Source organism: Mytilus galloprovincialis, chromosome 10, assembly GCF_965363235.1.
Source record: "Mytilus galloprovincialis chromosome 10, xbMytGall1.hap1.1, whole genome shotgun sequence".
Lineage (NCBI taxonomy): Eukaryota > Metazoa > Mollusca > Bivalvia > Mytilida > Mytilidae > Mytilus > Mytilus galloprovincialis.
Window position 1 is genome coordinate 78,033,503 of NC_134847.1, and position 72,089 is coordinate 78,105,591.

Consider the following 72,089-nt stretch of genomic DNA (forward strand, 5'->3'; position numbering starts at 1 on the left):
TCATTTGTTTCTTATATACTTTTGCAAGTTTGCATAATCTTTGACAAGCTATACACTCGCTGCAAATGCGTTTATCGTTCGTCGTTTGTTAGTTCAAACAATGCATTTCTTTCTAGCTTTAATATTAAATGAATTATATAAACGTGTTCTTGCTTGTCAAAACATTGTCTAAAATTACTCAAAATTGCAATCTTCTCTAACCAAACGATGCATTTGTTTCTACTTCTGTAACGTTTAACAAACTAGAACAAACGGCACACAACGTTCACCAAACTTTGATTAGAAAGAAATGAACTCTTGATCTTTTGATAGACATATATAAAATTGAGAAGGAAATGGGGAATGTGTCAAAGAGACAACAACCCGACCATAGAGCAGACAACAGCAGAAGGTCACCAACAGGTCTTTAATGAAACGAGAAATTCTCGCATCCGGAGGCGACCTTCAGCTGGCCCCTAAACAAATATATACTAGTTCAGTGATAATGAACACCATACTAAACTCCAAATTGTACACAAGAAACTAAAAGTTAAAATAATACAAGACTAACAAAGGCCAGAAGCTCCTGACTTGGGACAGGTGCACAATGCGGCGGGGTTAAACATGTTTGTGAGATCTCAACCCTCCCCTATACCTCTAACCAATGCAGAAAAGTAAACACATACACTCATATGCGGCATAGCTTAGCGAAAGGTAGTGCGACGTAATCAGTCAAACAAATTTTATTAGATTAACTCGTAAAGGAACGATCGTTTTCATTGGTCAATTCAAACCTTCGACCTTACACCTGCGAAAACAGAACACGCGTACTAAAGGTTGAATGGACTGATCAATATTCACGTAGCCGATCAAGGTTGTTATAACCTTCCATCGTCGTATTCATGTACGTGATTGTGTTCTTGATTATCCCATAGCAATTCTATCTTTTATACATGTGCAACTAGTAACAATACGCACATTAAAATTCAGTTCAAGAGAAGTCCGAGTCTGATGTCAGAAGATGTAACCAAAGACAATAAACAAAATGACAATAATACATAAATAACATCAGACTACTAGCAGTTAACTGACATGCCAACTCCAGACTTCAATTAAACTGATTGAAAAATTATGTCTTCATCATATGAATAGCAGGCACAATCCTCCCCGTGAGGGTATATGTAAAGTTGTAAACTGTTTCAGAAAAGGTATCACTCCAGTCAAAGTTTAGGGAATTATGTGACGTCTTTACCCTCTTTGCAATATATTTTGGTAATTACATACAGGTTGTTACCATAGAGCAAAAAAGAAAAACAAATTTCTTTAACCATTCAGCTACTGGATATCAAACCTATGAAAAGATACTGATAACATACTTATGTAAATATATTTGACAAACAGTACGAAATCAAGGAAATGGGGATGGTAAAGTTAATATATATTGCTGTCTAACATAAGTACTAATCCAGTGACAAATCTCATGTTGTGGTGTCATTTCCAAAACAGAGCAATACAAGTACCATTACATATCAGAAACCAATATGAGGAAGTTTTTATAAGCATTTGGTTCCTCTTTGTTGAGTTAGTGCAAGTCTCTCATACTTCCCACACAGTGGTCGTCGTGTCAGCCACTACCTCACCTAGATTTCTCGGCGCCCGTTGCTGTCTACACAATCTTGTTCGTTTACTATGCATTCTACAAGTTCCATCTCGGCTATTAACCTGTCTCTCTAAGCTCTTACCACCTTGCCTCATCAGAAACACCTTGCCCACAAATCAAATTTCTTTATTTCTATGTAGTTAGTTATCAAATTTCTATGTAGGTATTTTGAATGCATGATTTTACTCGGACCTTCTACTGAATATAACCAAATAATCACAGAATGTGTCCATGGGACACTGATAATGGCCCAGCTATCATATATAAAATTATAAAGTTTCATGTTTAGATGTATGTGCGTAAGGACGGACTAGGGTAACACTTAACATCCAATACGAAGCGGAGGGGAAAAATCGAATGCTTTTATACTAAAATTGTGCAAACCCGACCATTTCACGATTATGCCTACGAACCATATACGATCAGGTCTATCTGGTCTGGTAGAGATCAGGCTGAGATGTGAATAGCTGATTTGAAATAGCTAGTCGTGTTAAGATCGTGAATTGATCGTAATCATCGAATAAGTATTTATTTGTTTTCGGGATGGAGTCGTGATGGCGTCTTTAAGGAGTTGTGAATGGTCGAGTTAATGTCGTGTACAGTCGGATGGCGGTCGGGAAGAAGTCGTTAATAGGCCCGATCAAGAATTTGGTTGAGCTTGGTCGTAGAAATTTTGACAATCGGGATCATCGAGTTGATCTGATCGGCAGTGTGAACCTAGCTGTATGAGAGTTAATTAGAGCTGCACACATTTTTAGAGAATCGTTTTCAGTCATGTATACTTGAGTATGGACGAGTACAGATCGAAGAGTGATCGAATGTGGTCGCGTAAAGATCGGGTTTTAGTCGAGTTGGTTTGGGATGAAAAAAATATAGAAGTTGCAGTGATCGGGCACTGGTCGAGTTAATCTTGACCGCATATAGTACAGGTTGTCGTTGATCGGGAAATGATCGGATATTAGTCGAACAAATATTGAAATGATCGAGTACTGATCGGTAAACTATTTGTATTCCGACCAAACCCGATCTCTACACGATCCTTTCCCGATCAATTCGATCGCTACTCGACGAATTCTCGATCTCTTCTCGAGTGACTGGCTTCTCGATCCTTACTCGAATGTTTTAACTTTCGGTTAGAACGTCAGATCGATGACGACCAAGATAGACCACCTCGAACATTCTTGTCGATTGAGACAGACCTATCTCCCGATCGCTTAATTTGTCTTGATTAAGATTGATCGAGTTTGTCTGATAGCAGTGTGAACCTAGCTTTACGAGTCTCGATCTAAATTTGCTGACCTTCATCCTGAACGGACTCTATTAAATTCTTATTGAACTTATTTGGAAGCAAAGTTAATATAAGAAACGAAATAATTTAAGAGGTGTATGACCAAAAGGGATATCAAAATAGAAAAATCCATTTAAGGGGAATTTTGCCCGAAGGAGTTGAAACCCGAGTTTCTTTATAATTTATATATCAATGGCCTATGATAATTGATTAATTGTTGTTTGTCAATAACAAATATTTTATGTATGTTCGAGACGAGAATACATTAACAATAAATACAATAGGTATGTCCTGTAATAAAATCTAATATCTAAACAATTAAATTTTAAATCGAACTATTTGGTGACATTTTCAAAATAAAAAAAAATATGGTGTTTTATTTTTTAAAACTTTGATGAAAAAAAACAGAAACTCAAATATGAAAACTTTGGAATTGATAAATGTTACACGGACCTTGATGATGCAATCAAGTCTGATAAAGTAATATTTTTAGCATTGCATTAACCAACTGGAAGACTTCATGCGCGCTATATTTTGCATTATATCAAGAAACAGCTGTGGTTTTTTCCGATTGATGAATGATGCAAAAATATCTTTAAACAGCTATAACTTGACATTGCGTCTCAAACACTTGGTCATTATTTGATTTAAATTATTGTTGAACTAGCTAGTATTCAGTTCAAAATGAAGGAGATGTAAGCAATTATAGGCAACTTTACGGCCGTCAACAAGTTCATACATGCGTATTGTGTTTTGTTACGATGAGTCAAGTCCTTCTCCATTTTCCCATTGGTTTGTTCTTTTGTTTAGCTGTTTAGGTTTTGTTCCTATGTTTACTTCTTATATATAATTGATGTGTTTCCCTCAGTGTAAGTTTTTCACCCAGATTTGTTTTCTTTCAATCGATTTATGAAATTTGAACACGGTATACTACTGTTGCCTTTTTCAATACTTAGATATACCAAAGATCGTTAAATGATGACACATTGAAACTTTTGTAAACATGGATTTGGTCGACAATTTTGGTAAACATGATTATAAAATAAAAAATCTATAAATTTAACGAGATGAAATCAACAACTTTCTAGTAATACTGTGTGTTTGCTAAAAAATAACAAGTTCGCATTATTTGTTTCGATGCAGTGCATCTACTACATGTTATACGTTTACATATGCGGACATGTCGTTCATCCTGAAAATGTAAACAAAAAAGTCAAAGTCATAACGTTTACATGTATAAGTGAAGAATTAACATATTTGGCATCATTTATATATTTATAGGTGATATTTAAATAGACACCTTGTCGCATATTTACTATTTAAAGATTATGTATTCCCTACTTACCTGCTCATAAAAAATCTGCAATTTTTAATACTTTCGCTTTTGGAAAACAATAAGTAATCATATTTTGGATGAAAAATACAACATATGGTCATTATACAAGGTATTTCGAACCACTAGTTTCATTGATAACTAAATGTGAATGCTTTAAAGTGAAAAGTTTAAAAACGTACGTGTAGATTTTGTTCTTATAGGAAACTCCTGAATATTGATTAATACAATCATGATATGTGTTCTTAAATCTGCATATATAAGTATGTCTTGGGTACAATGAGGTTCCTACGATTATAGTAGACTTAAAGAAACAAAGCACCTGCGATCATCGTATGCAATTGTTGAGGTTCGTGTTACTCTGTCTGTAGTTTTTTATTAAGTTTATTTTGTGGACTTGTTTGTTTATTTGTCTTCATATATTTGCCATGTGGTGTCGACAGTTTTGTCTGATATATGAGTTCTGAATGTTCTCCTGATATTATCCGCCTTTTTATTCATAATATTTTGGAAGGATTACAATATTATTATAATCAGGAAAGAGTAGTACAAACATGACTTCGAGTATGCACTATAAAATGCAAACAAATACAAAGTTACGTAGACATTCACATAAAAAAATAAAAGATGTGTATGCATTACATGTCATAACTATAATGAAGAATCTTGGGGCCAATATCCAAGAAGATATAATCAAAATGTATTTTTGGATTCCATACTTATGTAACAGAACAGAAAAAAAAACCACATCACATTTCAGGTTGAAATTGGTTAGGACAATTCAACAAAGATTTTCTATCTTTCCTGTACATTTAAAGGACAAAACACGTATCAGATGACTCTTCATATCAGGCTGTACATGTATAACAAGTTTAAAAATGAAATAGCTGATCAAAGAAGATTTATTAGATAAAACGTGTAGCTTTCAATAAATTAAAACATTTAAGACGTTATCATTTACTGTTGTTGTGAAAACTACGACAGACAATTGCACGGAAGTGTGAAATAAGTAGCTAGATAAGGAGTGATTAGTTTCCGTAGTTAGTCCATCCTTATATGCATGATCAATATATGTAACATTGACCATCTTTTAAAATAAAATCCTGATACCTTTATTTGGCTTGTTCTCACATACCAATTTCATATATATCAAAGATCATCATATGAGAACACATCAAAACCTTCCCGAACGTTGATTCTGAAATTTGCTTTAAGTTTACCTCTTCAACTTTTGAAAGTAATTTAGTTAACAAGACAAAAATCCTCCAAGATTACAAAGACAAATAGAAAGTTACATTTTTGTACAGCTAAGACATGCGAATCTGGAGAATGTCGATTTTCAGGAAAACCTACGGATGACAGCTCATATAAGACAGTTTATACATTTGTAATAGAACCGTAGTATTCTTTATAATATCTTAACTTTGTTGTAACAAAATTTTTAACATTAATTTTACCCAACTGAAAGACCTAATGCGGACTATATTGTTCTTTATATCAAGAAACAGCTGTATTTATTTTTCAATATATGTATTTTGAAGAGAATAAACGGATGCATGATTATCTTTAAACAGCTATAAATAGACATTTAGTCTAAAACATCTGGTCGATTATTAAGTTGAAATTGTGTTTGAACTAGCTACCATTCAGTACCAAATAAAGTGGGTGTAAGCAATTATAGACAACTTCACGGTCTTCAACAATTGGAGAACAGGTACATGCTTTGGTGTCGATCTAATGAGTCAAGCCCTTTCCTATTGCTTTGTTCTATCTGTTCATGTTTGGCTTGTTATCAAACTAGATTCAACCCACCATTATTTTCTTAGAATGTCCTGTACTTAGTCAGAAATATGGCAGTTGTTATCAAAAAGTTCGTTTCTATGTATGTTGACCTTTTTTTTTTTTGGTTGTAACTCAGTGTTGTTTATACCCTTGAACTCTCATTGTGCCAAGTTTCATGCTTTTACCATAAAATGATCAATTATTCTGATATCCACTGGACTACTTATAGTTGACGTGTCTCCCTCGGTGTTAATTTGTTACCCAGATTTGTTTTCTTGCAATCAGTTTATGACATTTGAACACTGGTATAATACTGTTGCCTTTTTCAATACTTAAATATATCAAAGATCGTTAAATGATGACACATTGCAACTTTTTCAAATCTGGCTTTTTACGTGGACATGTTGTTCAACCTGAAAATGTCAACAAAAAAGTAGAAGTCATAAGTCATGCATAAGAGGTTTACATGTTTAAGGTTATAATTAACATATTTTACATCATTTATATTTATATGTGTTATATAAATAGACATCTTATCGCATATTTACTATTACAAGATAATGTATTTCCTACTTACCTATTCATAATGTGATTTTTAATACTTTCGCTTTTGAAAAAAATAGTAACTATATTTTGGATGGAACTTACAACATATTTTCATTATTAAACAAGGTATTTTGAACCATTAATTACATTGATAACTAAATGCATATGTTTTATATACAATTGAAAGTATAAGGCAGTGCGTGTAGTTTATGTTCTAACAGGGAACTCCTGCATTTTGATTAATACCTGATATTGAATATAAAATCTGCACATATAGGTAAACCTTGAGTATCTGAAAACAAGTTTCTTCGATTATGGTAGACTAAAAGACAAAGCACCTGAGATCATCCTATGTAATTGGTGGGGTTCGTAATACACCTTCTGTAGTTTTTTGTTTTTTGTTTTATGGACATGTTTTATTTGTCTATTTTTATTTGCCATATGGCGCCGCTAGTTTTTCGTCTTTGTATGAGTTCTTGAGAACTTTCATCGTAACTATTATCCTTGTGCAGTTATGAATGTCCTCTTTATATTATCCGCCGTTTTTGTTCATAATATCAGTAAAATGTGTGGAGGATCAGAACATTTTCATCACCAGGAGAGAGTAGTACATAAATTATTCAGAGTATGCACTGCCAAGTGCAAACAAATACCTACGTAGAAGTTCACATAAAATATTATAAATAGTGTATACAAGATGTTTATGCATGACATGGCATAACTATGTTTACGCAGTCTGGTGCCAGTATTCAAATATATATGATGAAAATGTATCTTTGGACGCCATACTTATGTTACAGAACCTAAAAAAAGTCACATTTTTAGGTTGAACTTAAGTTGTTTAGGAAAATGCAACAACGTTTCCTGTACATTTAAAGGTAAACACGTATCAGATGATTCTGCATAACAGGCTGTACATTATACATGTATCACAAGTTTGAAAAATGAAACACTCTGCATAGGTAATTATAAACTAAGAATGTTTTATTTGATAAAGCTTGTAGCTTTTAATTGATTAAAGAGAAGTTACCATGTATTGTTGTTAAGAAAACTACGACGGAAAAAATGCACGGAAGTGAGAAATAAGTCGTTAGATAAGGAGTGATTAGTTTCCGTAGTCAGTCCATCCTCATGATAAATATATGTAACATTGAACTTCTTTTAAATGAAATCCTGATACCTTTATTTGACTAGTTTTTATATACCTATTTCATAAATACCAAAGATCATCATTTGAGAACACATTGAAACTTTTCCGAACGTTGATTTGGCCGAGTAATTTGGTAAGCATGATTATAAAACAGTTAAGTATTGTACATAAAGCAGAATAAATTAAACATGTTCTTAATTCTTACTGGTAATGCAGTGTGTTCGCAAAAATAAATAATAGATTCTCTTAACTTGAAGAAGGCATCTTGTGTGCATACCCATACTGTCATGTCGTTCAGGTTAATTTCAATTGTAACAAAAAAGTCCCAGATATAAGCGGTTAACTTTATAATTAGCAAATTTAATGTACTTTATATTTATATATGTATATACCATTTAAATACATATCTTATCACATATTTACTATTTAAAGATTATGTATTTCCCACTTACCTGTTATTCAAACTGATAAATTAACGGTAACTTTCGTTTCTGGATAATTGTAATAATTAACTTATTTTGGAAGGAACATACACCATTGGTCATTAAACAAGGTATTTCGAATCTTTAATTTCATTGATAACTAATCGCATTTGTTTGATTACTGTTGTTAAGTATGGGAACTATTCTTTTACTTTTTGTTTGAACAAAAACTTCCTGGATATTGATTTAAAAACTGCACAAAATGTGATGTATAAAGAATAATTCAAAATTGAAATATAAAGTTCAAAGGAACATAATACGCTTAGCTCTCCGACAAACCCAATGTCTTCCACAGTTTTTGGTAGGGTTTGTGTTGCTCAAGTCTTTCGTTTTTTTCTATGTATTTTGTGAATTTGTTTGTCTATTTGTTTTTGTTTTGTCATGGGAATGTTAGTGTTTCTTCCATATTTAAGTTTTGAAAGATCCTTGGATTTACTTCGCTTCTTTTATAATATCATAATTTAAGAAGAAGTCAGATATCAGGATAGTTGGTATTTTAAATAACTTCGAGCCTGCATTGTCAAGTTCAAAACATAAACATCCGTGCAAATTTATTCACATCAAAGATTATAAATTAAGTACAGTAAAACATGTGATCACAAACAGTAGTTACGTAATCTACTACACATAGTACAAGGTAACGTCTAGTTATCAAATAAAAAATAAACCAGGTCGTTTAACTAGCCTACCAGTATATATTTAAAGGTAAAATCACTTATATATGTTCAAAACAATTTCGTATATTTTTATACATGGTATACAAACATGATCATTCTATAAAGAAGCATTCTAATCATATTGATAGTTAAACCCTTTTTTAATCCAAATTTCAGTTTGATAAAGAGATCAACCTAATGGCTGATACTTTTCTAAATATTCTTCATAATACACAAAGTTCAAATATTAAATGTTTACTGATCAAAGTGTTTGTTTGAATAACATTGTCCATCTACATGCTCTCTTTAATATGAACTAATTACAGCATGCAGGACTTGACCACAATAACTTAAATTCTCTGTAGATAAAATATTGTACCAGAAATTCAATTTGAGGACAACATGGGTCGTGTTGCATCGAGAAATGAAAACGTCGACACCGAAACAAAACCAAAAGTCCAAACATTAGACGACTTAAACAAAGTAAAAGACAACAACAATAGAAAGAAATTTCCAGATCCTAAACCACCAAAACGATGTAAGAAAGATATTCTACCTGATGTGTCAAAACTGAAGCATATTGACGACCATGTGATGAAGGTATGTCTTTCTTGAGTTAACAACATTACTGAATGATTATATTCAATTATTACACTGACATTGTTTTTGTCTTTTAAGGTTGCAGAATTGAGAGGTTCACCATAAGCGGGCATACTATCACAGAAAACATATTTCTTTTCTTAAGATTTAGTTAAAAGTTTTTATAGGTGTTACTATGTGTGGAAATTTGTATTTCAAACATTGTTTTACTATCAACAACAATGGAAATAGTTTTCATTACTTTTTTTTTCATTGACAAAATCTGTCGTTTATTATTTCTCGATCACGGACGAGGAAGTGAATATATATAAAAAAAACATACATTTTGTGTAAGTGTATTTGTTTATTTACTTTAACATGACCACGTACATATCCAAATTACAAATTTCCTTTTATTATCTACAAATGAACTCATCACAATCTTAAGTACTGGTATATTTTAACATTCTCAATTTGACAATGAATTCTGCAGAATGTCGGATAGACCTGATTGTAATAAATATTTTATGGGAAAATGAAAAGCTTTTAAACTAGAAGACTTCACTAAAATAGAATATGCTACAATACACAAATTTAAATAATTGTATTCATAATGTTCATTGAAATGTGATATACTAGTATTAAAATCAATCAATAATACACACACATTATAAATTATGAATCATAAATTTAAAATTAAATACATACAATACATGACATTGTGCGTACGTTTTATACGTAATATATACTGTAAGTAATTGAAAACTTTCCAAATAAAGTACGACGACGAAAATTACCAAAGTATTGTAATAGAATATTTTTCATCGTATCTATTTTATATTTTGAATTTCAAGCAAGATTGACTCAACAATAGATACCCGGAATTTTAGATTAATTTTTTTTACCAAACTACTAATGACTTTTTATGATCAACCCTAAACTTTTGTTTTATATCTAATCCTATTAAAAGCCACATTTACATGAATTCAGTTTTGTTTGAATTTTCTACTGATTTGTTTTTTTGCTCTTAAAGTCTCCGTTCTATCAGGTTTTCGAAGATATCGGAAGATAAGACCACCTAATGATAAATGATAGAATGTAAAGCAAAACAAAGCTAATGATCGATATAACTATAAATATTAAACATTATAATTATCGCCATTCTAATCATTGACGAATATTTTTTTTCATTATGATTAATATGTAATTATCAATAAAAAAGAATTAAAAAGGATCCAAAATTAAGTTACAGATCTATAACGATAAAAGTAAGGACATATCTTAACTTTGGACACTGTCATAAATTCATCTAACACCTATTATGTGTCATAAGACATTCAAAAGATAATTTTGAAAAAAACCCAATTTTTCTCTCAACATTTAAATAATAGTTATGATATAGCTCTACCAGTGTTGAAAACACAAGCCCTGAAGAGAATCACTGGACCTACAAGGGTCTTTAAAAGGCTAGATGAACTTTGGGTGATATTATATATATATATTACAATTTTTAAATTTGCAAACTATATAGATATATATAGATAAGAATATGTAGTGTTAGTGCCAACGATAATGCTTGATGTCCTATGGGGATCATTAAGGCTAGATCCGTTCGCCTAAATATCCCATGAGGAACTTTGAAGGTATATGTCCTATGTGGATCCTTACGGCTAGATGACTTTGTCCTAAGAAGATTTTCATTGTCGTTCATATGAGTTTTTAACAGTTTTATGTGTCAAACTTATATTTATACATATTGAATAATATTAATCTATACTTCTTTATTATGTTTGCAAAGTTTTACAGTGCACTACGAAGAACAAGCGAGTAATTATAATGTCAATGTCAAGGAACCTCTAACAATTGATTAATAGCGTACTTTTGTTTTATCTATTTTATAAATTAGACTCCAAGATATGCAGAACGATCCATTGAAAAACTTACAGAATACTTAATTAAACCAGCAACAAACGATATTGAAAAAGTGAGAGCATTCTATAAATGGGTTACCGAAAATATCAGGTAAATAAATATTAAATATCGATAAAGATTTTTGGAAAAGTAAATTGAAGAGTTATTTTTATATCTTACATAATGTTCTGCATACAAAAAAATCTGAGTACGTTAACATAATTCATTGTTAAACTAAAAAAAATAGTTACACAATAACGTAGACCATATTTGTTTTTTTGTCGATGGAATAGTTTATATAACTGAACAGATGAGCATTATTTACTCATAAGACAATAATTACAAAATCGAAACAATTGAAGTGAACATTTTGTAAACAAAAAAAGACCTGACAAAATCAAACGATCAACCGACGCATTCTTAATTTTGTATTGATATATAAAATTGTATTTAGATTACTAGTACATGTATATTGTCTTCTTCAGTTATGATACAGATTCCTATTTTGGAAGGAAGCGAAATGTCTCCAATGATCCTACGTCATTGTTGTCCTGTAAAAGTAGTGTTTGTGATGGTTATGCTTCTATATTCCAGTTGCTATGCGAGTAAGTATACATTTGTAGATATGTGTTATTTCCATTAACATGAAAATGAAAACACACAAAAAGGTTAAATCTAAAAAAATACTGAACTCCGAGGGAAAATCAAAAAAGGAAAGTCCCTAATCAAATTGCAAAATCAAAAGCTAAACCGCATCAAACGATTGGATACCAAACGTAATATTCTTATGTAGAAAATGGTTGATTTAACCTGGATTTAAAGCTAGCTAAACCTCTCATCTATATGATAGTCGTATCAAATTTCATTATACTGACAACGATTTGTGAACAAAACAAACGGAGTCATAATAAGTAAAAATGTCAAAAATATTGATACAGCAGTCAACACTATGTTATAATTCAAATTACTATAAAAGAAAACAATTATGTAACAAAATATATTCATTATTTACGCTGTATTATACAGGAATTTTAGATTTGTCTTCTTACAAAACTACTCCGTTTAGACAATCAATATCTGTATAATCTTGTCAACAATAATTATATGTCATGAAACCAATGAAAAGACAGGTCTATAAGTTTGAAAAATTCATTTTTGATAGCAGCAATGATAAGTTTCATTTTTAATCTAACAAGAACTGTACCAGAAATGTAATGAACAATGTCATGTTTTCTATCTCACAATTGAAATACTATAAGGCTTTTATTTCATTGATTGTATTTTTCATCGAATTCATTGATATTTTGTGCAATTTAACTGAATCACATTTTGGATCAAAACCTGAAAGTTGTTATGATTGAATAGTGTCTTTATTTATATTTATCAGTCATGCTGGAATACCGGTAATGAAAATCAGTGGCCATTCTAAAGGATACAGTTACAAACCAGGTTTTAACTTTTCTAAAGACACACCGTCTAACCATGCTTGGAATGCTGTCTATGTCTGTGGAGAATGGCGTTTTATCGAGACAACATGGGGAGCTGGAACCGTCGGTGACAACAAACATTTCAAAAAGAATTTCACAGAGTTTTACTTCCTCACAGATCCCAAACACTTCATTGCTGACCATTATCCATGTTTTGATAACGACGATGTAGAGAGCGCAAAATGGCAGCTTTTGAAAAGACCTTTAACGTTAGAAACATTTAATAAGAGGATCAAACCCTCCCGACACGCCCGAGAGTGGGACATAAGATTTACGTCTCATAAAATGAATGTGTTAGAAATGAACAAAACCATTGATATAAAATTTCATACAAAATCTACAAATTTGGACGACGTTAACGTTAAGTTGTTTGATTCGAAAGGATGCAACAAAGAACAATATGTAGGAATAAGATTGCAAAACAAAACATTTTCTGTTACTGTGACACCACCTTCAAATGGGGAGTATACGTTAGAAATATATGGTGCAGTAGGTGCTGATTCTAACACTTTAGAATGTCTGATAACTTACGTGATAAAATGTCATACTGTAGATAGTGCCATCAGTCCCTTTCCAAAATTTGATAGTTTCTATGGACCCGTTGAAAACTGGAAGGAAAGGGGTTTCCTAAATGTAGGGAAAATTCCAACTTCGATAACCTCAAAAAATGGAGAAGTATGTATACCAATCAAAATCAAAGATGGTACAAAGGTCATGGCAACATTAAAGAACAGTGATGACGTCAAACTTGTTCAGTATACGCTTTTGGAAATGGACAAGAATTTAAAACTGCGAGCTAGATTACCCAAGAAAGGATATTATCGATTAACCGTTTTAAATCAATTTAACTCAGAAAACAGTTATACGCCAGCCGTTAATATCCTCGTTCAAAACTTGAGAGAACCAGATATAACGAGTCCTTTTCCACAAACATACCCAGAGACATTAAAATTCAAAAGTTGTCTCGTAGAACCAACTATGCGTGATCTTCCGGCTAACAAGGAAGTGCGTTTCCGTTTTAGTTCATCCGTTATGTCAGAAGCAGCTATAGCAAGGGAACATATTACAAAAAAGACTTCTAATACATGGGATACAACGATTAAAACGCCTCCTTTTGGTGATGTTCGAATAAGTGGTAAAATGAACAATGACGAAACGTCTTGGGTTGTTTATAGCTTCAAAGTGAAATGAATTTATAAAGAACAGTAAGAAATTACTAAATAGGAACTCGCAAGGTCGAGTTTAGTTATATGCAATAATTGATTTTAAATTAGCAACAGTTATACTGTAATTGAATTTTACAAACCAAATGTTCTCACTTGTAATAATCATTCATATCCATTTAAGCACTTGCGTATGCTTTTAAGTCTTTAAAATCAGATATGTTCAGAAAAATTGGCATTTTTTTATACACATACGTGTCTTTCTAATTTTTTTTTCTTATCACTTGTTTACTCATTTTATATTGTTTCGTGTTTTCTCATAGTAACACATGAAAGTTCAATCATTGGAGTACAAGTCAATTTACTTTATATATCACATGTTATTTGCATATGTTATCAGCCAAAATTGTTTAGCAAAGTTTTGTTCAATGCAATAGATATTCAGAAATAAATCTGTAAATCCCCATGGAACTTGCGAGTTCCTCTTGAGAAGTCATTGTAATCAAACACCCTCGTAGTAGGTAGTATCTTTAAATCAAGAGGAAAGTCCTTTGCCAAATATCGTAATTTGATATATTCTAACCTGCCAGTAGTGCGATTGTCGGGCATTTACAAAGTCAAGGAGTATCTAAGATAAACACGAATGTGATAATTAACCACATACATGATCGCTTTATATCTGTCATATACGAGTTCAAAATCTTGACAAAAAACTCATCAACTATGATTGTTTACAATAAATTCATCTGTTTTGCTTCTCGTCGATGTAAAGGAGGATATAATGTTAGCAAATTGATGAGAGGAAATATAAAAGTATAATTTCAACTGTTAAATATAAAATTATTTTGGATTACATTCGAGTTTGACCTTTAAAGATACCAGTGTTTAATTTAGAATCTTAAACTTTTTTCTTGTTGATCAGTTTTGTCTTTTACGTTTCTATCTATCTGTTATAGTCTTGTTGGAGTGACAAATTCGTCTTGCTTTAGCATATACGTTCTTATTTTCACTGTGTCAACGAACCTCGGCAAAAATTTGTTGGTATCATTAGTATATCTGATACGGTTACGGACCACCTACAAACAGAAAAAAGCAAGATATCTGTTTATTTATTTGTAATTTTCTAATTCAAGAATATAAATACAGCTATTGTCAATTGTGAATGTAATAATTTCTACAGTTTAAGGTTTATAAAAATTAAATTTACATACATGGAGAGTAACAATGACAAGCAACCTAGATAAATAAAAGGTTTGCCTTCTTCAATATAGAACAGTCCTAAGAAGGGGGGAAAAGTTAATTGTCAGACCACATGTTTAACGAAAGGAAACTTGATATTTGTCATTATGTCCACTTAATGTTGTTAAACATTTAACATTTGTAAGTGATTATTTTGGTTGTATAAGAAAGAGTAGCATACGCTTTAGATACTATATACAACGTCAATGAATTCTAAGTATTTCAAAGAATGTTCTTTTCAATTTTTTACGGCATTAAATTAGGTTTATGAAACTGAGAAGGAGAAAAGATAACTTTCTCCCACATTCATCCTATTTTTTTTGTAGTGTTTTGTGAACTGCTGATGTTTTGTCGACACTATATGTCCTTTATGAACAAGTTTTTTTTTTCATATTTCTTAATTTCTGTTTCTGAATGTAGCTGTGTATCATTTATATTTTTGTTTCTACGACTTTACTGAACAGCTTTTTATTATACTATAATTAACAAAACCACTAATGTCTGATAATGATCCTATATTGATGATTGACAATTATTTAGAAAAAAATTACTTACTTTTTACCATACTGTGGTTGTAAATATATTCTGTCCGGTATTTTATTTAACAATAAACTGTTAAAAATTAGAGTTGATTTACCAATATTATAATGAGTGTTCATAGATATTTTAAAAGCTCTCGATTTTAAAATTGTTTACATATTATGTTTAACGGTTAATTAGATGACATTTTGATCTTGAGGTCCGCAATGATCACGATAGCAAAGAATCTGAGACAGTTTCAAATATATCTGTACCTAAAGCAAGTAGAACCCAGGAAAGTAAAATAAAACTAAAATTAACTAACAGTATAATGAGTGTTCAAAGATTTCAAAAAGCTCTCAATTTTACAATTGTTTATATATTATGTTTAACGGTTAATTAGATAAAATTTTCTTCTTAAAGTCCGCAATGATCATGATAGCAAAGAATCTGAAACAGTTGCAAAAACATCTATACCTAAAGGAAGTAGAACCCAGGGAAGTGAAATAAAATTAAGATTAACAGCTAAATAACTGAGCGGACTTGCATCATAACCTAACCTTTACTCAAGCTATCTGACAAAACTCACAGGCATAATTCATAGGTCTATATATTATGTCAAAAGTCCTCACATCTCTTTTCAGCTTCAAAGTATCCATTGTTTGTTCTATATAATTACATGTAAACGGCATATTACAGAACTTTAATTAAACCCATCAGTTTATAACATATATCAAAGTAAAACCAGATAGAAGTTTACACTTTTTATTGTCAGAACTAATGTCGCTTAAAAGCAATCCATTGATAGTTTATCAGAACTATTGTAAAATCTCTATCTAAATAAAGAAATACAAATAAATAAAAAAAGTATTGACTATTATATCAATACGTACGTTTAATATGATGAGAGCCGAGTGAAATATATTTAATGTATCAAATCAGGCTAAAATGAATGCCGGTTTACAGATGGTTACTTTATACATTCTACTTTACAGTAAGTTATAGATGGGTTTTGCAATTTTAAAGTAATATTTAGGCCTTCCTCATATACATTTAATATTTAAGTTTCAAATAAACTCCTGTTTTTACGCATGTTAGTATTTTTTGTGATTATATCATTGCTTTTGTTAGTTTTTGGTTATAGTTTGAAACAAAAAGGACGGAGCACATTTTTATAGTTTTTGTACAAACTTATAATGCGTGACGTACATACTTTACCCTACTTCGATAAGGAAAACAACCATTACTTGTTGTAATGATTGTTCAGTTATATAAAGTAAGAAGACGGAGATAAACAGGGACAAAAGATACCAGAGGGACAGTCAAACTCATAGATTGATTATAAAAGAGGGACGAAAGATACCAAAGGGACAGTCAAACTCATAAATCTAAATTAAACTGACAACACCATGACTAAAAATGAAAAAGACAAACAAACAACAGCACACATGACACAACATAGAAAACTAAAGAACAAACAACACGAACCCAACCAAAAAACTAGGGGTGATCTCAGGTGCTCTGGAAGGGTAAACAGATCCTGCTCCACATGTGACACCCGTCGTGTTGCTTATGTGATAACACATCCGGAAAAAAGTCTAATTCGGCAGGTAACATTCATGAAAGGGAAGGGGATTGTAGTTACGACGTAAGCAACATATCCGATATCATTTGTGAAACGGTTATTTCATAACGGTCAACCAACTCGTGATGGCGTTCGTAAAATTTACGAAGGGATGATTTCAACTTCACCATATGGAACTCTGTGTTTAATAGCTTCCTTGTGAGCAGCAACCCTCTATCTAGAAAATCATGATAATAAATGCAAGCATGGGAATATCGTATCAATTGGAAGATATATGCCCCGTATGCAGGTGCTGCCGGAATGTTGCTACTTAGAAATGTAAAGTTCACAATTGGAAACTGAAATCATCTCTTTTATCGTAAAGTTTTGTTTTCAACCGACCCTCATTGTCAATTTCCAGATGTAAGTCAAGATATGACTTAACTGTATCTGTAGTATCCTTTATCTCTAGATCGATGGGATAGATGCGTTCCACATAGTCACCACATTTTGAATTATTTAGTGAAAGAACATCATCTATATAGCGGAAAGTAGAGGTAAATAACTTCTTATCTTTCTTCCTAAGAAGTTTCTGCATAAAGTCAGCCTCATAATAATACAGAAACAAGTCGGCAAGTAGAGGGGCACAGTTTTTTTCCCATTGGAATGCCGACAGTCTCTTGAAAAACACGTCTTCCGAACGTAACAAATATGTTGTCAATCAAGAAATCAAGCATCTTGATAATATCAGTTTCAGAGAATTTTTTGTTTGAATCAGAGTGATCCTTTACAAAGTAGGATTTATCCCTCCCTAAGACAAGATACCTGTATCTACGTTGGCCATTCTTTTTTATGAAACGAAGCAATACCAACTCTTTCAATGTGTCTTTTAGTTTGGAATGTGGAATACTTGTGTAAAGAGTAGAAAAGTCAAATGTGGTAATACTGTTACAAGATGAAAGAGAGTTAGAGAATTAGAGAATTTACAAAATAATGTATTATTCAAAGAAGTTAGAAAAAGTTCATGTCGTAGATAACAATAAGAAACATTTATTAGATTGATAAGGAGCTTGGACTTGTTGAAGACGATGTAACAAGCAATTGATGGACATAGAGAAATTTTAAAAAGAAAAAAAGTTTTCTTACAAAAAACGTATTTCGATGTTAAGCATTCGTTTTCATTCTGTATTGAGCAAGGTAGTTTTTCAGTTATGATCTGACCAGCAAATTCCTTTCCAAGACCTCGCCCCTCCCCAGAACATGAAAAACTTTTTCTGTAATCTGAGTTTTATATAGACTTTGTAAATTAATTTATATCAGACATCAACAATTTTTAAAAACAAACAAGTACAATCAAGATAACGTTATCAAACCTTATCTAATTCATAAATGGGATACTATAAATGTTACCATAGTTTGTGTAGATACATGGTAAATTTTAAGGATCACATTATTTCATCTTCTGTTTTAATCTTCCGCTAAATACGAACATATTTCAATGTTTATACACAAATAAAGAAGTTACTGAAACTTGTATTAAAACAAAATTTTGTTATCAAGAACATGTTGAAAATGTCCAGAAGAATTAGCAATATCCTTTAACTTACTGAACAATTTAGGATAAGTACATATTTATTCAAGCATGTTTGCGATATGGGTTTAACTTATTGTTAGAAATTTTGATCTTTTCCTTAGTCTTTTGCAATTTGTTCTATAGCTTTGATTGCGTTAAACACACAAAACGTTTTGATAAACATATGTTTTACGGAATGCTGTATAATAAGTGATCATCTACACAAATGGTGGAACAGTGTATATATGCTGATAAACTTGAACAATTGAAAGTAGCTGAGCAAATGTTACTTGACGCCGACATGATAGCAAATAGATTGATTGGAAAACACTACAAGAACCCTATTAGAAAGGCACATTGAGTTTTAAAAGCTCCTTTCTACCTTTGTTGTTTAACCGTTATCATGACAATTTACAGTTGTTTATTACATGAGAAAAAGCGATTGAAATATTACCATAAATATAAAAAAGAAGATGTGGTATGATTGCCAATGAGACAACTATCTACAAGACCCCAAAATGACACAGACATTAAAAACTATAGGTCACCGTACGGCCTTCAATAATAAGCAAAGCCCATACCGCATAGTCATCTATTAAAGGCGCGATATGACAATGTAAAACAATTCAAACAAGAAAACTAACGGCCTTGTTTGTATAAAAAATATGAACGAAAAACAAATAGGTAACACATAAACAAACGACAAACACTGAATTACAGGCTCCTGACTTTGGATAGGCACATATATAAATGGCGGGGTTAAGAACAACATAAGAACAAACTATAAAAATAAGTTGATAACCTTGTTTCAGATTTTCGATAACTAGTACAAAAATGTAGTAACTTGTACTGGCCCATGGGAGCAGTTCACAGTTAGGAGAAAAAAGAATAAAATTGGCACTCATAATTTTTGACCACCCTATTTTCTTTGCTTTCTAGATGATAAGGCTTAGTGTTTGTGTTTGTGTCATGTATGTGCATATGTAATGACACAACAGATTCTATATAGATTTGATTTCCAAAACATATTCTCTTATTGATGATACAATGGTAACAATCTGCATTCATTTGAAACAAAATATTACAAATTGTGGGGTCGATAAAGTCACACAAGTCCACAACATTTGGTCTGAAACATAACTTCAATACATGTGAGTGCTAACTTTTTCGAAACCATTGGTATTTATGTTATCTTTAATGAGGTGAAATACAAATCATAATTATGCATCTCAACTTATTTTCCCGTAAATTAATGTAACAGTAGTATACAGCTGTTCGAAATTCATAAATCGATTGAGAAAAAAACAATACAAATCCGGGTTACAAACTAAAACTGAGGGAAACACATCAAATATAAGAGGAGAACAACGATACAACGGAAACACAACACTAAAATGTAATACACACAGAAATGAAAATGGAATGTCTGGACATATGACCGATAAGGATGATAAGATGCAAGCTGTCCACTAGAAAATTGCCACTTAATGCATGCAAAACACATTTATTGATGTTCATTTCAACCCTATTTGAAGGCTATTTCATTCTGCAGCTTTTTTAAAAGCGATTGTATTGCACAAACACTCTCATATTTGACATTCGGGCGGATGAATGTTGCTTATTGGAGAAAAGTGAATTTGTGCAATCAGCTCCTCTTGCAATTGCTAAAGCAGATGCCCAAATTCTCAGCGGACGATTGCACATATGTTGAAGTTGAAGCTATAATGGATTGTTTATGGATTGTTATTCTTTTTATTTCTACACGCTTTTGAGAGAAAACAAAATCACAGGAAGATGGCTCATATGTTGAAGATATACATCTATTAAAGATATATGTTAATGATTTTTTGTTAAGTTTCCGTAGTATCTATTACTATCTTAATGACCTGTACACATAAGAAACATGCTGTACAACCTGGGAACTTCAGTATTTGATTCTTTTTGTAATATAAATCATGCAAGCAACTCAATGTTCAATTATTTTTTTCATTAATTTTGTTCTGTTCACTAAATAGCATGTATGCATTAACTAATTAACTGTTCTTGTTGAATCTCAGTGTCCCTGATTTTGTAAACAAAGTGATCGTAATTATATATGTTTTGGTGTACCTTCCTTCGAGTAAAATATAATACTTAGATCATTGTCAAAAAAATTACATGAACTAAAGGTTTCTTCTATTTTAAGGACGTTTTAATTTTAAACATATTCTATTCATTACGATATGAAAAGGATTGAGCAACAGGAACAGCCTATAAAAGCTCTGTCCATATTACATGTACACGGTATAATTCAATTATAACTACTGTATTTAAAAAAAATGCAGTATAGTTGAACATGCATGCTACTTATGAGCACACACGTGCAAATATATTTGAAAACGTGACTAAAACCGTACTTTCGCATTCTTTTACAGACAATATCAGCGAAGCATTAAAGGGTCCATCTTTTGTGAGTGACTGGAAGTCTTTATCAGTAGACGACCCTACTACAGATATACATCATAATCTTGGAGCGTATCCATTGAAAGTTGATGTCCAGATTTTGGTAACTAAAGAAGGAGTCGATTATATCTTCACTGGTTCTGGAGCAGCACAGAGGGACGATGACAAGAATTTTTATTTTGGTGGAGTCATTTATATCTATAACACAGAGATTGTGAGAATAATAGTACCGGAAGCATCAAAATATGCAGGCATTGCTTACACAGGTGAACTATTTTTCAATTTAGAAAACACATATTAATGTAATGTAACCCTGCAGTACAGCACAAAACCTGTTCTTCACTAATAAACATTCCAAGTTCTATTATATGTGTCTAAATGCGTTGGTCTTTACGCGTAGATTTATTATAATTTGTGTGAACTATCCAACACTAAACGTACTTGTTGTCCTTTTTGAACCTATATATTAAGTAAGCCTGTAAGTAATAAAAAGATAGGCTAGACGTCAACATACAGCTTTTAACACAAAACTGGTGCCAATAAAAGAGTCTGTACAAGTTGTTAATAAATCACGCTACCAAGATTGCCTTTAACACATGTATAGACTTAGACCCTAAAATAAGAGAAAATAAAACTCATGTAATGTATTTCAGTATACAATCCTGTGAAATAAATGAAAAATACATTGCCTGAAAAAAATATGGAGTGATTGAATATAAAACTTTGATAATAAGACATACTCTCAACATAAAAATCACATAACATGATGTACCACACGGTTATGACTACGGGTAGCGTAATGCAAAGCAGATGGGATTTCAACCTCAAACTGGCAGTTTCAATCCTATTATCTTCCAATTTAATATCAGTCAGTTTTTATTCAATTATTTAGCCATTGTTTTGTCTTCTAATGTTCTGGTCTCTCTTTCAATTTGACCTTATTGTTTATCATGATGACAAGATTAAGAGTCCGCTGTTCTTTTGGCGGCAAAGTCAAACCAACATCTGTAGCGTGTAGCAACCTTAGTAAGTTTCTTACAATAGCGAACACACGGATTTGTTATTCCCTTGTTCAACATAATGATCATCCTTTTGTTATCTGTAACCTGAATGTTATGATAAATTAAATTAATTTATTACATGATCTATATAGACAAAGGAGTAGGTTTGCGCAAACGTAAGCAGTTTAAGAACCATCACATTTATGCATGTATGTAGTGAGGTTGTTTCGTGAACCGTAATGTTGTTCGATTCAGGAGTCGGTATAAAAAAAAAACTGACGACTAACAATTTAGCATACTTCCGATCAATCGTATTTTTTTTTGTGAAACCGACTTCTGAATATTTTCGTACTTGTTTTGTCAGAAGAATTGAGAGTTGATGTACATTACATGTGTTATTGATGATTTTGTTTATTCTTTTTATGCTTTCAGAATTATTCGCCTATCATGTTTTTTTTTAATTGTTTTTTGTATTTTTCACAATGGTCAGGTTTAGGTATGTATATGTTTAGGAACTACAGTGTAAACGATATTGCCATATTCATTCTAGGTTCCTCATTATATTATAACGGGGGTGCCATCATGTGGTTCACTTCGGGAAAAGTTCGAGTTCGGTTGTGGACAGCAAATGATTTTCAACTGCCTGACTTTTCAGCAAGGACGACAATGGATGGTACATCGTTTTATTTTGTTATTATTTAAGGTTAATAATTGCACATTATTGCATCCCTGGAATCTTCATATGTGTCTACAAATAGTTTACCCAATTAAATACCGAAACAATAACACATTTATAAATCAGTGTGCCTAAATCAAATTTCTGAATTTATCATGACGCAAACAGATTAATGTGTGATGGTCGTAAGACAATAACAATTAAAACCCAGGAGTAAACAAAGACTCACAAATCCAAAAGGCATTTACATCAACGGTTATACATAATGAATAAGAAACAACGCAATGAATTATCAAAAACAAAGTTTGTACCAAATAAATGAAACAGTCTTAGACTAATAGGATGACTGTAGCTGAATGATTTACAAAGTTTTCATGTATCGTATTTGAATAAATAGATGGGATCTTAAAACAACATCAACGTAAACAGACATTATTGTTATACATCTGGTCTGTAATCGGAATTTACAGGTACAACCAAACATTAGAATAAACTAATAGGTATATGCCACTGCTGGTGAACTTCCCTTGATGTTTTATCAGCCAAGAAGTCAGCACGTTTATAATCACGTGAATAATTCCATGGCCAAATATAAATGTCATTATCAAAAAATGCTCTGCAATAATAGAGCAGAAACTATTTATCATTGTCTTGTTCATTAGTTTGTTGATCTGTGTAGTCATCTTTATAATGTTGTTTGATTCCTAATCAAGAGAGCGACCATTTATTGTAGCCAACCAGTTACCAACTTTCCGGGAATTAACACATGATTTAGGACTATATCCAAATATGGTCACAGTACGCATTGAGCTTGATGATGGTTTTATGTCTGATGGCCAAGGTACGATAGACCATAAGATTTTTGTAATTATAACGTGATTCAATTTTAAAGTCATTTCTGAAGTTATCATATTTGTAAAATAACATTACAATGCGATTATTTAAATTTGTTTGAATGACTTATTAGGTATCATTTGCATAATGTACCTTGTCTTCAGTGATTTAATGCTCATTTCTAGTATTTCTTATCATAAATATTATGGCAACTTAATTTGACTGTCCATTACTTTTGTTAATATTTCAATGAAAACAATCCAAAGCAAGTGGATGGAATTTTCTATAAGAATGTCCTAGAGTTTTAGACTAATCTGCTAATTATTCATGACATGAAATATATATTCTCGTGTTATCTATTAGTTATCTATATATGACAAATAAACAGAATTAATGTACACGTTTTAGATTGATAATTCAAAGTTCAAGGTGACATCTGTTCTATATCGTTCAAATTAAACTTGAAACCAATTATCCACAGAAAGCCATAAAGTAATCTCCAATAGATAACTTTCGAGTACGTTGCAACTCCGTGAAAAACTTGTGTTTACGTGAACAGCATTCTTGCGTTTAGGGTCATTGTCACTTCCATCCAATTTTGAGCGAGTGGATAAACAAATATTATGCGAAATTGTACGAATCATTCGGCAAATTAGATTCTAATAATTGATCATCAGTATTGCTGTCATTAGGGAACTGTGATTAAGTACTTACGAAACATATTAGTTCTAGTCCATTCAGCACAATGATGATCACAAAGACACTTGATGGACTTCAAAAGTTAAGGGATACAAATGATCACCTCTATGTAATTAAGGACATCATAATGGCGACCAAAATGGACGGATCCTTTATGGTGAAGGACAGAGCTCGAAAGTGGTCTATTGAAGATGATTAATTTGAAGAACTTCTTGAAACAGTGGTTTCCTTCATCAGTTGTTGGTTGTTTCAAAACAGAATTCATCATATGTATTCAATTAAGGTGTTTTCCCTACTGGATGATGTGCGTCCTCTCCATTATTGTTCAATATGTTTTGAAAATTAATGTCGCAATAATACAAAACTCCGATGGAAAGTTCCTAATCAAATAAGCAAAATCAAAAGCTCAAACACAATAAACGAATGGATAACAAATGTCATATTCCTGACCATGAATATGCATTTTCTTATATAGAAGCTAGTAGGTTGAACCTGGTTTTGTTGCTAGCAAACTTCAATCTTGTAGGACAGTTGCGTCAAGTTCCATTATATTGACAACGTGCGTGAAAAAACTAAAATTCAGTATAGGTTAAATTGTCAAAACTAGTGGTACAGCAGTCAACATTTTATTATATTCATCTTCAATACTATTAATACAAAAAATGTAACAAAGAAGTACAAAAAGGCATACATCAAATTTAACTTCATAGCTTTTTTTTTAAACGAATTTATTTATCTATGTAAAATCCATTGAAACAAGACTTCATGTCATGATATTGAACTCGGTGATAGCAAGTGTACGACACATTGGGTTTTAATAAGCATTTACAAATGTTGATTTTTATGTCACCTTTATACCATTCACAAATGAACTATAATGCTTCGAAAATTATACGGACGCCATTACGAGTTGAATGACCATTATGGAATATCAGTGTCACATATGACCATAGACATGTTTCAATTGTCATAACTGCAATCATGTACGATTTAAATAAATGTGTGAGAGTTTCGAATGCGATTTATTGATGCTTGCCTGGGTAGCATGTGGAGCACCTTCAAGTACCATTTTGGAGAACATATCGTGTTGCTCAATGTGTAACTTTTATGATGTGGTTTGTGGACTTGTTCTCTTTTCGTCGTTTCTCGTTTATTACAATGGCGGTACCAGTTTTTATTGATTACTTGTTCTGAATGTCCATTTTGATTTTATTTACAGTACACAGAATGTTAAGTACGACTGGTCATTTTGTGGTACCTTAATTTGTAGATAATGCATACATTGTTGATATTATTAACTAATTATGATTGTATTTGACACTTTTGCTAGGTCATTGATGTTGTTTAAATTGATGTCTTGTGTTTCAATAAATGTGTCCAAATACAGAAGATGCAATGCGAAAAGTAATATTAGACACTTAAACAGTTGCTTGATATAATTAATTGTGTCTATTTTACAGCTCCCGTCAGATGCGCATTTGGACAATAGTTGCCTCTTTCGTAATGCGCGACCAAAGTTACCAAAAAACAAAACTGAAAACAAAATCTGAAATGCTGATCAAACCCGGAAGAGCAATTTCATAAGCAAATCTGAATCACAAAGTTTTGTCGGGAGAGATACTTTCGTTAATTTAGATTGATTTCCACACTTGATTCCCTTTATTTTATTGTGTCTATTAACGTGCATTCTCATCGTAGGTTCAACCTTCACTGGTAAACCGGAACACAACAGCTGTTATTCTGGATTATTATATGGTTACAACGAGACCATGGTTCGTTTGTGGGTACCTTATCATATTTCAACAAACAACGCATGTGTTGGTGAGACTTTAGTTGTTGCAAATACGTTATACTGTTATAATTTGAACACGTGGTTTTATATCCAACAGCCAATTGTAATCTTCTTTTATTTCGTTTTTTAGAGAAACTACAAGTAATCCCATTACATATTATTTATGAACAACTAATGATATTGATATATGAGAAAAAGTCAAAAATGACCATATATTGTATATATATGTTTAAGGTATCATCTTTATGCCTACACGTACGATCAATTGATTAATGTAATTATGTTAAATGTCACTATCTTACATTGTTGCTGATTACAAATTAAAGTGACCTCGCAAGCGTAACGCCATATCTATTTACCATAACTAATATTCAAAGTATAACGGTAAAAAACGAACGAGAATTCACCTACATATAAAACAATTGTTTTGCTGAAGTAGATATCGTTAGGGTATTATTTTACTTTCAAAAAGAACACTCCAACTAATAGAGAAGAATTAAAAAAAGAAAAAAAGCTATATACATGTACTTAACTCGTTTAATAGATCATTAATTATACTATGTTAGGCATATAAAACATTTATTAGACAACAATACTCTAATATAGTATGTGCACTCGCTAAACTATTACTTTGAGCCTATGTAGTTAAGATAGAACGACGTTAACACTATTTCGGAGTATGCATGCAACATAATTCGGCATTTTCCAAATTTAGTTCACAGTGTTGCAAAAAAAGCAACATTTCAGTGCATCTATTCTTCAGAAGTGTTACAATTTATTATGGAATACAATTACTATATTTTGCTTCAGGAACAGTGTGTTGTGCTAATGATGGTTGGTCGACTTTTTTGTTACCGTTGAAGTAAGAATAATGACATAATATATTCCTGAAAGACTCCAATTCAAATATTAACACTTTGATTATGTATATAACACATGCAAATTAGTCATTAAGATACAACAAAAGAATTACAAATAGTCTTTTACTTACATTTCATTTAAAAATTGTTTTCAAAATGTTTTCCAAATTTCCAAAATTAATTTATCTTTTGTATGTACTATTACTAAGATATCTTATGTGCATTGTCCGCATATTTACTGGATATAAATTCATTTGAAATCTGCTTCTGTCGTCTAGTCTCGGGATCCATAATATAATTTTTGGGATCCTATTTTTCTTTTAGCATACGTCTTGCAATTGTCAAATGCCGATTGTCAAATAACATGTCGACAATACAGTGTGTGCTACAAACTGATTACTGAACAAATTTCGATACCAATAGACCAATAGATGGAAATTAAGCAGTTTTGTTAATTAAAGTACTTTTATTCATTTGTTTAGGTAGATATGTTGTCCGGCGATAATAGCGGATATCGATTTCAAACAGCAGGATCAGCGATGACCAATAGTAATAACGATTTTGGTGGACTTGTATATGCTTATTCAAATAGCAGTGTACAAATATGGGTGCCAAATGAAAAGGGTCATGTACAATTTGTAGGAAATGACTGGGGAGGCGGTGTATGCTCTAGTCGGGAGGATGCTGGTCATTTAGTAGTTAAAATATTTACTTTCCGAGATAATAGTAAGTAAGAATGGTTTTGTTTTAAAATATTAGGACCTGAGCAGTATTTTCTAAATTTTGACGAAAAAAAAATCGTATCAGTGTTTTGTGCAGAATTGACATGTTATGGTGAAAAACATAAATTGTGGCGAATAAAAACACGGTAACTTATATGTGTCGGACTTAAAAATACTGTAAATTCTAACAATGTTTCGTCCTAAAAATCATCTTTCTAAAGTCTGAATAGAACTGCCATTGTATTCCGTGCAATGCATGCCGAATGTTCCTTGAAACATTATATCAATGAGACATATATTACTCACTTGTCTGTCCACGTTGTGCTAGAGTTGATTGTTTACAAAAAGTCCCACGTAACCGTTACAATAGAAAAAACACTCTTACTGAGTCAGTTAAGTAAGTGATCACAGCATTGGTAATTGACTATTCGATTTAAATTTGTCTTGGTGTCTTTGTTTCTTTTACGGGTTTTTAATGTGTGTTTAGATATGTTCTTATTACTAATTATTTTCACAAATATATTAATTTGGAAAGTTGTTTTTAGGAAAATAATCTATATTTGAAGTTGAAGCAAAACAGATGCACACTCCTTTATCTGTGCATTGTAGAAACTTAATTACTACCAGCAGTAAACATTCTGTTACACTCGGGTAGCCCATTCATAATAAGCAAACAAGATTGGAACATCCAAAAACGACCCGTGACGTTGGTGTATCAATATATTCTTTTTTTTTTCTTCACAAGTGTGTACAAAATGCTATTGAAGAACGCCATATTAGAATTATAATTTTTTTTTCATAGAAACTTGTGGAATACCAGCATCGTATCCCTTCAGTACACTTACGTATACTGACGTCACAAATAACAGCATAGCACTATATACATGCACGAACGGATACACATTAACATCCGGTGATCTTGTTCATCAATGCATGTCTCCACAATGGATTGGGGACCCTCCTTCTTGTCAGGGTAAGTGAGTCATATCAATCACAGAAAACATAAATAAAGGCAACAGTAGTTTACCGCTGTTCGAAACTCATACATCGGTAGAAAAAACAAATCCGGGTAATAATCTAAAACCGAGGGAAACGCATTAAATATCAGAGGAGAACAACGACGCAACATTAAAATGTAACACACACAGAAATGAACTAAGCATGAGACAAAATCCGATCAGAATAACAAATATAACATCAAAACTAAGTACATGTGAATTAGGAATAGAAAAGAACCGTAATACGTCTTATAGCAATGCGAATTCACACTCAAACAAATGAGGTAGCAAACGGCAGTACAGAAACACAACGTTACAATGTAACACACACGAACTATAATATAACAATGGTTATTTTCCTGACTTGGTACATGACATTTTTTAAAGAAAAAATGCTTGGCCAGCACCTGAAAGGGAAAGGAAGAAACATTTTTTTTGGTTTCATTCAATTCAGTGGTTCTCTTAAAGAAGAAATTTGTATATATTTTCCATAGGGTTCTCTGTTAAACTAATACCCCCGTTGGCGGCCATCTTGGATGATGGATTGGCTACAAAGTAACAACACTACTTAGTCAGCACCTTATAAGGAACATTCATGCTATGTTTGGTTTTATTCCATTCAGTGGTTCTCTGAAAGAAGTCATTTGTATGAAATTCCCGTAGGCTCCTATGTTAAACTCAGTCCCCTTCTGGCGGCCATCTTGGATGATGGATCGGCTACAAAGTAACAACACTTGGTCAGCATCTCATAAGGAACATTCATGCTATGTTTGGTTTCATTCCATTTAGTGGTTCTCTAGAAGAAAGGTAAATGTAAAATGTTAACGACGACGACGGGCGACGACGGACGACGGACGCCAAGTGATGAGAAAAGCTCACTTCTAATGTTGACAATAGTCAGTTTTAATTTGGTGCATTTCCCCGTAGAATGCCTATATTCTTACTTTGTCGTTCAATGACACCATTTACATCAACTGGCCTCGGATAACTTATTCATAATATTAAGCAAAAAAGTTTGGAACAACCCAAACAATCCATGACGTTGTCGTATAAATTTTTCATATTTTAATACGGGGTGTGTACTAAATAGTTATCAAAGGCACCAGGATTATAATTTAGTACGCCAGACGCGCGCTTTGTCTACATAAGACTCATCAGTGACGCTCATATCAAAATATTTATAAAGCCAAACAAGTACAAAGCTGAAGAGCACCGAGGATCCAAAATTCCAAAAAGTTGCGCCAAATACGGCTAAGGTAATCTATGCCTGGGATAAGAAAAACCTTAGTTTTTCGAAAAATTCAAAATTTGGTAAACAGGAAATTTATAAAAATGACCACATTATTGACATTCATGTCAACACCGGAGTGTGTCATCTAAACGCTTTAGATGAACGTCATATTAGAATTATACTTTTTATTTGCAGACACTTGTGGAATACCAGCATCGTATCCGTTTACTACTTATACATATACTGACGTAACAAATAAAAGCTTAGCACTATATACATGCATGCACGGATACAAACTGACTTCAGGAGATGTTGTTCATCAATGTTTATCTCCAAAATGGATCGGAAACCCTCCTAGTTGTGAAGGTTAGTCACTCAAATCAATCACAGTAAACAAAATAGTGTTCCATTCAAATTTTCATCGCTTTCTTTTGCTATTATTGTTTTGAAGAATTAAAAGCTAGTCAAGAGAATAATTTAAATATTATCACATGATGACATTTAAAAAGAAAAATGTATGCAGACCAGTAACATGAATAGCTATATTTTGTTCACCAAAAAAATTACTGTAGCAAATACTACAAATATATTGCATACTTTTATTTCTATAGAAACGTGTAGAATACCATCATCGTATCTCTTTACTACTTATACGTATACTGACGTAACAAATAATAGCAAAGTTATATTATAGTATCTTGTATTTCAGTAGATACCTGTGGAATCCCAACATCGTATCCATTCTCCACAAACACTTACAGTCATCTTACAAATAATAGCTTCGCTATATATTCGTGTAAACAAGGATATGAAATGATATCCGGAGATACGGTACACCAATGTTTTTCACCCAAATGGATTGGAACACCTCCTAATTGTCATGGTTAGTAGTATGTACCAAAAGATCAATATCGTATGGAATGAATCAAAATTGTCTTCAATTATATCATTTGTGTCTAGAATGCGCTTTAATTCAAAATATCAAGTTCCCAAGATCAAGAACCAATTTGATATACTCTGATTTCGGGTGAAAAGAGAAATGAAATATATATACCATCGTCAGTTGCAATCAATCTTCCCATTTAGGGTTTCTATCATGAACCGTTAGTATTTTTAAAAACTGCAAATAATATCCCTGTTATGGAGCAAAAATGATGCATTCACAGGTTAATTATTCAACATATAGATGAGATTGAAACGAAGTTAGACTTGACTGATGCACAAACAAAGAAAAACAAACTAAAGTTGAGTCAATACAAGCAATAAATTATACATTGGTCCTCAGGTGTTACATCAGCTCAACATTTCCGGTTGAAATTTTAGGGAAACTATAAATAGACTGCAATTCCAACTGCGCTTTTTGTGTAATTGGAATATAGAAATATTGTCATCATTAAACATATTATTGTCTGGCAATAAGTTTTTGTTGAAGTTCAGCATCTGTTTGTATGTGCAATATATATATATATAATTTCAAGCAGTATTATGATGTTAAATTCGATTAGTGAAGGAGGAGTACCGAATCATGTCAAGAGATGTAAATCTTTCAACAACTCTTAGAGGGTCTGTAGAAGGAGTATAACGAGGCAATATTTTACAGCCTTCAAAATTTGTAACAAAGTTTTATTCTCATTTTTCATCGCACTTTTTTTTCTACTTTTGTGTTTATTAACTCTTTGATATCTTTCATTTTTATTTCTTATTTTTTATTGCACTTCAATCACCCTCCCTTCGTCATTTTATAATTAGAATACGTCAATAGTCTATAGAGCTACCTACCATTAACTTATGTTTGTGTTCCGAAATATACAAGGAAGCATTCAATCAATATAAAGTAACTTTGACAGTGTACTGAAAGTCCACGGAGTGAGATTACAAGTTATCAACCAATTATACATCTTCTCATTTTTGAAAGTTACTATAGCGATACGCACGTAAACAGTACTGTCTTGATATCAATTATCGTATGCATGAAAATATATTGTAATTTTAAATTCATCTTATGTATTTTAAAATAGTTAGCTCAATGTTTTATTCTATAGAGTCTTGTGGAATACCAATTTCGTATCCGTTCTCTACAAAGTCATTTGGCCATGTGACAAATAATAGCTTTGTTTTATATAAATGTTTACATGGTTATTCGATGGCGTCTGGGGATCCCATTCACACTTGCATTTCTACTCGTTGGATAGGAGTTGCTCCTTATTGCAAAGGTGAGTTAGTCTATACATCATATACAATACTATCATTTGGATATGAACTAATAATAACATGATGTAGATAAATTTCAACTGGAATATAGACGGATAACATTATATTGGCGGGAAGAAAACTATCATTAAATTAAAGTCAATCAAAAAGTCAATAAAACACGAGGGAAGTTTAAGATTAGCAAAACGAACCAAATAAAAAATGAACGGGTCATAACTAAGCCTTTGTAAATTCAAACAGTTTCAGATATACACGTGAAACGGAAGCTGTTGCACATGACAAGTAGGGAGGAAATGTTGATGGCGAGTAATAAAATATAGAAAGCAGAACATCATTCGACTATAATACATATCAATAAAAAAATAATTAAATATTGCATATTTTTTGTCCATAACTATACATTGCATGTATATCGTATCTATATGGTACATGTCGCTTTAATATAGAGAAAAATGACATTATGACGAGGAATACGAACCTAATAAATCCTTACACAGATATTCTGTATTTGTCATCTAATTTTTCCAGCAAAACTCAGGAAAAATATAATTTAAAAATCTTACCCTGTAATACCATATGACCTTAGTAATATTTATAAAGGGAGATTTGCGATGAACGACAGCAGCTCACGGTTTTTATACAATATGTAACAATGTACAAGTTTTCTATCGTTCCGAGATTATAAAGTAGTGGATACATTTACCAGAAACAACAAAAGATATACTATAAGAATATTCAATATAAAGTATTAGGAATATTTTGCAACATAGAAGTAGAAGTTGACAGTAGAAAAACAATTATTCTGTTTCTGAGGGCAAAATGTATAAAAGGGTATCATCTAATGACATTTATTCATCTGAATGACTTAGATTATATTAATAAAACAAATGTTATAATTAGTAAGACAAAACACTGATCCTTTCTTTAAAACCGTGACAACTGACCTATAAATATTACGATTTAGATGAATTGACACTTGATGCAATATCGAAATTAAAAGAAGATATCAAGAAGGAGCTCTTAGTAGATAGGAAAAGTACCACTGCATACATCAATAGTAAAACATCGGCAGCAGACCCGCGACCTTCAAGTAGAGCGATTGGTACCGTTGGTGTTGTATTTCTGACATTATGCCTGTCCATTTTACTGTTATTAGATATGATTCAGTGTGAAAAATACCGACAGATGTTCCAGTCTTGTTTAAGGTGATTATGATAAATTGTGTGAAAAATGGCAAACCATTGATAACTCAATTTAGTAAATAAACTTTTTGTTTTTACCGGGTTAGTACTTACTGGAGAAGCACGACGGATGCCACGAATGAAGTAAATATGCTCAACCTTACAAAGCACCCGCTACATATGTATCTTGTCTTGTTTTGTCTTGTCTTGTAGTAGTTCCGTCCTATATAGGACCACCTCCAGTAAACGGCTTTTTAGGTAGCTCATGTTTTCTGTAGTCTTTTGTATTTTAGGTCGTATTTTGTTTGTCATTTGGTCGTTTTTTGTCATGTGACCTACCGAATAAGACTATTTACCGGATTTGTCATTACATAAGCAACACGACGGATGCAACATGTGGAGCAGGATCTGCTTACCCTTCCGGAGCACCTGAGATCATCCCTAGTTTTTTTATGGGGTTCGTGTTGTTTATTCTTTAGTTTTCTATGTTGTGTCATGTGTGCTGTTGTTTGTTTGTCTTTTTCATTTTTAGCCATGGCGTTGTCAGTTTATTTTAGATTTATGAGTTTGACTGTCCCTTTGGTATCTTTCGTCCCTCTTTTACTTTATAATAAAAAATTTCATGTGAGGTACATGTATGTATAATTAGACAACACACACGCACAAAAAAAAAATGTATAAAAAAGGCCGTCAATTATCTGTTCTTATTTCATCTATTTATACATGTAGAATGTTCCCTCAATTTGGAATATTTAATACATCAAAATTCCACCGAATAAGATTGAATTACTCATGGTGTAGAACTAAATTATGTGTAGTATGAACTTGTTAAATAAAAAACGTAGATTTATTGTATGAATATAAGCAACATTACTATACCGTTGTTCGAAATTCACTAAAACACTTAAATGAATCACACACAGAAACGAACTATAATATAACAATGGCTTTTTTCCTGACTTGGTACAGGAAATTTTAAGACACAAGATGGTGGGTTGAACCTGGTTTTGTGGCTAGTCAAACCTTCCGCTTTTATGGCTATGTTAAACATAACATTAAATGACAACATTACATGACAGGGATATAATATAAATAAATAGGGGAACACAAAGGGCACAAATAGTACCTATCAAAAGGTACCAGGTTTATAATTTAATATGCCAAACACGCATTTCATCTACACAAGACTAATCAGTGACGTTCAGATCAACAAAGTTTGAAAGCCAAAACAAGTACAAAGTTGAAGAGCGTTGAGGACCAAACGTGCCTAATACGGATAATGTTTTCTGCTCGGTATAAGATCATCCTTAGTATTCAGAATAAGTATCTATGATGCGTTTATTCATACTTTTGCAAAAAGTAAATTTATAAAAATGTCTATATAATAAATGTCAATGATAACAACGAAGTACGAACCTTGTATATGTGTTGTAAAAACTACCGAGCAGAATAGTAGACAAGGCTTCAAATTAACAAAGAGTTCTAAATGAAATAATTTATTCTGCAGGAATATTTATTTCAATACTTCAAAGTCAATTTATAATTCACACAATTTTAATAAAGTCAGAGAATCTACATAATGTCAGTGTCTAGACAAAAATAAAGAATATCAATAAATATATGTTTAAAGAATAATCGAACAATTCCAAATTTTAAATTTAGGCCAAAATGTTTTACGACAAAATACCACCGTCAAGTACAATGTGTAACGAAATTCATCGTCTTTTTACACAAATAATACGTGAAGATGTGTAAATAAATGCTAGAATAGCCGTTCTCTAGGACAGTTAAATTTCAACTTACAAAGTGTTTACGTTGGAAACCAAGATGTCATTATCGCGATTATTACACTGACAAATATGCATGACAATAAATTATATACAATAAATAGTTGTATTCCATAATAACAATATTTCAATAAGTACACCTGGGAAAAAATCCCTATTTCAGAAATAACTTCTTTGTTGTGAAAAGAACGACAACTCTTGCACAAAACATGAAACTACGGTGTTTCATCACAGTAGCTTCTACTGAAAACGTTGATTAATAATTAAAACAAGATCATAATGTGCTTTATCAGGTCTGTCATACCATAACACAAAGTGGGCAAACTTAAATAATATAAAAGTAATGATATTTAATAGGAAATAATCATTCAAGTTCGAGATTAAGATAAAATTCCAGTTTCACGACACATGTAACGAGTTTTGAGGCTGTGGAGTAATAAACAATTGCAAATACATAAACTTTTTTATTACACACACTGACATTTATATAGCATACACGTAAAATCCATTTACACTAAGACTTCCTCTACAAGAATTCACAGAAACGATATATCATACTGCAGGTACTGTTATATACAGATATGTCATACAAATATTTAATCAAAGCAACATCTCAAATATAGCATTTGGTTACAAAGAACAGCGATTTTTAACACTGTTCAATATACAAAATATAATATCTTAATTGCGCTGAGGTAGAATTAAACACCAAATTTTCTGGCTCAAAAGTATTGTATAGAAAATGTATTAGAATGAAATTCAAAACAGTGTGGCTGTGGCCATTGATTGACACATTAAATTCATCCATTGACTGGGATAATTTACGTGAACTTGTGTCTGTAACGACCACTGTTCACGACGTACCTAAGATAGACATTTAAACTGTGGGTCACCAAAGGTTTCTTAACGCCTTTAATTATAAAATAATTCGATTAATCAGGAATAACCTTTATGTTTTGATTTATACAATTGATATAAATCAAAACATCGTGTTATTCCTGATTAATTTTTCGAATTACTTTATTAAGGTGTTGAGGACATTTTGTGACCCCATAGTTTAAGTGTCTTTAAAAAGTACATAGTGAGCAGTGGTCGTTACATACAAACGTTCACCTAAATTGTCCCAGTCAATGGATGAATTTAATGTGTCAATCAATAGCCACAGCCTCACTGTTTTGAATTTCATTCTATATACAAATAGATCTCCTTTGCGAAAAAATCAAAATAAAGGTAAATAACAATCAGCAAAACAAAAGTACAAAATACAAAATAAAATAAAATAAAGCATTAAGCAATAATAACTCTATGACAATCTGAGGTCAAATTTAGCTGTTCCAAAAATTAATCTCATCATACCTAAATACAAACAATTGTCGTGTAAAGTCGATAATCTTATTTCCTTTTTCTTATAAAGAGAACCGGAGAATGGTTTCCACAAGTTAAACATATTTTGGCTCTTTTTCGTTCTGTTTCGTTTTTTAACATGAAATTGTCCGTTTTTCCTTTGATTGGTGTTTTTAAACATTTTTTTCGTGTCTTTCACCTCTTTTGCCGCAGATAAGTCAGCCAAATCATAGTTGCGTCCAAAAACGTTTATAAAATAGTTTCAGCTTTATCAATAAAAACTCCTGATGATAAACATTATATATGAAATCAAAATGGCACAAAATAGCATAGTGTTACTTAATGTTTGGTAAAACATGACAACAGGTACTTGCTCTTCTATGGAAAAAAAAACCACACACATAGTATACTATACGTATACAACAAACAAAAGAAAACAATGAGGAAAATTGTTATCTTTTTTAAGAAAAAATTATTAAACAAGCAAGCAGAGTTAATATTAATCCTACAAAAACGAGATAATATTTTCTGCAGCCATTGATATGAGTTCGTATTAAGTAATTTAAATATGGCTTAATGGTCTTGTCCGCTCCATATTGCAAAAGTAGTTCCTGCAAATCGGTGTTCCCGGAAGCTAGGAAAAGTGGGGAAAAGTTATTTACATCTGGTAAATTTACATGAGCACCGTTATTTAAAAGTACTTTTAAGGCTTCACTGTGCCCATTAGTCGTTGCGATTGATAATGGAGATCTTCCGTGGTTATCGCAGATATTTGGACTAGCTCCATATTTATATAGAGTCCTAATTAATTTTACACGCCCTTTTCTAGACGCAATGTATAATGGTGTCCTGTTGTTTTTATCAACGCAATCTACGTGTGCATTGTTTTCAAGGAGTTCGGTTACAACAGCAAGGTGGTTATTGGTACACGCTGCAAATAATGGAGACTTTGACGAGTTATTTGAGAAGTTTACATTTGCATCTGTCTGAAGAAGGTATTTTACTATTTCTAAATGACCATTCTCTGACGCAATAAACAAGGGTGATTCACCATCATTGTTGCATACATTAATATCTCCTCCTTCTTGTACAAGAATGCGTAATACTTCTAAATGACCTCTATCTGAAGCGCGATGTATGGCAGATGTCCCATCATTTTTGCACAAATTAACTGTAGCTCCACGTTTTAACAATTGTAAAATTGCCTCGGTGTGTCCAACTGTTGCTGCAAGTATTAATGGCGGTGTGCCAGAGTGATTTCCTTTATTGATGTCTGCATTGTGTTTTATTAAAAGATCCATCGCATCCCAGTGACATGAATAAGCAGCTGCTAGAATGGGGAGAAGATATGCACTGTCTGGCATATTAACATCCGCCCCTAACTTTAACAATTCTTCAATACTTGCTAAATCCCCACGTAAACAGGCAGCCGATAACGGAGTTTTACACCTGTGTGGATTTTTTTTCTTTTCTGGCCAACCGGCATCTATTGGTAGCAAAGCTCTATTTATACAATCAGAATTTACATGGTTCTGTATCAATCTTAACATATCAAAATCTCCACTAAAGCATGCAAGTATTAAAAGTCTGATTTGTTCTGTTTCGCTTGTACCAAATATGATGTCTGTAGATTCATTATTGGACAAAACCAGGGCAATAATAAACTCCAGAAGCAAGGCATGTCTGTAATATATAATCCAACTGAGAACTCGTATTTGGTATATTACTGAGTTATCAGTTTGAACTATTTTGTCCAGTAGTATATCTTGACTTCTAAGTACAAAGGAATCTCTAAACTTGTCTTTATTCATTACTTTTTCAATTACGTTATCCCCTTGATTAACGATATGTGTCGATATACTATCAGTCTGAATGGACAAAAAGAGCTCTTTGATTTCTTCATATGTTTTTTTTCTTAACATTTCCAGAAAATAAATCCGAAACGGTTCATAATTCAATGAATTGTTCATGAAAACATCAAAAAGTTCCATATTTGTGATATCTCTGTAAAGCCTGTTCCCTAAAGACGAATAATCTTTTTCTAGTACTTTGACATGCATACATTGACTCAATTCCTCGGATATAACCCGAACCTTATGAGCAATGTAATTACTGTCTAGGTATTCTATTATCAAATTAGGATATTGATTTCCGAAATGGGAAGCAGTAACTTCGAATATGAAATCATGGATAAATCGAAACACCCCATCACATTGTGTCACATACGTCTCCAACATATGATCTAAAGCATCTATCAAATCCAACTCGGGCGTCCCATCGTTGAGTCGACATGTCCTATATATCAATTGCTTGACCTTTTTATCTGGAAAATCATCCTCCGATAATTTCCCTTTGTTGATCATGCATAAGACTAGTGCTGCGTAATGGATTTTACTTCTACACTTCATTTCATCTAATTTTTCATATAGGCATTCATGTGGTTCATTAAAAAATCGCAATCCAATATCTTGGTACTGTTTTTCATTTGCAAAAAGACGACAGAGAAGAGGAAACATAATGTTTGCTGATTCAAAGGACCAGGAAGTATACTTATTGGGGTTTATACCTACCGCTGAACAGTGCATTTTCAGAATGCATCGTTTTTCATTTTCACTAATACAAAACTGCTTACTTTCTAAGTCAACAATATTTTTCAGGAAAAATACCTTTGTCGATTGGAAGGTGCATAGCATTTCAGTTGCCTTAAATACTGATTTACGACATGTCATGATGAGTTTCGAATCATTCTCTAAAACTAACATAAGCATCTCTCGTTTTCGTTCTAATTTATCCACCTTGTCATGATCAACTCCAAAGACGCCTAATATATCATCATATACAAATATTTGCTTTTTATTTGGATCTCCGTATGTAATAATTTGCTCTGGAGTATCTATTGGAACTAGCTGGTACCCTTGTTTCCTATATATCAAAGCAACATGTTGAGAGGTAGCCGTTTTTCCTGATCCCGGACTCCCAATTATCGTTACGCAACTATGATTCTTAATGGCTGCAACTACTTCCTCAGAAACCTTAGTTTCTGCAAAGGTTTTATCATAATGAATCCACTGTTCGATTGCCTTCAGCTGGGTTACTGTAATATGAATATTAATACTGATTTATGACGTGTCATAGTCGAACGTTATACCTCAAAACACAAGGCATAATGTTCAACAACAGAATAAACAAAGGAACAAAAACAAAATCAACATTAAATAAACATTCTATTTGACACATATCCCGTTTCCATTCTCTATTCGTCTATATAAAAATGATGGCTGATCATATACTATCTGTTTAATAGCCAGTCGATAATGACTAAGATATTGATTTTGTAGGTGATACTTTTTTGTATTGTTCTGTCCTTAGTATAATTTATGGTTTGTCACATCGTGTATCTTGTTTTGGTTTTGTTGTTGTGTCTTGTATGTGCTTTGTTAAATATATAGAATTTTCTGTAAGCTGTTTTCTTGCGTTTTTACAAAGACAAAACAGTCAGCGACTGGTCGAAAGATCACGTTCAGAACAATGCATATTCCTATGCAACTACTTTCCTGAAACAATACCAGGTCTCTCAAGAGATAAATGTTTGGTACAAAAATTATGTAGTACTGTCGAATGTTCAACCTAAATAGTATTGTTCCTCTTATAGTGGTAAGATTAAACAAAGGTGTGATGTGTATATAATTATGCATGAATACTTGTCGATAACAGTCGACTAAATCAGTTTCAGTGTTACACGTTCTTCAACAATGAACTTACTCTATACTAAATAGTAAGCCAATTATTAACAAGGAATAAAAATGCGAATAATTCAGAAAAGAAATCTAACAACCTGGTAAATGTTATAATTTTTAAAAAAAATGTATACAGCATCCAGCAATATGTTGATGAACAGTTCGATCCCGAGAGGATCATCAGGTAGTAGTTGGTGTGTGGATATGACCAAGATTTATAACATACCTTTTTTTTTAATGATAATACGTTACACTTTAAAAAAAAATAATAAATGTGCTCCGGACGCATCAATTATATTGAGCATGCATGGTTGTGAATTTTAGCTTTAATTGATGGATGTCATTACAACATGGACATTCTCCTATAACATGCTATTTCAATTCTCTATGGTGTTTGTCTTTTGTATTTTTTGTTATATTGACATCCAACTTTATATGCAACATATCATTTCCTCTCATTTTATTTGTAGTTTTTATTATAATATTTGTGTATTCTTTGTGATTTTTAGTCAACAGATTCCATTTAAAAAATTATTCATACTTACATCTAACATTTTTTGGAATGCTTGCTTTACCCTCCTCCTCCATGTCTATAATTTTCATCTGAAGGCTTTGTATAACTGCATTATCTATACATTACCAGAAATAAGAATAAACAAAACATATATGTATGACAAGATTAGAGTAAACAGCATTTAACACCACAAGCAAAATGTAATGTAGCCATCATAATTGTTAGTTATATATAATCAGTTGGTTTATTCAGGATAACACATAAACAATGCTGATAACGAAACTAAAAGATAAATGTATTAACAAATGATTGTTACAACAACAACAAAATATCCGCGAGCAGTAAAACAACAACTCTTTTTCATTTATCCTTAAAGCTGCATTGGCTATCGAATTAGTGTTCGACGATTAGACTCAAATTCTTATATTTGATTTTTAGTATATTAAAACGTTTATCGAAATTACAAAAAGGCGAGAATAAACAATTTAAAAGTATGCATAAACTCGATTATATATAAATATATATATATCCATATTTTGTATGTATATTTTTCTAGACGTCATCTAATTAACCATTGATATGATTTCCAAAGACTGCCAAATTCATATAAACCAATATGAATTTCAATATGAATATAAACAAATAGTGGCAATCCGTATAGAAATTGTGTGTTTGAAAGAGGCAAAAGCCTGAACATGACTTGATGTCTTTTAAGAGCTACTAGGATCAAAAAATCAAATTTTGAATATAGTGTATGAGACGATTTTTGATCAATGTTGATACAGCTTGAAATGCCACGTAAATCAAGCTTTTCCAGGATTTTCCATTTTTTAATTACCTTTCATATTTTGAAGTTCGTTATGTAGTTCATTTATCACTTCAGTACTAAGATGTTCCAACAGACCAACTTTAAAACACAATTCCTTGGGTGAATCACATATTCGTTCTATAATCTGGAGAAGAAAGTAGACACACATACATCCATTTCACTGTTAACACGGTACAAAAACAACTAAATCACAAAACATATACAAATATGGGTAATACAACTGATATTTAAACTTTAAACCAGACAGTACATGTACATCTTTGTCTGAATTAACTTTAAGAATGTCTTACTGTAGCAGTTTGTCAGAAACGCTTTCACTAATGTGTCAATATACATACCCGTATGAAAAGAATTATACTGCCATTCATATATAGCATGAAAAAGTTTCAAATGTACAGTGTACTTACATCAGAAACTTTCTTTAAAATCTCATCATATTGTTCATCACCAATTTCTTGAACGTCAATAATATAATTACAGTAATGTTGGAGTGTTTCCAAATCATCATCTACGCTGTTATCATGCATATCTAGTTGTGTATTTTGTGATTTGATGTCTTGAATCACTGTATACATCACTGTTGCAATATCAATAGAAATTGCCTTAAATATAGGACAATCCAGTATGGCTGAAATTTAAAATAACTTACTATAAGTCTAGATTGTTGACTAAACATGATTCATGTGTCATTATATAACATTTGATAAAATATACCTATATTAAAAAACAAATAACAACGAAAAAAAGCACGCCAAGAAAAATACCAAAAAAAACCTTTTCAAATGGCCAAATCAAAAGCTTAAAAACATCAAACAAATTGATGTTGCAGGCATTTCCGAATATAGAAAATTGCTACGCTGTAGTGTGCTTAAATGATATTTTTTTTAAAGAATATCATAAAAGAAGTGATTTCATGAATGTTTAGCAAAAATATTGACTTTTATCAAAATAAACTGTTTTTCTAGTGTATTTCATTGTTTATTTTATCAATTAAATTCTATTATTTCAACATTGTTTCATAGATTATAAGAAAACGAAAAAAGCATTTACACTTTACATTTGTAACAGGCTTTTCAAAATACATTGTTGCATGCATTTACAGATAAAGCATTCACGTCGTTAACAATCATGCCTTTATAGATCGTGTAAGCTTGTACGATCATTGCCATGTATATTTTATAACAGTTATGTTTCATTTGCAATAACGAAGGTGTTGGATAAACGTTGTAAAGGCGGCAACTAAATCGACAAAAATATCCAATAAACATCTAGAGGTAAACATAAAGTCTTCAACAATAAACAGGTCATGACAGAACATGCAGAGCCTTAAATCATCCCGTGTCTAAAAAAGAAGATTTAAACTTAATTCTCCAAATAACAAATATCCTTAAGATTTGACATATTTCACCTACTTGCAAGCCAAGAGTTCTGATTTGAGACATACGGAATGAACTAGATCCGTACATTGCAGATAATGCTACACCTGTGTTAGACTTTATGACAGAAAAAATAAAACATAAATAAAATATATATAACCTGCAATACGTGATCGCTTCTCCTCTTCAAAAACCTCTGTTGCTTCCAAAATGTCAGCAAGTTGGTCGTTGACCTCATCCTGTCGCAAAGCGCATAGAAAATGTTCATATGTTGTCTGATCTCTAATTTTCCCGATTAATTCTCTGACTTGGTCAGATTGATTTGCTATCGACATAATGTCACTTGAATCATCTATGGACAATACTCCAGTTGATATCAATCTGTCAACCACACTTTCGACAGAAGTCGTTTGTTGGACTAACATGAAATAGTTCTTTTCCAGTCTAATCGACCATTCATTAATTTCTTTAAAAAACGACAGTTAAGAAATAAAATATTATTGAAAAGGAACCAACCGAAAATTCGGATGACAGTTAAAAGTTAATTATGTACTAAAACACAAATTGTATCACCTGGAAATTACCCTGATAGTTCCAGGTTTGCAGAATTTATGCCGTAAAAGTAATATTGTGTCAGACAGTGTTATATATGGTTACTTTTCTTATTCAAATCAAGGCAATCCAACTCCGTCTGTTGTAATATATTTTCACATCTTCTTTCGATCAAGATAAAGACTTTAAAACTAATTAACCCTGAAACAAAGATACCATGCTACCACAGGAAGACATGGATTATCGTATCATATTGGTGGTAAAAACTCCTTCTATTGGGCAGCTTGAATCTCTGAAACTAACAGTTCGTAACTGAAAAGCTGTAATCATCCTTTTTGTCGTAAAGGTTTGCTTTTAACTGACCCATTGTAGTAATTTCTTATAGGTAAAACGGATATGAGACAACTAAACTGTATCGGTGGTGTCGGTTATGTCAACTTTGTACTTGTTTGGCTTTATAAATATTTTGATATGAGCGTCACTGATGAGTCTTATGTAGACGAAACGCGCGTCTGGCGTACAAAATTATAATCCTGGTACCTTTGATAACTATTTACACCACTGGGTCGATGCCACTGCTGGTGGACGTTTCGTCCCTGAGGGTACTGTATCACCAGCCCAGTAGTCAACACTTCGGTGTTGACATGAATATCAATAATGTGGTCATTTTTATAAATTTCCTGTTTCCCAAACTTTGAATTTTTGAAAAAACTAAGGATTTTCTTATCCCAGGCATAGATTACCTTAGCCGTATTTGGCACAACTTTTTGGAATTTTGGATCCTCAATGCTCTTCAACTTTGTACTTGTTTGGCTTTATAAATATTTTGATATGAGCGTCACTGATGAGTCTTATGTAGACGAAACGCGCGTCTGGCGTACAAAATTATAATCCTGTTACCTTTGATAACTAATTATGTTAATTTAGATGTTCACATAGCGTTCAATACCATTCCATATATATAGTAATTTTGAATAAGTTACTATCAAAAACTTTTATCATATAATGAATCATCGACACTTAATTCCGTATTCTAATATGCATGCAAATTCAACCAACCTGCTTCCTTTAGTTTTTCTACTTTATTATATACTTTCGTATCCATCATTCTATCTAACAAGTCGTTGTTCTCATGACCAGATGTATGCAACGCATCAATCAATGTTTCTCTGACGTTGTAGGATCGGTTCATTAGAAGATCGATTATCATTGTGTTTCTTGCAGACTGATTTGGGCATTTTTTTACCTTCTCTCGCTCATCTATTGATATAACTCCTTTTGAGATTAGCCAATCCAGAACTGAGCCGTCAAGTATTGTGTTGTTAACTAGTTCATGGTAGTTAGAGTGTATATTATGTTTTAATTGAACTAAAATAAATAGTAATTATTTGTAAAGCTGCGAAAAAACAAGTAAAGTTTATCAAAAAAGTGTGAGCAATCGTAGAAATGCAGATTTTATACCAAAAATAAATTGTTTGCAAAACAGAGGGAGCATCAAACATAAATGAATTCTCATCATTAACTTTCTCATATTGGCTTTGTGTGAACCTTATGAAGGTAAATCAAGACATTTCCCCGGATTCGTGAAGCTTATAAAGTATTGTTTCCATAATGTGCTGCTGTATTCTATAACAAATAGATTATAAACACAGTCTTACAAATGATGCAAACATATGACATCTGAGAGAATAATTTTATAAGACAATGAAAATACCAAGGAATATTGAGTAAATATACATCATTGAAATATTATTGCCGATAGGTCATTGGTGAGCCTACGTGAACAATTTATATGCTAACAAGTCTAATAATTATACCCTGACAATTAAAGTGCAATATTTAAATATGATAACTGTACAACACAACACGCCCACAGTACATACTAAATCAGGCATGACTTTACATATCAAGAGTTCTACTTATTCACAAGTAGACTGAACGGAAGTTCTTGACAGACAGGAATAACATGGAAACAATATAAATCGGATACAGCATTTATTTTATCAATGAAATAAGTTCTCAAAGTTCACATATGCGAAACAATTGAAAAACAGTACTAGTTGTCTAATGAGTGTGTCTGTTATTGGAACTGACGAACGTGCCAAAGTTTTGTTCAGATGATGGTTAGATTAGGGATATCGCTGGTACAATCTACATATGGTTGAAGTGAAAACATTGCTATATATAGTAGGAATACAACTACATTTTTAATTTAAACTTATTGACTGGTTAGGAGATGAATAATAAGTTTATTGTCCTCAAGGTGCAATATTTTTGAGAAAAGATACAGCATACAGTGTACAACAAATGTCGGAACAAGATCAATTATCGTAATATAAAAACCGGAACACGGTCATACTGTGTCACGTTTACTTCATATATATTCTGAATGCTGAGGCTTCTTCCCGCACTGACGCCCAACCTAGATACAATTGGTAAAACGCGACGCCGTAACCCAAGTGGTAATCCAACATTACCTTAACCCAGAGCTGCATTTAAAATTCAACGAAATGTTGTGTCGCTAACGGTCACATATTTTTCCTGATGTATAATAATTGGAAAGTAATGACCGGTCAAATAGTTCAATGCTTATAAAAACGAAGATGTGGTATGATTGCCAAAGAGACAACTATCTATAAAAATGTGCAGTTTGTAAAATAGTGAAAATATTGTGTACGTATTTCATATAGGAAATGATAACGGATATATAATAATGTAAATTATGTTGGATCAAGTTCTAAACATCATTTTTGTGAAAAAGATTGTAACATTTCTGAATATTTCATATCTTCATATAAATATGTGTTTACGTACGATGAAGCTATTGAAATGCTACAATATTTTATGGAAATATTCTTTAAAAAACACAAAAATGTCAATATTCACCTCAGAAGCTTACAAAACTTTTATTAAGAAGGGATATAGTTGCGATACTGTTGTCAGGTCATTTAAAATAGCATATATTGGCGTTAATATTGATTCACTTATAGGGTCTTTGCATCGGAACTAAACACATTTAAAAACCAGTTGTTGGCATGATACGGGTTATGTTCTTCTCATATCTGTTATGATGGTATGATACTAAACCCTTCAATGGGAGGATTGTGCCTGATTTTCATATGATTAAGACATAATTTTTCAATCAGTTTAATTGAAGTCTGGAGCTGGCATGTCAGTTAATTGCTAGTAGTCTGATGTTATTTATGTATTGTTGTCGTTTTGTTTATTTTCTTTGGTTCCATCTTCTGACATCAGACTCCGACTTCTCTTGAATTGAATTTTAATGTGCGTATTGTTATGCGTTTACTTTTCTGCATTGGCTAGAGGTACAGGGCAAGGGTTGATATCTCACAAACATGTTTAACCCCGCCGCATTTTTGCGCCTGTCCCAAGTCAGAAGCCTCTGGCCTTTGTTAGTCTTGTATTATTTTAACTTTTTAGTTTTTTGTGTACAATTTAGAGTTTAGTTTTTTATCACTGAACTAGTATATATTTGTTAAGGGGATAGCTGAAGGACGTCTCCGGGTACGGCAATTTCTCGTTGCATTGAAGACCTGTTGGTGACCTTCTGTTGTTGTCTACTCTATGGTCGGGTTGTTGTCTCTTTGGCACACTTCCCATTTCCATTCTCAATTTTTATTACAAAAGAGAGACGTAGGATGCCAAAGGGACATAAAACTGATGAAACGAAAATAATCTGATCACGTCATGGCGAAAAAAAAACAAGAAAAACAACACAGAAAACTAAAGATTGAGTAACACTAACCCCACCAGAACAAGTATATCAAAATGAAGCAGGTTTTACCAGAAAAACCAGCATAGTCGGTAGTGTTGATTGATCAATATTGATCTATGTGTCAGGGACTGCGGCATAGAGTATATTACGCAATATCGGGCATAGGTTACTTATTCGGTTGTTTTAGCCTATGCTTCTGGTTTTATTTAATTAAGTATGCAACATAATTTGAATAAACTACACAAATTACCAAAATAAACAAAAGACTTGTATTCGTAAACAGATAAAATGTATATTGCCTTCCACATTTACTTCGAATACAGTGTTCTGTTCGCCCCGTTCTTAATATTCGTATTTAGATTGCGTAGCTGTGATTCCGAACCTTATTAAAACAAATTAACCAATACATTTTACAATGAAACATAGATTAAGGTCGACCATTATAAATATGGAGATGTTTTACCTTCAATTTGACACAGACGTCTAAACCCGTTTGTTGGTAGACGTTGTTTCAGTACTTCCTTGTTTTCTTTAATTGCATGTTCTAGGCCTCCGGGATATGTCCGACCAATGTGTTTAATAATCAATTCAGGAGCCATTCGGAACAGAATATATGCTAACTTTATATGGTTTGATGTTTCATTATTTGCCTTATCCATACTACAATTAAAATATATTACAATTCCAGGTTGAACTTAATTTAACATAATATTTGTGTGTGTTAATTAAAGATAGAGGTACAAAGAGCAGAAAAAACATAAAAATTCACTACCAAGCTTTCTAGAGGCTTTGAACAATGAGTTTAAATAAGTTGAACGAATGGTACTGATTTGTATTAGTCTTTAAGGTGTTTGACGAAGGTAATCCCACACACACTGTTTTGCCTAGACATCAGTGCTAATGATGCCATGCTGTTTTCAAGTCCACCAGTATATGTCATTGATATGGCGAACGATCTGTAACTAATTTAGATTAAAAATAATCCTATCACCCAGTTACTACGGTAAGATACTATAACCCAATGAAAGGACTGTACATTTGTGTGTTAAGTATACTGATGGATCAAAGGAATATAAAAGCAATCGAGGTTTAAACCCGATGGACGTCTTGTATTGTTGGAATCTGTAATCGTTCAATTAGAACTACGATTTGGGGATGAGTATAGTTCATTATTAGAATATATAACTTGCATTATTGACAAAAATATAACCAAGGAATCGCATTTGAGAATATACAAAATCAAACCCCCTACTTTTGCAATTACAAAGTTAAAACGTATTTGGTTTTCTAAAATCATGTATATAAGCTGTCAGTCTTATATCCAACATGAGAGAGAAAACATCAGTTAATCCCAGTTCATTATACGTGTCAAAATATGAAAAGACGAAGAAACATCTCTTTAATAATTCTGTTCAATAAATATAGACCTACCTGAAAGTGTTCACGTTGTTCACGATCATGAACATATAGTTAAAAATGTCAAAAAGATACGAAAGATTATTTAAATTGAACAAATCTGTTCGGTCGGTCAGGTGATGATACCAATTAACCTGCATATAATGTACATCATTAGGGGTGAGGATTGAATTTGAGCGCTCGCTTACAGGTTTAGTATGCGCTTAGCTCAAGTCAGCAGCCTGCAACTCAATAGTCCATCATAGTTGATTTTTGAACTGTTTTACGTTTTGTCATTTTAACAATGTATATAGCTGACAATCTAGTGTGGGTCTTGCCTATTGTTGAAGACCGTAAGATAACTTATATCTGCCTAGATGGTCTCTGATTGATATGTGTTTCAGTGGTATTCATAAATCATCCGCATCTTATATACATCACATACAAAGATATAAGTTGTCACAAATTATATTACCTACCAAGTCATATACTTAGATTTATTTTCCTTATTTTCATAGAATGACCATCAGACTTAAATGTATAGAAGACGAAGTCACTGACGTTTTAACCAGTTTAATCTATATATTATCTTACCTTATTTCATCAGCTGATAATATTATTCTTAAATTGATACAGCACTACTAGCTATATGAAATCAATCCGAATATATGTATTTTGAATAACTCAATATTTTTTGTAAATCACATACATATATAGTAACAGTTTACGATGAATCGGAAACACTAAAAACGACATATATCGGAAACATTATGCTTGACATTTTGAACTGATAATATAGCAGAGGATGTTGTCACTTTCATTTAAACTGATTAATTAATATATCATTTTATTGCACAGCAATATATTATTTCCCACAGAAAGTAACCAAAAGTTAGCGTGCAATAAATCTTCAACATTCTGGACGTCATCGACGTCAAAATCTTTGTTTAAACCAATTTTTACTTTCAAATATTGTATTGCTATACAATAAAAGGGTTATTGCATGAATATTGGGGAATATTGTCCCTCGTAGAACAGATATTGCACTCGCAAGCTCGTGCAATATAAAATTCTGCTCGGGACAATATTTCCCAATATTCATGCAATAACTCTTTATTATTGAAAGATATTATTGTCACTTTATTATTACAATCGAGCTACATCGGATAGAAACCGACCTTATGCAATTTATAAATACATAAACTACATTTGTTAACTTATTTCTGGTTTAAAAAGTTTCTATGCAAAAATCTGTAAATAAACTCATCATAGATAGCAGGACTAACATTTTGTATTTGTGCCAGTCGCGCGTTTCGTCTACAAAAGAATCAAAAGGTCAACTGTTTGAAAGTTGAGTTGATATGAAAACCTAACAAAGCAGTTTTAAATTCATCTTTTATCTTATATTTGAATGTTCTAATTTCAAACAAAGTCTAAGTTAATTTGACCTGTTGGTACTGTTTTAATGATTTTTTTTGTTAACTTGTTTATAATCTTTCAGCTCTGTTCTCGTATTATGAAAAAAAAATGAAAATCAAAAATTATTTTTGCTCACCATTTCTGTATACCTATAAAAGAATTACTTTTCACCAACCTGTGTACAATATTCTATTTGACAATTTTTTTTCAAGGTTAATATACAGAATTATAAGAGACTATTAAAAGGCATATAGATATAATACACAATATGAAATAAAATACTATTTACAATATATAAAATTTTTTACGTGTTTTTAAAATTAAATGACAGGTTTTGGCACACACACGTATCATATTTACATCTGAGAATAAAAACACTAACTTTTGATTATCATCTAAAGTATTAAAATTATCATTAAAAGTTTCAGCGACATAATATAAATGGTTTCTAAAATCGTCATAAAGAGGACATCTTAATAAAACATGCGCTTCATCTTCAATAAAAACGTCACATATATGGCACACTCTATTTTCTAAAACAATATGTTCATATCTGCCTGTTTCAATTCTTAGGGGAGCAACACCACATCTAAATTTGGCGAAAGCACTTCTGTGACTGAAGGGTAAAGCTATTTTGCAGTATTCCTCCGGTTAAAAATTTTCCTTAAACAGTCTGAAGTTCGTAGCTTATTGCCACCTCTGCCCGATATAGACTTATCTAAATGTAAAACAGCATGCCAATTATCGACATGTTTTTCGTGTAATTTTGACAATTTTTGTAATAACATAGTTAGTGTCCATATTTTCAGGACACGATAAATGATTTAAATTTAGTTCACAGAAGGTTTTCTTTACTAAAAAAAATCCAGTTTTTAACACACTGATGCTTAATACTCATACTATAACATTGTGTCATAGATCAGTTTTATTTGTTCAGTGTATAGATATAGGAAAATGTGGTGTGAGTGCCAGTGAGACAACTCTCCATCCAAATAATAATTTATAAAAGTAAACCATTGTAGCGTTGTCGTTTTTTTTTGTATGGATTCGTGTTTGTCGATGTGTTATTTTGGTAGCGTAAATTACGTAAAATCCATATTCAAAGGGCACAAAGAAAACAAACCACAACACAAAGTTTCAAATCAAATCACTATGTAATCTGTTAAATGTATATCAGTTTGACATAATAAAACAGTTGAACAATAATCCTTATTCACTAACACAATATTACTCTCAACACTTCTAACTAACAATCTCCACTCTATCTCTTACTCTTTCTATCCCACTCTGATCTCTCTCGCATCCCCTTATATACATATTTACAGGCGGTACCCCGACGGTTCCAAAGATGGGGTACCGGGCGGTTCTAAAGAAACCGGGCGGTACCTCAACGGTTCTAAAGATTGTCTACCGGGCGGTACCATGACAGTTTCAAAGATGGGGTACCGGGCGGTTCTTAAAATACCGGGCGGTGAATTTAAGTAATATAGATACCGTTCAAATAAATGAAAATACTGGGCATTGCCCTGTAGAAATGTAATTTAACCCAAATGTATTAATAAAAAGATATCTTACATAATAATAATTATACTGTCAAACTAAAATCGCAACACCATTATAGGTCAATGTACGGCCTTCATCACAGAGCCTTGACTCACACCGAACAAAAAGCTATAAAGAGCCCCAAAGTTACCAGTGTAAAACCATTGAAACGGGAATTCCAACGGTCTAACCTATATAGAAAACGAGAAACGAGAAACACGTATACATTATGTTCACTTGTGTAAATATGTCTGCTGATTGAGTTAATTAATTTCATTTGATATTTTACAGTGTGTCTTTCTGTGTTGTGATGTTACGCTATTGTTTTAGGTAAAGATAAATGTAAGTACCCATTAAAATATTAAAACCCGCCTGTCCCGCTGTATTTATTTGCACCTGTCCTAACTCAGGAACCTGCTGTTCAGTGGTTGTCGCTTGTAGATGAGTTCTATACGTGTTTCTCGTGGGTTTTTTTTTTTTGGTTTTTTTTATAGATAAGCCCGTTGTTTTTTTCCGTTTAAATAGTTTTACACTATTTATTTTGACTTGTTTTACACTAGTCCTTGCAGCTTGCTATTGTGTTTGTACAAGGAGTACTAGTATACACAAATATTTGATGTCAGGTTGACAGTCAAAAACGTTATAAATATTGTTGATACTTTCTAATTTTGCCTTCATTTTTGATTGAAATCATAAATTCATAGCACTATACATCTAAACCAACGCTAGTGCGTGTGTTTTAAATTTGTCCTTACAAATTCGTCAATAAGTACGTTATTTCATGTCCTTTGCCGGTAGACCATGTTAACTTAAAATTTACAGATAAGATCTGAGATACTGCCGACTTCTAAAATTGTACAACTTACATATAACGGTTTATAGGGATGCATTTATACAATTTGTTTGAAATACTAATCCACCAAACTTTCCAGTTTAAGGATTATTTGGACAGGATCATCAAATTTCAAACAAATAATGATTCGGTCGCGTCGCCTGTTTTACAGTTTGTAAGGATATCATCCTAATACATTTATCGGTCTTTAAAGATGATTATAGTCACGGGTAGTAAGGTCGTCATATCGAGGAGCGTTTAGTACAGTGATTTTGTCATAGTTTGGTTAAGTTGGTAATGGATAAGTTATGCTTCTCCCCAAAATGATTGCCTCAGTTCTTTTCAAATGAGCTAATAAAAAGCCACCTAAATGTTTGAATCTATATTGTAAAGCAAACTATCTAAATTGAAATTGTTATTTTTATGAAATTGACACAAGATGGCCCAAATATCCAAACTGGTATGGTTCAGTTAAGCGATTGACATGATTCAGTTAAGAGTGTAGAATTTCGTCATGTTTTTGGGTTACATTTGTCATGGTTTTAGATACAAATTAACACATATTTGTGGCACCTTAAAATGGATATTTTGTTTGAAAACGATTGTGAAAAATTAAAGTAACACAATTAACTAACTGACTAAAAAGAAAACATGTCTTTTAACAAAATTTGTTGGGCGTAAACGGCAAATCGTACATTTAAATATTTTTGTACCAAGCGTTACGCATTACGGGGTCAATGGAAATATCGGGCGTTTAAAAGAGTTATGCCCCTTGAAAACATTAGTCATATTAAAAATTGCATTGTTAGCACTCTCAAATATGTCATTCTTGCCAGATATTTATAAAACTTACACCATAGATGTATATTAGCAACATCTTGGACGAATTCAAAAATTAGTGCCAATAAATTAATTTTAAAAGAGTTGTGTCCCTTCAAAAACTAAGGATGTTCTTATCCCAGGCATAGATTACCTTAGCCGCTTTTTGCACAACTTTTTGGAATTTTGGATCCTCAATGCTCTTCAACTTTGTGCTTGTTTGGCTTTATAAATATTTTGATATGAGCGTCTCTGATGAGTCTTGTGTAGACGAAACGCGCGTCTGGCGTACTAAATTATAATCCTGGTACCTTTGATAGCACTGCCACTGCTGGTGGACGTTTCGTCCCCGAGGGTATCACCAGCCCAGTAGTCAACACTTCGGTGTTGGCATGAATATCAATAATTTGGTCATTTTTATAAATTTCCTGCTTACAAAACTTTGAATTTTTCGAAAAAACTAAGGATGTTCTTATCCCAGGCATAGATAACCTTAGCCGTTTTTGGCACAACTTTTTGGAATTTTGGATCCTCAATGCTCTTCAACTTTGTATTTGTTTGGCTTTATTAATATTTTGATATGAGCGTCACTGATGACAATCTCCGGCGCAGAGATCACATATCCGTTCCGTTCAATACTTTGTAACACTACACTCAATATGACCTCTGCCATACCTTTTTTTGCGTACTTTTTTGTTCCCAATCTCTAATCAAAATCTACATTACTGTTTATTTAATTAAGATACTTTTTATGGGAAAAAACATAAACATTCTCATTTTTACGAAGATAAGTTATCAAACGGAAAATTTTGCTATGTTTAATAACTTATACTTAAAGTTGCATTTCCGTTAGAGATTAAATGTCTTTCGTAAACACAGCTGGTTGTGAAGGGACTATTTTGTTACCGTTATTACCATTTTTTACTATTTCACATTAATTTTATATTAATTTCTACCTATAATTGCAATTACTATTATGTTCTGTAATGCCTGTAATTGTACAGATTCCCGGAGACATCATTTTAAATTTTGACCCTGCCACGTTGTTTTTTTTTGTCGCGGGGGGGGGGGGGGTTGCGCAACAACAAAACAACTTCACAACTTTCTCATTACTTTGCATTTCTCGTTAGATAAATTTACAAAATTCTCCCCTGAAACAACTGTCAAATTTAAACAAACTTGGTTTAAATCACCACTAGGATATCCAGGGACCACTGTGTATGATGACCCTGCCTGCCCACATGGCTGAAATAAAACATAGGTTTCAAACGCACTTTTTAGTATTATATCTCTGAAACTAAACGACAGTACAACATCATGCATCAATTGTAAATAAAAATATCAGGTGAGCGACACAGGGTCCTTGGACCCTCTAGTTTTATTATTCATTTGTAAAGGTAGAAATCATAGTTATGTAGTTTATGTCCATGTGACATTATCAGACACAAAAAAATTATTCCCTGAATTTTTACAAAGGCCAAATGATACCATGATGGATTGCTTGACTGTAAGCTGTCAATATAATGAATACACTGAAATTAAGAACACTTTAAGTTCTAGACAATCAAACAAATTAATATTTGAATAAGTACAAATGTATACTTTATACTGAACATGAAAAATGATATATAATATATAAACTCTTATTAAATGTGTATGACTTAACAGAAATGTGGTTATAATTCTCATTAGAGCTAATTTCCTAATGCTTGTAAAATAAGACTTTGGTTGGCTTGCCTGCAATGTTAGCTCAAGCATTGTACTTAAGATTGACATCTGCAAACAATATAGATAGGCATAGTTATTTAACTTGTATATTATATTTCAATTTAATTGAATGTTATCCCAAACCAAATTCCTACTCTACATACATTAGGAAATTATCTCTAACTTAGTACTGCTTCTATAATTTCCTTTCATTTTAGCAGTTTTGACACTGTTATGCCAAAAGATGATTTAAAGGGGCATCTGGAGTAAAAAGACAGACTACTGAGAATAACATGAAATTAATTATATCAATCAAATTATAAAATATTTGACACTTTTATTTTTCAACTAGAGTTTTACACAAATTTTTAAGACTGATTAACTTCTCTTAAGTAGTACATTACATACTGTCAAAGTTTTATTCACAAAATTCATAACGCTACATAGTACTGAAGTTTTATATAGTTTGTAAATGTTGTGCTATTCATATACATCTTCTGTGTCATTACTCTATTTACATGCAAACACAGGATCATACAAAACCATACATAGTAAACATTGTAAAAAGATGTTCATAAATGTACAGTGTATGTAGAAATTGAGTCAATATCTAGCTATAGGAGCAATTAAACACTTTTAAAAATACTGTCTTTATTTTTAAGTTATCATTAAACTAAATTGCAGTTCTTCAAATGACCATGACCATGAGTACAGTTGTAAATTGTTAATTGAAGAAGAGGAAGAAGTTGATGGACAGGAATACAGTAATCAGACAAAAACAATTATGCATATGTTGAATACAACAAGTGGATTTGTTTTTTAACCATGCCAGTTTATTAAGAATAGACCTAATTTGTATATACATGATGAAGATAAATACACCATAAAAATATTTAATTTTGCTTTATTCTTTTGCAGGAAACCAAGTATGATTCTTTTGCAGGAAACCAAGTATGATTCTTTTGCAGGAAACCAAGTATGAAATTGAGAGGGTTCAGTATTTCTAGCATATTATAGTATTCATTTATACATTGGATTGCTATACAACTATACAAACAGCTGATCAAGCACAAGCCCCCATTTGTTACTTTGCAACTCACCAATTGCTTTATCTTTTGTTTTTGCTTCAATTTACTCATTTGGCCCTCTGTTGCTTCTCGTTTTTTTTTTTTTGAAGATAAAATTTATGCTCTATAATAACAAAGTTCATTATATATAAGTCTGTAAATAAGGGAAATACACTTGTTGTATGTTGGTTCGAATCCAACTGCAGACGAACAAATGTAAGCTAGTTAAGCTTATGAAAGCATTTTTTTTTTAATCATTTTACAAAATAGCAATGATTTTTAGGATAATAGCTTCTTTAATAATAATTGGAAAATAACTTGTATATTTTCCTACAGACTTTTGTTTTTTATTTAAAAAAAAAAGAAAGAAACACAATTCATTTAATTGGCATTTATGCACACAAAAAAAAAAAATAAAATATAATACATGTAAAATTGATCAGATTGATATTAAAGAATGCTTTCACATTTTGCTTTTCACCTCTTATAGTGTTGAATTCACTATTATTTTCTACATATTGGTGTTGGTGTTTAAACTAACAGAAAAATATACCAAACTGGACATATTTTTATCCTGTAAAAGTTACTCTCCATCTGCATGAGATAGTAGCACAGACTTATTTGTAGATTTTTAAACAAAATGCATATGATAGAAAAACAAAATCATGTACCATATGTGTAGCATAAATTAAAATGCACAGACACTGCAAAGTCATATAAAATTACAGTTTGGTTAACAAATTTTCTAAAAAGGCTGTAACTTATTTGTTTTCAATAAACAATTACTGTAGTGGTAGCCATAATTTGCCACCTGATGAGTACCCTTGGCAGGGACGAAACAGTCAACCTACATCTTACGTTAAAGAAAAGATATTACTTGTTTATATATTGATGCATTGATATTTTCAGTAGGTGTTGATTTTTTATATATATATTATTGTATTTTTGGCTAAAATGAATTATCTGATGCACTCCTACATAATGCATTTTACTCAAAATATCTAAAATCTGTCTTTTTAGCTCACCTGGCCCGAAGGACCAAGTGAGCTTTTCCCATCACTTGGCGTCCGGCGTCAACGTCCGTCGTCGTCCGTTAACTTTTACAAAAATCTTCTCCTCTGAAACTACTGGGCCAAATTAAACCAAACTTGGCCACAATAATCATTGGGGTATCTAGTTTAAAAAAAACCAACCAAGATGGCCGCCATGGCTAAAAATAGAACATAGGGGTAAAATGCAGTTTTTGGCTTATAACTCAAAAACCAAAGCATTTAAATGCTGCCCCTGAACTGGTAATTTTAGGGAATTTTTGCTGTTTTTGGCTATTATCTTGAATACTATTATAGATAGAGATAAACTGTAAACAGCAATAATGTTCAGCAAAGTTAGATTTACAAATAAGTCAACATGACCAAAATGGTCAGTTGACCCCTTTAGGAGTTATTGCCCTTTATAGTCAATTTTTAACCATTTTTCGTAAATCTTACTAATCTTTTACAAAAATCTTCTCCTCTGAAACTACTGGGCCAAATTAATCCAAACTTGGCCACAATTATCTTTGGGGTATCTAGTTTAGAAAATGTGTCCGGTGACCCGGCCATCCAACCAAGATGGCCGCCACGGCTAAAAATAGAACATAGGGGTAAAACGCAGTTCTTGGCTTATAACTCAAAAACCAAAGCATTTAGAGCAAATCTGACACAGGTAAAATTGTTTATCAGGTCAAGATCTATCTGCCCTGAAATTTTCAGATGAATCGGACAACCCGTTGTTGGGTTGCTGCCCCTAAATTGGTAATTTTAAGGAAATTTTACTGTTTTTGGTTATTATCTTGAATATTATTATAGATAGAGATAAACTTTAAACAGCAATAATGTACAGCAAAGTAAGATTAACAAATAAGTCCACATGACTGAAATGGTCAATTGACCCCCTAAGGAGTTATTGTCCTTTATAGTCAATTTTTAACAATTTTTATAAAATTTGTAAATTTTTACTAACATTTACCACTGAAACTACTGGGCAAAGTTCATTATAGATAGAGATAACTGTAAGCAGCAAAAATGGTCAGTAAAGTAAGACATACAAACACATCACCATCACCAAAACACAATTTTGTCATGAATCCATCTGCTTCCTTTGTTTAATATTCACATAGACCAAGGTGAGCGACACAGGCTCTTTAGAGCCTCTAGTTTTTTCTTCAAATATTACAACTTTAACTTTTTGATTCGGATCCCAATTGTTGTTTCAACACATTTTTTAGCTCACCTGGCCCGAAGGGCCAAGTGAGCTTTTCTCATCACTTGGCGTCCGGCGTCCGGCGTCCGTCGTCCGTCGTCCGTCGTCCGTCGTCGTCGTCCGTCGTTAACTTTTACAAAAATCTTCTCCTCTGAAACTACTGGACCAAATTAAACCAAACTTGGCCACAATCATCATTGGGGTATCTAGTTTAAAAATTGTGTCCGGTGACCCGCCCAACCAACCAAGATGGCCGCCATGGTTAAAAATAGAACATAGGGGTAAAATGCAGTTTTTGGCTTATAACTCAAAAACCAAAGCATTTAGAGCAAATCTGACATGGGGTAAAATTGTTTATCAGGTTAGGATGTATCTGCCCTGAAATTTTCAGATGAATCGGACAACCCGTTGATAGGTTGCTGCCCCTGAATTGGTAATTTTGAGAAAATTTTGCTGTTTTTGGTTATTATCTTGAATATTATTATAGATAGAGATAAACTGTGAACAGCAAAATTGTTCAACAAAGTAAGATCTACAAATAAGTCAACATGACCAAAATGGTCTGTTGACCCCTTTAGAAGTTATTGCCCTTTATAGTCAATTTTTAACCATTTTTCGTAAATCTTAATTATCTTTTACAAAAATCTTCTCCTCTGAAACTACTGGACCAAATTAAACCAAACTTGGCCACAATCATCATTGGGGTATCTAGTTTAAAAATTGTGTCCGGTGACCCGCCCAACCAACCAAGATGGCCGCCATGGCTAAAAATAGAACATAGGGGTAAAATGCAGTTTTTGGCTTATCACTCAAAAACCGAAGCATTTAGAGCAAATCTGACATGTAGTAAAATTGTTTATCAGGTCAAGATCTATCTGCCCTGAAATTTTGAGATGAATCGAACAATTCGTTGATAGGTTGCTGCCCCTGAATTGGTAATTTTAAGGAAATTTTGCTGTTTTTGGTTATTATCTTGAATATTATTATAGATAGAGATAAACTGTAAACAGCAAAAATGTTCAGCTAAATAAGATCTACAAATAAGTCAACATGACCAAAATGGTCTGTTGACCCCTTTAGGAGTTATTGCCCTTTATAGTCAATTTTTAACCATTTTTCGTAAATCTTAGTTATCTTTTACAAAAATCTTCTCCTCTGAAACTACTGGACCAAATTAAACCAAACTTGGCCACAATCATCATTGGGGTATCTAGTTTAAAAATTGTGTCCGGTGACCCGGCCAACCAATCAAGATGGCCACCATGGCTAAAAATAGAACATAGGGGTAAAATGCAGTTTTTGGCTTATCACTCAAAAACCAAAGCATTTAGAGCAAATCTGACATGTGGTAAAATTGCTTATCAGGTCAAGATCTATCTGCAACAACAAAAGAAAGAGAGTTTTTAACGACCTCAGCTGGCTATACAACCCTTGCACAATCAACTGAATTTTGCAGAAATCATGAATAGGATAGATTGCCCTTATATGATAATTTTTTATTACCTTTTTGCTTTTTTTGGCAAAGTGGGGGGGGGGGGGGGGGTTGCGCAACAACAAAACTACTTCACAACTTTCTCATTACTTTGCATTTCTTGTTAGATAAATTTTACAAAAATTCTCCCCTGAAACAACTGTTGAATTTAAACAAACTTGGTTTAAATCACCACTAGGATATCCAGGGACCACTGTGTATGATGACCCTGCCTGCCCACATGGCTGAAATAAAACATAGGTTTCAAATGCACTTTTTAGTATTATATCTCTGAAACTAAATGACAGTACAACAGTTGCATTTATCATGCAACAATTGTAAATAAAAATATCAGGTGAGCGACACAGGGTCCTTGGACCCTCTAGTTTACAATTATGAGTAGACTTATATTGCCATCTTATAGTCAACAGGGAAGACTTTTAACTGCAGAAACTGAAATTGAAATACAAAATGGTGCATATTTGTTGGTTCTTAACCTGATTTTAAAGACTGTTCCTAACTTTCTAAAATTTAAGTTTTTGTTACTCCTCAGGTCCATACATGTAGTTCATACGCATACTATGGACAGGAAGCTTGAGATTGATTTGGTCCCAATGGTTTAGGAATTAGGGGCCAAAAAGGGACTTAAATAAGCATTTTTATTTGTTTTTGCACAATAACTTTAGTATAAGTGAATAGAAATTTAAAAAAGGGGCCAAAAAGGGGCTCAAATACATTTTGTAAGCAGTTGATTTTGGTTTTCGCTCAATCACTTTAGTATAAGTAAATAGAAATCTATAAAATTTAAACACAAGGTTCATGACCACAAAAGGAAGGTTGGGATTGATTTTGGGGGTTTGGGTCTCAAAGATTAGGAATAAGGGGCCAAAAAGGGGCCTACATAAGCATTTTTCTTGGTTTTCACTCAATTACTTTAGTATTAGTAAAAAAAAATCTATAAAATTTAAACACAAGGTTCATGGCCCCAAAAGGAAGGTTGGGATTGATTTTTGGGGGTTTTGGTCCCAACAGTTCAGAAATAAGGACAAGGGTCCAAAATTAAACTTTCATTAAAAATTGAAATATAGGGGTTATTTGATATGCTGAATCTAACCGTGTAATTAGATTCTTAATTTTTGGTCCTGTTTTCAAATTGGTATACATTAAGGTCCAAAGGGTCCAAAATTAAACTTAGTTTGATTTTAACAAAAAATGATTTCTTGGGGTTCTTTGATATGCCGAACTTAAACATGAACTTAGATTTTCGATTATGGGCCCAGTTCTTAAACTGGTCTAAATTGAGGTCCAAAATTAAACAAAAATTGAATATATGGATATATATTTGTTATGCTAAATCTAACCATATGTATTTAGATTTTTGAAATTTGGGACCAGTTATCAAATTTGTCAACATTGAGGTCTAAAAGTTTCAAAATGGAACTTTAATAGATTTCTTCAAAAATTGAATTCTTGGGGTTATTTGATAAGCTAAATCTAAAAACGTATTTTGATTTTGGATATTGGACAATAACAGGTAAATTTCCAATTCAATTTTAGACCACATTCATTCTGTGTCAAAAACCTATTTTGTGTCAACTATTTATTCACAATCCAAATTCAGAGCTATATCAAGCTTGAATGTTGTGTCAATACTTGCCCAACTTTTCAGGATTCGACCTCTGGGGTCTTATAAAGCTGTGCCTTGCGGAGCATCTGGTTAAAGTTATACTTCTTTATTATTTTAGCTCCTTAGCCTAGTTTGGACAAATTTTTAAATGTTTAGGATTAAGATGACTTTTAAATTTGAAGTAATATTAATTTGAGTCAAATAAGGGTCTTTTATGCCCCTACTCCTTTGAGATATTGAATAAAGTGTTGACATTTAAACGGCTGGATTGACAAACAATGGCATACCATGTATATCCCTAACTTCATAAAAACCAGAAATTACAAAGATAAAAAAAAAATATTATATTTTCAGATCACAATTATGTTAACCTGATCATAGGAGGTTTATCTAGAAACGTGAGAAGCATTACAAGCTTGCATAGATTATACACACAAATGGAATAGACTCGCACTTTAAAAGAACTTACAAACAAGACTTAAGAACTCATAAAAAAAATGATTCATGTTTCGATGAGTGAATTGGAGTGATTCTAATTGCACATGAAAATTTGTGTGCATTTAATACATGTATTAATAACAATCAATTTTATTAATTGTTGTTTTGAAATTTTGTATGTCTTCTTAAATCTATCATGAAAATATTGTTGTTAACAATTAAGATAGAAATAAAGAATACATTTTATCAGTTTTAGCCAAGTAGCATGGAAATATAAATGTCCATCACATTGTTTACATTTTTAAAACTTCAAAAAAAGCCTTTTGCTTTATACTACTCATAACTTCAGTAATGTTCAGATAAGACGGATTTAACTTTTCCCCTAAGACTTATATATATGAATTCAAGGAAATATTGGGTATGAGTCCATTGGATAGCATTCCAAAACACAAAATTCTAAATAAAAGACTTCAGTTACAAATAAAGATCTGCCATCAACAAAAAGAAAACAGTAATAACAGTTGTCTTGCAAAAAAAGATACAATGGGTTAAATGCATCTTAAACTGGATACATGTACATCATGTCTGTGCTTGATTAAATGGTTGTATTGATGCATAAGAAAGTTCAGTATTATTACCTCTTACCATGACAATTATTTCATGACCCCACACAATGAACTTGCAGAGGGGATAATGTTTTTGACCCATGCATTTGTCTGTCTGTCTGTCAGTCCTGGTCTTCAACAACTTGTCATCACAAATCCTCTGAAAACACACAACAGAACTTCATCAAATTTTATAGATGTGCATATCAACAGGAAATTGTGATTCCATTCTTTTTCTAGAAGTTATTCCCCTTTGAACTTATTGGCCCCAATTTACTTCTGCAACAGTTTTTCATTGCAAAATTCTATGAAAACTTACAAGAGAATCTTATTAAGCTTTGTAGACAACAAGGACATACTAGGTAGATGTGCATATCGACAAGAAATTATGATTCAATTTTTTTTCTAGTACTTAACATGCTTAAAGAGGAAAATTGTTATCAGTTGAATTATGTAAAGTTATGACTGAACTTAGGAATCTGGTGACATTTTGTTTGTCCAGTGACAATGTGGGGATGTGGGGTATGTGAATGTGCTCACAATGGTTTTTCAATTTATTCTGAATTCAGTATGGCATGTATTACAAAATGAAAAATTCAAGCTCAATGTAGCTTCCAGGTTTTGTTGGCTTACTGAATAAAAAATATGAGATGTTTGTTGCCAGTGAGACAATATTTTTTTAGCAGTGATAATGGGTCCAGAATTTTTTTCAACTTGAAATAATAGCAATTGATTAACAGTACATACATTCATCACTGGTTTAATGCACACAACTCCAATATCAATTATTGATAATGCCAAGAGTATCAGGACATAATTTGGGTGTAACAGCTACCAAGGTATCTGTTAGCTTAAAACCCAGTCCCCAATCATGTATATTAATAATAGATATTGGTTAATGTGCAGTAAAAGTCCAGATTATATGATACTAGAGAGAAGGGGTCAAAATACAAGAATAAAAGTAGAGTAATAAAAACATTGTCATGTGTTATACTGCAAGATTCCGAATTTGAAAGAATTATTTCATATAGGTGTCTATGTACTGTAGAATGCTTGCACAAGAATAGGCTTCATAAAAGCAAAGCAATATATTTTTCTCATTTGGTAGCAAGAACTTTTATTAGGATAGGAACAACCACACCAAGCTATGAGAGGCTTTCCCTATGACAAAGGGTTATGCTGTTATACATGTATCACAGAGGTTTGTTAATATTTGCCATTTACCTTTTTTTAATGGAAGTTTAATGGATTCCTAATGGTATGGATATATTGGGCCATAAAAAAGAATATGTTTGCTTGTCCTAATCCTACCTACCCAGAAAATAGCTGCCTAATCAAAATCTTTTATTGTCCTGATTTGAAGAAGTTTGTTTTTTTAATCAGATAGGCAGGAAGACTAATAAACATCTGATACTTCAATTTCTTTTTGTTGGAAAAAAAAGGAAATACCTACCTACCTACCCACTGTCTCAACCTTTGAATGTAGGGTTTGGGCTAGTCCAAATAATTATGACGTCTGGCAAGGCTATTTTAATTTTTTTTCTGTGACGCCTTCCTTCGTCGTAGGAAGGCGTCCCAGAAAAAAATTAAAATAGCCTTGCCAGACGTCATAATTATTTGGAGGAAAGTGTCCCAGAAAAAAATTAAAATAGCCTTGCCAGACGTCATAATTATTTGGACTAGGTTTGGGCAAACCAAAATATTTTTAAGTGTGGCCTTGTAGTAATATCTAGCACTTTATTTCAGATTTCCCAACCTTAGATCTTCTTAATTTCTAAATTTGTTCTTTTTGCAAAAACTTTGGAACAGGGTGGAACCTCCTTTGCAACTTTGTTTCAAATCATTGTTTCAATAAGACTTTCACTTACATGTACTTTGTTCCCACTGGATAATTTGTCTCCTCAGTTGCGGATCGAGAACTTTCCATAAAGGGGGGGGGGGGGGGGTATCTGACTGACCTAACGGGAGCCCACTCCAGTCATGCTTCAGCGATTCCCTTTATAATCAACCAATTTTTTTCTCAAGAAAAGGGAGGGCAAGCCCTCTTGATCCGCCTATGCTTCTATGTCTATCACTCTATGACATGTAAAATGAAGTGTGATTTTTGGGGGTTTCTTATGTATATATGAACCCGGCAAATTGTAACAACCCCCTGTGGAATACACAGAGCTGCTAAGTGGACAACTACCATCATGGACCAGGATCAAAAGTGCTAACCGAGTGATAAAAAACTTAAAAGACTCAAGATTGCCGTACATGTAGCCTGTCGGCAAAATTCATAGAATTTCTTCTTTTTTCGCTTCAAATATACTCCTCATAGTTACCAGGATTGAAATTTTGTGTTTGCGTCAGATGCACGTTTCGTCAAAGTAATTTTAAATCTTCAATATGGCGACAATCCTAGTTGAAGGAGATGAAGCGATGAGATGATTCTCATAATTTCCGCCATCGCCACTTTACCTGATTACTCCTAACCTTCCGCATAAAAAAATTTCGACAGTCCTCGCTAGGTTGTGTATCACGCAAGGGACTTTGCAGAGAATACCGAATGCTTGTCGGCCATGAGGAAATTTCCTCATGGGGTCGGACAATGTATGGCAGAGGTCATATTAAGTGCAGTATTGCGGAGCATGTATGGAACGGATATGAACTCTGCGCCGGAGATTGCACTGATGAGTCTTGTGTAGACGAAACGCGCGTCTGGCGTACTAAATTATAATCCTGGTACATTTGATAACTATTTACGAACGAATCAAAATCATTTGTGTATTTTTCATATTTTATAAGTGTATTATGCAGTACCACTTAACTCGTTAAACCATTTTTTTCTTTTATGCAAGAAAGTTCCAATAATATCAGAAAAAGCTCTGTCGGTTTAGTACAGCCTCGTTTCTGACACGACAAGGCGAGAAATCACAGAAAATAAGATGAATATTGGTAGTAGTGTAAATAAAAGAAATCTTTTGTCTATTTTTTTTTTAGTTTATTGTTATTGGCTTGGAATATACTCACAGATTAGTTCTTTCTTTGATATTTTTGTTATTTGATTTCTTTTCTCTGTACCGATCTGATCGGTCAAGTCCTTTTCATTTTTTTGTATAGTTTGTTGTGCTGTGACATGTACATGTATGCCCAGATTAAGACATGGGACTGGTCGGGAGCCCGTAAGCATTTGAAAAACGATATATTATGTACGTATGACTTTGTATAAAGTGTAGCCTGTGACGCACTGGCTGTCGTTTTTCCCTGTAAATCATATTTATTGTTTGCATATTGTTTTGAACATAAGTCAGGCTGTAAAATTACTTATTTGAACTGCTTTATCTTTAATTTTGCCGGAGCGTTTAATTACTTGCTAAGAGATATGAGATTTGTTTTAATTGTTGAAGGCCGTACGGTGACCCAACATGTACGTCATTTGGTCTAAGGTGGATAGTTGTCTCATTGGAAACCATACTGTATTTACTAATTGTATAAATAATATGTGTTTTCTTATGTCATATTGTATTCCGAATACTCCAACTTTAAAAGAAATTTGCTATTAATGAAATTCATTAATATATTACTTAAGTGAAATTTTCACGTGGTTGTTTTATAATTATGATAATTATAATGATAATATCTTAGCGTTACTGTAAGCGACTAATTTTCTCGAGCGGTGTATTTTTGTGAGTAGAAGATCATCGTTGATATGTAAAACTCAGATCTACACGTCTGGGAACAAAACAACAACATAACAAAATAGTGACCCTATATTGACTCAAAATAGGATAGAATGGGTTTAACACGAAAAAAGTATCAGCGAATATTTTGTTTAACAGTATTTTAATGGTTGCACATAATGTCTCTTTATTTTGATCGTAACACGTCCATCATTCACAACAGAAATCACATAACTGAACCATGTTGAAATGAGCTAAACCATGACACTGATGAACCAAACCATGACACCTAGTTTTCTGTAATCTTAAATTGTGAGCAAATGTAGGTGTTTTTAGGAATAATTGACTATGGGATGTAACAGACAGTGATACTTTATGCATTAGTAACGAACAACAACTTATAAATTTTGACATACGCTAGCATTATTCTGTATCAAATTATAACTATATGATGAAAACTTTAATGTACTGACATATATTAGCAATAAACAAAGATACTTACCCGCTTAAATTTATATTCAACGGTTCCTTTAACGAAAAATCCGAATGTTTATATTGTATCATTAATTGTCAATTAAAACGCTTAACACAACCATGTCTAACTTAACCAAACTATGACAAAATCACTGTACTAAACGCCCCTCGATATGACGACCTTACTACGCTTGTAATTGCGAAAAAAAAGTGACGAAATTTACTTTTCAACCAAATGGTATCATATATATTTGTTCTGTCAAAGTATGAATCTACTGTGAATTCTACTCTCTTTCCTTTTCTTTAAAGCAATTCATTATCTGCTGAGATTCGATATGTGGTTTGCATTTTTGTCGAGCCTTTGACATAGCAATTCTAAATTTCGTCGGCGGCGTCAATATTTAGTTCAGTATGTGAGTACTTGGTTTTGTAAAATTTTACGGAAGTTTGACAGAAACTGTTGATCAAAAGAGTATCCAGAGCATAATGATGACATTTTATACAAATATATCATGCTTACAAGTGGTATTGGCCAAACATACCAGTTCAGAGGTAAGCAAATTTCCAGATCCGTTAAGCGAGGGGAATTGTTTTACCTTTCAACCGGTATTATTGGCAAATACCCCTTGTAAGCATGATATATTTGTTTAATCCCGCCGAATGCTCTTTGTTTTTTTCCAATCTGCCTTGGAATTTGCTAGCAAATAGAGTAGAAGTCGCAAATAGAATTTCCTAATGACAAATACACCGGCAGAGAAAAGAAAATCTAAATATATAGAAAATTTGTAAAAAATTAACATTTCTCTCATCCAGTGAAAATACAGCATTATTACATAAGACGGAATTATATGTTAAATTTCCCCGTATTTTACGGATAAAAGGATTTCAAGTACATGTAGTTTCAGTCTGGGGTTAAAGTTTGTTACACGTCAGTTACTGTGTCAAACCTTCATCGAATTAAAGCAGAAGCTTTTTATGATTTTATGTCTGAAGCAAAACTTTGAAAGTAAATTTGTTTCGTTCATTTTTCAGTATTATACTGACAAACGGACTTATCTTTACGCAATTAACAGACGGACTGGGATATTTTTACATGATAAATTTATAAACCACAACATTTTCTATGTTCAGTGGACCGTCTTATTAGGGTCAAAACTCTAATTTGGCATTAAAACTAGAAAGATCATATCATAGGGTGTATTTGTATTTAGTTTCAAGTTGATTGAACTTTACCTTTAGCAAAAACTACCTTGACAAAAAACTTTAACCTGAAGCGGGACATTATGCCCCTAGGTTGGGCATAAAATACACCATTTAGATTCTAAAGTATGTTACTATTGATGCGTTTTTAATAACAGGAATGGTATCTCGTTCTTGATAATTCGTTAGCTTTGGGGCATCGCCCCTCGAAACCACTACCAGCCGTTTGCCTTGACCTGGACCCACTACTTGGGGTCCTTAGACTCCTCGCCGAGGGTTGGGCGTACACGTTAAGAAGACCCAGCAACGCCACTGATGATATCTATAGTTTCTTGTCATACTGTATTGGCGATCGCAATAATTCCGCCTTCGGACCTTTTACTCTTTTTTATTTTAATCTCTGTATTGAGGTTTTACAACCAACATAAACAGATGTTAGTACATTTCTGTGTTTTTTAATTGATAAGACAAACAAAACAAAAAACAATGGATTAAAGACTGTTTCAGTTTGACGACTGACCTACCAGAACCGCTACATTCCCCCTCCTCTTAAACATCGATTAATTTACATGTACGTGTTGTGTGTATAAACTTTCCTTAATAATCTTGTTACATGCTTTTACTCAATCTTGTGACGCTTTAAATCTGCGCAGCAAAAGACACACGTGACACGATAAATTATCTTCAATTTTTACTGTAGGTAAAAAAAAATGTTTATCGTACTTATAAAAATTATCTTTTACTTTATATTTATATTTTGAAGCTTTAAATCAAGAACGTTAACAGGTCTCTGTTTTGTAACTATCTGAATCAATGAAACCCCTATGTGATGATATTGCGTGTTAATGCTAAATAATTCGCAGTTCTATGTATAGGTTAACTGGAAGAATTTTGGAACAAACTTGTTTTTCATAAAAACAAGTTTAAACTTCACCTTACTTATATTACCAAAAGCGTAATCAATAAGGTGTGTGCTACTATTGGAAAACGATCTGCTTACTTTTACGGAACAGATTTTATCTTACCTCCTATACATTTCTAAGAATATGATTGGTTAAAAGCTTCCGCGTGGAGACGGTGTATATTTGATATTAGGTTAGAAGGGAAGCGGGGCTTATTTAATACACGGTTAGTAGTAGTGTTGCGTCCTTTTATAAAAAACGAAACAGAACCGAGAAAAGATTTCAACAGACAAAGAAATTGATGATTAAGATTGAAATAAAATCATAAAACACATTTCAACCTATTAAGTTGTTATTGTTGGTATCTGTCTTTGTAGGATCAATAAAAGTAGTTTATTAATGCCAATAGTATTGAAGACTTGCTTATTTTGATAGGTCACTAGTCTGAATTGCACACTAAAGATAGTCGGTAAGATAAATTCGTTACATAGCTTCGCTCTCACCCCATATGGAATTTACTGACCCCATACATACCGTATTAGGTCACTAGCACACTATGTAACTAATATTATCACGCCTAGGTATACTTTCGTGTAAAATCGTGTAACTGGTTTTTTTTCATGGCAGTTAATTGTTGACACATTTGTCGGTTAGTCTAAGTTCTTTGTTTTCGATGGTTTTACCTGTTTAGTTTGATGTTTTGTATGTACACTTGGTATCTCCTGATTTTTGCATGTTCTTCAGAAATTAAATTTTATAATATATAGCCCGCTACCTACAAGGATAATGATCAACTGATACGTGTTTCTTTAAATCATAACATTAAGGAACCTACTGCTGCTTCTTAAGAGGCTAGGTTTTTTTTAAAGATAGAGAAAGGTACTTCATTGCTTTAAAGTAAACCCTAAGTTACTTTGCTGTTCGGAGCCAGTGATAGTAGCCATTCCAGATTAGATTTGTTCGAAATCCGATGTCGAGGACATACACTGCACTCTAACCATTGATTTACGAAATAAAAAGTTTACATTACCTTCTGAGACGATCGAAAAAGATGGTCCTTGATGCCAAAAACAGACTTCTCAATGGCTTTGGGTTAATTCCCTAGTTATTCAAGTCTCGGAAAAGATTCTTAAAAGAGTAGATATTATTTCATAGAATATTTTATGATATATAATGACAGGTTGAGTTTAATTATTGTTAAAACCAGCTGAATAAATAAACTCATCATAAATACCCGGACTTAATTCTGTATTCACGCCAGACGTGCGGTTCGTCTACAAAAGACTCATCAGTGACGCTCCAATCCAAAAAAGTAAAAAAGGCAAAATAAATGCAAAGTTGAAGAGTATTTAGGACAAAAATTCCTAAAAAGTTAGAAAGGGTCCCTTCTGGTTGGTGACTTTTCTTCGAAAGGAAATATATATATATTATAGCTCTTTCAGTGACAATAATATAATAAGAGTCGTCGATTTACTGTTGTTTGTAACAGCTGCCCGTCGTTTATTTAAAAAAAAATCTTAATGTAGATCATAAGTATAAACTTTTTGAGACAGAATTTTCTTATAATTTGCCAAAATGAAGATTTGAGTATCATTTTTTTTTAATAATATAAAAAGTATGGACATGCTATTTTTCAAGCTATGAGTCGTTGAAAATTGCCTAAGCTCAATTAGATTGTTCATGAAAAAAAACCATTTGTGTGTATAAAAAAAATTCTATAAGATAGAATTTAGAACAAATTGTGAGAAGATACTATTAGATTTTATTGTATGTTTTAAGAAAATAAAAATAAAAAATAGTGTCACCGAACTTGTTTTTTGCTACAAGTAAAAATAAAAATTTCCCTTTAGTATAATCTTTTTACCGAATGAGTTATCTTCCCTTAAATGTCTCATTTGAAAAAATGATTCTTACAACCCAAAAGGTGTAACACCACTAATTCGGGCCCGGCTAGAAAGAACATACCAGAAAGTAGTACATATTTAACACAAAATAGTCCCTACGCATCAGTGTAACTTTCAAAATATGTAAAATATTTAGGTATTTTTGGCATCAAATGAAAGCTGAAGGACTGGTGATCATTGTAGAATACAATTGGACTTATAATTTTGAATATTAAAAAAACTGCAACAAATTTTAAAAAGAGAGTACATTTTGTCTGTTTGTCAGATTTGAAGTACCTGTTTTGGTACAACCGAAGTTCCGGGAACCAGTTCTTTCTTATATGCCATTAAAGGTATGTTGATTTTTCAGTACAAGACACCATAAAGTGTTGCTTTGACATGCAATGATTGCCACTTTATTTGAACTTAAAATGAAAGAGGTGTGCCTGCTTGAAATGGAGGAATTTAACATAGAAAGCTATGGGACTATGAATTAGTGGTGTACTTCCAAAAACAGGTATTTGTTTAAATATTTTGGATTCGACAATAAATCACCAAGTTTTCTTTATATGAATAAACAGTCAAACTATTAAATTGCAAATGTGTCTCAAAATTTGCATATTTCGATTTCGGTCTTCCCATGGTATTCCTTCTGATCGACTTGGTATTGTACTCGCGGATCGTATGAGGCAGAATTCATTCAGAGCTTTCTGAAATACAAACATAAAAAGAAACTTGCCAAATTCTTTCATTTTATTTTCAGATAAATTGATGATTTCCTTTAACTGAATAACCCATATTTCAGTCAGTACGAACATGATGTTTCTGTTACGGTTTCGGTTGGATAATCTGTTGTGTCTTACCGTTTTTAGTCCAAAAAATAAACAATTGTCTTTCGATAACGTTATTGTCATAAAAATTGTTTGGACGAGATTGTATTCGAATAACGTTCCCGCGTCACTGTTCGTGAAAAGTAAACTCACAAAAATACTGATATTCAAAACGGAAAGTCCCTAGTCAAATGACAAAATCAAATGATAAAACACATCAAACGAATGGACAACAACTGTCATACTCCTGACTTGGCACAGGCATTTTCAAATATAGAAAAGGGGGATTGAACCTGGTTTTGTAGTGCTAAACCTCTCGCTTGTATGACAGTCGCATCAAATTCCGTTATTTTTACAACGATGCGTGAAAAAAAAACAGGCATAATCGGTAAAAAAGTGAAAATATGGTTACAACAGCCTTCACTGTGTTACAATCTGAAAACAAACAAACATTTTCAAAAACGCACAAAAAGCATTTTTCAAGTTAAAAAAAAACATTCGTTATTTCGCGTGTTTCGTGTCAGAAAATGTGAACGTCAAAT

General features: G+C 32.4%; 1 protein-coding gene and 3 long non-coding RNA genes across 8 annotated transcripts; 3 read left to right on the top strand and 1 right to left on the bottom strand.

The window, feature by feature from the left end:
• Positions 1-6,692: 6,692 nt before the first annotated feature.
• Positions 6,693-15,880, top strand: LOC143048453 (uncharacterized). Of its 5 annotated transcripts, none has more exons than XR_012969845.1 (5): positions 6,693-6,714; positions 9,242-9,476; positions 11,362-11,477; positions 11,852-11,971; positions 12,754-15,880. It is a non-coding gene; the product is annotated as an uncharacterized LOC143048453 (long non-coding RNA). The 5 variants fall into 5 exon arrangements; XR_012969843.1 differs by lacking the exon at positions 6,693-6,714 and adding an exon at positions 7,760-7,871; XR_012969841.1 differs by lacking the exon at positions 6,693-6,714 and adding an exon at positions 8,166-8,291.
• Positions 15,881-22,913: 7,033 nt separating this feature from the next.
• On the top strand, positions 22,914-26,385 carry LOC143049357 (uncharacterized). Its single transcript, XR_012970193.1, has 3 exons — positions 22,914-23,027; positions 23,764-23,871; positions 26,262-26,385. It is a non-coding gene; the product is annotated as an uncharacterized LOC143049357 (long non-coding RNA).
• A 1,139-nt stretch (positions 26,386-27,524) lies between these two features.
• On the top strand, positions 27,525-32,373 carry LOC143049358 (uncharacterized). The gene is made up of 5 exons (XR_012970194.1): positions 27,525-27,941; positions 28,740-28,910; positions 30,362-30,532; positions 30,876-31,049; positions 32,209-32,373. It is a non-coding gene; the product is annotated as an uncharacterized LOC143049358 (long non-coding RNA).
• Positions 32,374-35,038: 2,665 nt separating this feature from the next.
• Positions 35,039-49,532, bottom strand: LOC143048455 (uncharacterized). The gene is made up of 8 exons (XM_076222141.1): positions 49,423-49,532; positions 47,897-48,093; positions 44,757-45,065; positions 43,306-43,611; positions 42,177-42,397; positions 41,779-41,893; positions 40,972-41,055; positions 35,039-39,783 (listed from the first exon to the last, which is right to left on the bottom strand). The coding sequence occupies exons 2-8, from the start codon at positions 48,090-48,092 to the stop codon at positions 37,151-37,153; spliced, it is 3,864 nt and encodes a 1,287-aa protein (XP_076078256.1). The 5' UTR covers position 48,093; positions 49,423-49,532; the 3' UTR covers positions 35,039-37,150.
• Positions 49,533-72,089: the final 22,557 nt, after the last annotated feature.

What these genes read in the sequence shown, in the direction of transcription:
- LOC143048455 (XM_076222141.1), bottom strand. Translation starts at nt 48,092, where the DNA reads ATGGATAAGGCAAATAATGAAACATCAAACCATATAAAGTTAGCATAT. An exon ending in CGAACTTCAAAATATGAAAG is followed by an intron (nt 41,056 to 41,778) that starts GTAATTAAAAAA and finishes GGTAATGTATAG; the next exon opens with ATAATGCAGTTATACAAAGC. An exon ending in CATTCCAAAAAATGTTAGAT is followed by an intron (nt 39,784 to 40,971) that starts GTAAGTATGAAT and finishes TTCATATTACAG; the next exon opens with TAACCCAGCTGAAGGCAATC.